Here is a 55,907-nt window from a genome sequence, read left to right on the forward strand (position 1 = left end):
GGCAAGGCGGCAGGTAGATGGAGTTGGGAGTTGTTAAGCCTGGCAATCTGAAAAGATGAAGCTAAGGAATGGAGCTAAAGTGGATACTGGGATAACTGGAAAGGCTCCAGTAAGAGGTGGAAAGGTGGACCATGAGAAATGGCTCAGCAGTTAAGAGTACTTACTATGTGTGCTCTTGCACAGGCCCTGGGCTGCGTTCCCAGCGTCTACACCAGCTTCGTAACCACCTGTAACTCCAATTCCAGGCAAGCAGATGCCCTCCAGCCCCACAGGCACCTGTGTGCTGTGGTATGCAAAAACTCACTTGGGTGCACACACATACAGATTATATATAGATCCTTTAAAAAAATTTTTTTTTAAAAAAAGACAGGTTTCTCTGTGTAGCCCTGGCTGTCCTGGAACTCACTCTGTAGACCAGACTGGCCTTGGACTCTGAGATCCTCCTGCCTCTGCCTGAGATTAAAGGTATACACGGATACTTTTTTTTTTTTTTTCAAGTGAAAAGGCTCTGTGTGGTGGAACCAAACAGGCCAGATTTGTAGTTGAGAATGCTTGCAAATTCTGTTTTCCTGCCTATAAAATGGAGGAAATGATATAGTAATCCAGCAAGCAGTGCCTGGCCCATAGCATTACACTTTCCAAGGTGAACTCTTGTTTTGTGTTGGCTACAGTTAAACTGTTATAACTTGCAGTGTGTGTGTGTGTGTGGGGGGGTGGTTGAGGATCAAACCCATAGTCTTGCATATTCTAGGAAAACTCTCTACTACTGAGTTACTACCAGCTCAAACCCCCCTTCTCTCCCTTTTGGAGAAAAGATCTTACTAAATTACCCAGGCTGGACTTAAACTCACACTGCCTCAGGTGGGCCTTGGACAGATCTCCTCCTGCCTCAGCCTCCAAGAGGATCACCAGGCCCTCCTAAAGGCCAAGCCTCGATCCTGCCTGTGCTTTACAGGACCGTAGTAAAGGCCGGGAAACCACAGGATAATCAATAGTAATGAACTAAGAAACCTAGGAAGGCCCAGAGAGTGGGGCACATACCAAGTTTTACCAAAAGAGGGCGCATGACATTTCGCAGGGAAGAGGCAGGGAACTGCTAAGAAGACTGGGCTGGGTTCCCAAGCCGCTAACCGCTAAGATGCCTTAGCTCCCGGGGAATCGTAATAAGGAAGCCAGCGGCACAGACAGTTGCTCGTCTCGGGTTAGGTGCACAGAAGGTTACCTTCTTAGGTGGTTGTGCAAGACGCGCAAGGTTTTATGCTCAGTCAAATGAGCGAGGTAATCATAAAATGGAACTTAACTAAAATTAGCACTGACCATAGCTCCTGCTCCTGCCTCTGCCTGTCCTAAGGGGTTTGGCTCTGGCTGTTTTTGTTGTTGTTTTCCAAGTACCAGAGATCAATACAGGGCTTCATGCATACTGAGTAAGAGCCATGCCTTCTGAGCTACACTCCCACCCTGATTTCGGATGTTTTTCACGAGAGAGAGAGAGAGAGAGAGAGAGAGAGAGAGAGAGAGAGAGAGAGAGAGAGAGAGAGAGAGAGAGAGAGAGAGAGAGAGAGAGAGAGAGAGAGAGAGAGAGAGAGAGAGAGAGACCTTTTCTTGGGCCTTTTGGATATTTATGGAAGTCAGCGGGTTGCACGCATATAGGATAGCTTAGTATAAGCTCGCATACTGGTTCCGGATTTTGCAAGTGTTCGTTCTGGGTCCATCATAGGAGTGAGAAACCACTGTGAGCCCCTATAGCAGAGCAGGTAAGCAGGTTGTCAGGTCAAACAGGTGCCTTTAGGAAAGGGACAGGGCAGGGAAGGGAGGTTTTAAAGAAGGAGACAGGAGAATGAACCAGAGAAAGTAGAACGTCAAACGAATGGTTAGCGGAACTCTGGGAAAGAAAGGGTTAACTTGGGGTTCGCCCCCAAGAAGTCTACGGTAGTTGGCGACGGGAGGCGGGACTTGAGCTCAGCCCAGGAAAACAACAGGCCTTCTCCAGCACCTTCACGGTTAAGGAGGTGGGCCTCGAGGAGAGCCACGTGTCGAAGCGCAAGGCTATTGGTTCTCCCAGAGTTGTTTGTGCGCGACCATTGGCGACGTCGGGGCGCCGGGACAAGCCGATTGGCTAGGCGTTGGAGGCACCGCCAGGGCAAGGGTAGGGAGGAGGCGGCCGAAGACCGTCTCCCGGCTGAGCTGGGCCGAGCTGACGGCCGGTGCCAGCGCCTCCAGCCCCGGGACAGCAGCGGGAGCCAAGCCCGAGCCGCAGGCGCCGTCGCCATGCGCTGGGTCCGGGCGCTGTTGAAGAATGCGTCCCTGGCAGGGGCACCCAAGTACATCGAGCACTTCAGCAAGTTCTCCCCGTCCCCGTTGTCCATGAAGCAGTTTCTAGACTTCGGTACGGAGTCGGCGTAGGCGGGCACCGGGGACGGTGGGCGCGGGGAAGGAGACCCTGGCAATGAGAGGTTAACGTCGGAGGAAGAGGTCCTGGGTGGCAGGAGGGTTGGCTTGGAAGAGTATGGACAGGAATGGGTAAACGGCGAGGCCAACCTGGCTGCCCACAAAGAGTTAAGAGTGCCCCCTTCACAGTTAACTAAGAATGGGGGCGCGGAGAAAGCGTTGCGAGGGATCGTGGAGAGTAAGAGGCAGTGAGGGCATAGGACCCTATCCAGACATGACAGAGTTAGTGGGCGATCCCGGCCACTGAGAGTGGGCAGCCAGGAGTAAACAGGGGACGTGCTGCTGGAGTGCTAAGGAGATTCAGCCATCTGGAAGACCTGTGCAGTGCACGAAGGGCGGGGTACTTCTGAACAGAGCAAGGGAGAAATGCCAAGGCAGGTGGGAAGGGGGCCCCTTGAGTAGGAGGTGCTAACAGGGGGAGCTCCCCTGACTGGTGAGCCTCCACCCACTGCAGCTGCCCACTGGGCAAGGACACTTGAAGATCAAATCTGTTCTGGCCTGGCAGCGGTTCCTAGCTGGGCAGAGCCCAACTTACCATGAGGTAGTCAGGTGGCTTTCACCCTCCCATGGCTACCCCTGGGTTTCTGAAGATCACCCACTCGGTATTCTGAGGGTGGAGGTGGCTTTGGGGCAGGAGAAAGCTTTGTGGAGTGGTGGATGGAGACGTTGTGTGGCCCCCATCTGTCTGCAGGGTATTCCCTGGTGCCAGCTGGTGTCGGGAGTGGACCCAGGTTTCTCAAGAGTTGACTGTGTCACAGGACAGGAAGATGGCCGACAGGACTTGGGCACCTGTTTTCCAGGATATGCCTTGGTTACTCCCAGTTCAGTTGGAGTTGTGAGCTTTGCTTGTGTAGGAAATCCTCCAGGGCCCACTCCAAGTCCCCGCTAAATGCCACAGCTAGAAGGGACTTGGCCGTAGTCCGGTCCACCTGTATGGGGAAAACTGCTGATGATATACAGTAAGTTACAGAGGCATCGCCTGCTGTTGATCCTAGGTCTCCTGTCTCTAGCTGACACAGCTCATTCCTCTACTGCCTGTTAATCTTGACCCTGGACCAAGGTCCCCATTTTACTCACAGATGGTCATTAACATGGCCAATTCTACATTGGCATTCATCTGTCTCCTCAGCCTAGATGAGGTGGCCTGCCTCAGGGATAATGCTGAATTCCTACAGTCCTGGGAACCTAGTCCTAGCACCCCAAGGAGAAAAGGATTTCTTAGGTGCCTCTGCACCTTGGGCTAGCCCCCCTGCGATGAGTGCCCACCTAGAGAGATGGAAAGGAAAGTGAGGTGAATCAGGCTAGAACAGTTCAGAGTCAGCCCCAGGAACATCTTGTTTCCCTGGTTAACAAACAGGGTTTTCACTGAGGGTCAGTGGGTGATACATTCACCTGAAGTGACGTCCAGGTGGTAGGATGTCTGGGGAAGACTCAAACATCGCAAGGCTAGGAGGGCTACCTTGCTGTGTGCCACAGATAGGTCCCATGGTCATTTCAGCCTGCCCAGTTTCCACATGCGGGACTGTCCCCATGATTTGCAGCTATTGATCGACCGACCCCTCTGTCATCCTCAGGATCCAGCAATGCCTGCGAGAAGACGTCATTCACTTTCCTCCGGCAGGAGCTGCCTGTTCGCCTGGCCAACATCATGAAAGAGATCAACCTGCTTCCTGACCGAGTGCTGGGCACCCCATCGGTGCAGCTGGTGCAGAGCTGGTGAGGTCCCCCTCACATAGTACCACCCCTCCATCCTCACCGTGTTCCTCCGTTCTTGTGTCAGAAGCTAGGACAGAGGCAAGGCATAGGGGCCCCAAGAGGCTGGAGAGTTAGCCAGGATCACGTGGACGTCCTCAGCCTGAGCAGGGTCAAAGGTCAAGCTCAGTCTGTGGGTCACCATCCCACTTTCCCTGGGGATTTAGGGTCCATTCAAGAAAGCGTAGCTTTCAAAGTCAAGAGCAGAAGTCATGCTGACATCAGCAGTAACCCCTGGCCTGCTCAGTAACTTGGGAAAACAAGAAGAAGAAGAAGAAAAAAGGTGAAGATTCAGTTATTCAGGTGGCAAATCTAACTTGTCTTGAATGTTGAAGAAACAGTTAAAAACAGACAATACAGTCCCTTCCCAAAGAGTTCAGAGGGCAAGGATCGAAAGTTCATTACAGGTAGCTGTAGGGACATTGCTGAGTGACTGGCGGCCAGATAGCCTCACATGAAACATAAACAAAGGTGTGTCTGTCACTGGGCACGTCCCTGGCTGATCATCAAGAGACTTTTGTGACAACTGGGCAGCAACCTAGTCATAGGATTTGCAACATGGGATGACTGAGGATTCCCTGGGGCTCGGCAGGATCATACCTGTGGTCCCAACACTATCCTGTGGCTAAGCAGGTGGCAGCAGCTAACTGTGCGGCTCTGGGATAAAAGCTGCCTTTGCCCTGAGCTGTTCCTCTGCAGCTGAAACAATAGATCTAGGCAGCACTGGTAGTACAGGCCTAGTAATCGCAGCTCAGAGGCTGAGGGTGGACAATCGCGATTGTAAGGCCAGCCTGAAGAACTTAGGGAGACCCTGTCTCAAAACGAACAAAGGGCTGGCTGTAGCTCAGTGGGAAAGCACTTGCCTGGTATAGATGAGGCCCTGTGTTCAAGTCTCAATATCACACACACAGACAAACACCAAGACAGCAGCAGCTTCCCACGAGGAGCCCAAGGCGTTCCTGGGAGACTGCCAAGACAGGCTAAACAAAATGCAATACAAACACGTGGAGGAGTCACGATCGTGGAAGGTTCCATTTTTCTTTTTAAATGAAAGACGTCATTGATTATGACGTCTCCCACTTACAGAAGGGTAGAATGTTCTTTTGACACCTGGAAAGCACAAAAGTGTAGACAGAACATGTCTACCGTTACCCTCCTTCATACCAGCCCCTGCTAGGATGTCCTGCGGGTTTCCGATGCCCTTCCAGCATTGAGTCTGTGCGTGGATATGTCTCTCCCTGGTTTATTCTAGAGAGACGGGCTCCGGTAAGGGATAGCATTGTACACACCAGGCCAGGTGCGTTGTAGGTATGCAGTGTGTGCTAACTGATGTCATGAGGAAAACTGAGCAGGGTGGAAACAATTCCAGTCTTCCTGGTGGTTGGCAGGTTGAAGCAGGAAGATAATGAGTTCAGGTGTTCAAGACCAGCTCAGGCACTGTTTGAAGCCAAAACACGTGGGAAAACTGAAAAGTATACACGGAAGGACTTGGATACTCAGAGCTAGACAGGAGGGGCTTTGAATAGACCCAAGAAGGTGACGGGTGGGTGGAGGGCAGGGTTTGAATTTCAGGTGGCCCAACTAAGTTACCTGTCATTGAGCCCTTACTAGGACGTCCAAGACCTCTGAGCCAGTCTGCGTGTCTTCCCACAGGGTGGCGGGGCTGTTGGGAGAAACCAGAAAGTACCATCTGTTCTCCCAGCCCTCCTCCAGTCTGTCCAGCTGACTGGAGTGGCTGACTAACCAGCTGGTCCCTGACTTCACAACAAGATCTCTCAGACCCTTCCCAAGAAACTGTTTTCTGAGGTAGCCAGGAAGGTTGACAAATGGAGGACCAGAGGAGGGCAAGAGTTTGCTGAACAGGGAGGCATAGCTTGAATTATTTTCCCCTCAAAGCTTGGAAGGAATGCCAGGGCACAGCAGGGAGGGGTAGAGCCAGAGAAAACACTTCTTGCAGCGCAGGATTCAGCGTGCAGGAGGGCATTGCCAAGGGGTGGTCGGTCATCCTGGTACACTAAAGAGAGACGCTGAGCGGGGTTGCAGAGCCAGTGGGCCGCAACCACAGCAAGAGAAGCTAACATGGCGGAACAGGAAGGACTTGCTCTCTATGAGAGAATGAGTGCAGTTTTTCTTCTAGGATAAACTCAAGGGGGCTGAGATGGTGGAGTGACGGAGGTGGGCAGGGCCTTCACAAGAAGAGGAACAAGGCCTGACTTCACAGAGAGCCTGGGAAGAGGGCCTCTAGCCTGAGTCTGATGACTTAGAGAGCAGAACCTGCCCTTGGGGATGTGGGGTGAGGGGTGCACAGAGGGAGGGAGCTGTTGGCAGCCCAGTAGTTACTACACAGTCATAGTTAATGGAGAGCGCTCGAGGCCTGGGCTGACACTCAACATGATAACTTCCCAGTTCAGAATAAACCGGATCAACTCTTAGCCTGCTCAGGCTTGGAGGAATGGGGCTATATTTGGGGGGGTGGTTACCAGAAGGTGGGGCTGCCTCCTAGGCTTAGCAACAGCATGTGTGACCTATGTGACGGTAGAGTCTTGATAGGTACCCTACACTACAGGACAGTAGGGCTTTCCTGGGCTCAGCTTCCTGGGCTGTATAGTGGAGTCCCGTGCTGTTTCTCAGGGTCCTGTGTTACTGAGAATGTAGAGCACATTGTCTCTGTTAGGGTTACCCTTGCTGTGACTGTGGCCACAAGCACGGCAAGGAAAGGGTTTATGCAGTGTGTACTTCCACATCATAGTCCATCACTGAAGAAGTCAGTACTGGATTGCTTCCTGTGGCTTGTGCAGCTTGCTCTCTGACAGGACCCAGGACCACTAGTCCAGGAATGGCACCACTCAAATGGGCTATTCCCTACAGCTCAGTGTTCCGGAGACATTTTCTCACTTGAGGCTCCCTCCTCTTTGACATCTCTTGTTTGTGTCAAACTGACATAAAAGTAGCCAGCACACACATCTAGAACAGTACCGGCCTCAGTCCTATGCTCCTGGGCAGCTGTACCTGCAGGTCAAAGGTGACGCAATTATGTCAGAGGTCTCAGAGGCAGCACATCAATGAGAACACAGGGTAGACGCCCCCCTCCCCAAGACTAACACACCTGAGGGCTCGTGGAGTATCAGGGTCCCTCTGTTTGCTAATTCAGATGGTCCTGTAATCTGGATGGCATCTCCTAGCGTGTCTCCTCCTCATCTCCAGATGAGAGACGGAGGCTCAGGAAGTGGGGCATCTTGGCTAAGGTTGGTTAGGGAGTCCTGGTGGATCTGGGATTCAGATTCAGGCCCATGGGTTCTGGAGGCTGCATTTGAGGGACAGGAAAGTTTGGTATGGGGTCATGTCACAGGGCAATGATTTCCACGTTCCCATGCAAGCCTGGGGATAAGTAGGGCTCGCCTACAGAATGGAATGTCTCCTAGTGATGCCAAGGTGCACAGGGGTATCCAGTGGACCCTCTCGGGAGGAAGACCACCTGAAGAGGCGTGGATAGGCAGAGGGTGCTTCCCCAAACACAGCCAGTGAGCCACTGCTGTCGCTGGGTTTTGTAGAGTTGTAAGGGGTGTGTGGGAGCGGATGATTCGGTGGGTATGTATGTATGTGTGTGAGAGTGGACATCCTTCTCCCTGGATTGTCCACAGGGTATGGTATGTGGACCCCAAGCCCTGCCTGGGAAGAGTCCCACTCCCATCCCACAAAAGCCAGCAAGCCCTTGTCTTGAGCAGAATGAGGGGCAGAAGGTCCATAGACAAGAGGTGGAGCCTGCACTAAACTAGTCAGTTCCTCAGTACACCAGCATGCCTGGCCTAGTAGTCTCACAGGGAGTTATATCACCCCAAGGCTTTTTTTTAAAACTGTTATTTATTTTTAAAGATTTATTTATTTATTATATGTAAGTACATTGTAGCTGTCTTCAGACACTCCAGAAAAGTGAGTCAGATCTCATTAAGGATGGTTGTGAGCCACCATGTGGTTGCTGGGGTTTGAACTCCAGACCTTCGGAAGAGCAGTCAGGTGCTCTTACCCACTGAGCCATCTCACCAGCCCTCCCCAAGGCGATTTTAAAGCTAAGCTCTACCCAATCCTGAGTCCTGAGCTTCCGGCTGTGAAGCACATTTTGCAGTTGGGCTGGAACATCCCGGTGGCCTTCAGTGAATAGCCAGTGTCCAAACCCAAGCCCACTGGCCATTCACAGAGTGACTCCAGATGGGGGCTACGTCTGCCCTCGCCCTTTGTGCGAGTAGCCACCCTCCTCCCTCCCATGACTGCGGTCTGGTTCACACTGTTGTCCGTGGGCGGCAGCTGTTGATGCTGCTACACACCCACAGATGCACACTCTTTCCATTTACACACTTATTCCTGTGGCTCAGCCGTCTCTCTGCTCCCACACAGTGCCTGCAGGTGGCTGCGTGCCCTCCTCCCTCTTCTAGTTCTACTACCCGCCTCTCCCCTCGGGCCTGCATTCCACTCCCTGGAGGGTATCGGCTAGGGAGTGGGTGTGTGTCTCTGTTATACTGGGGCATTGGAGACACTAGATTTTACCAAGAAGGAGGTGGGTAGATTAGACTCTAGGCTGTCTCCTCTCAACTTGGACTCATACTGTGCCTTAACCTCTCCCTGGCTCTGGAGAGGGGCTACCCAAGGGTCAGCATAACCCTACCTCAGTGTCTCTCTCTCTGGAGGATCTAGTTGTATCCCAATCCCAGGGTGACATGGAAGGCCAGGCCTACGGGCACCTTAGGGCTAGCTACCAAGGGCCCTGAGCAGAAGCAGCCTCCCCTGTTCTTCCCTGGAGAATCAGGAGCACACCCAGCATTTTTTCCCTATGGAAAATGGCCCCTTGAGGGACATACAGGGATGTCAGTCTCCAGTGTCCCCACAGCAACCCCGCGACAGTTTTGACTTTTGTCAAAGGATCCAGGTGGCCCTTGTTCCACAGTAGTAGCCATGTCACCAGTTCTATGTCTTCTCCTGAAAGTTCACTCTACAGCCCTGCCCGGCCTTGGAAGCTAGGACTGTGCCTGTTTATATCTCTGGGCGTGCACAGAGCATCCTACTTCTGAGAACCTTTCCTAGTTGGAGAGGAGACCTGCCCCGCCCACCAGGCCTAGAGGTGGAACAGTCGGAACGGCTCACCCACATCCACCACCTCTGGGCAAGCACAGAGCCTACTGCTTCTGGCCTTTTGGGGCCCTGCCCCCCGTGGATCTTGAGGAGGGGTCATGTGGCCCACCCTCCATCTGCTCTGTCCTTTCCTCTCCCCCGCCCCCCCCCCATACACATTCACACTTGTAGCTTCTCTTCCAAGTCCCCTCTCCCTCAAAGCCCCCTCACCTATTAGTGATCAAAGGCCCTGTGTGGGCCTCTGAGCCCAGATAGGCAGCAGTGATGATGAGGGCACAGAAGTAGCTCAGTGAACGCCAGCTGCCATGCCTGTCTAAGGAGACTAAGGTCTTCCTGATGCAGGTATCTGGGCAGGGGTGAAGGGAGACTGTCAGGAAGCTGGCTTCTTCATTTATCCCATCCACAGCGATCCCCGTAGGTATTGTGTTAGGTTCTGGCTGGGACGAAGAGGAAGGAGCCCCAGACCAAGCCTGCTCCTGCTCCCTTCGCCGAATAGCCCAAGGTGCCGCAGTAGTGGAGCTGAGTGGGTGTGCTCAGCTGGAGACAGGTTTTGAGTGGCCATCATTCAGCGCATTCACTGCACAGTGAGAGATAAGGATAAGAACTCCCACCTTTCCTAGTGAGAAAACAAGCCCAGAGAAGTGCCACAGCTAACCCAGGACCACAGTGGAACCCAGCGGCACCAGCAAAGAGCAGCAGTTGTGGGGTGCAAAGAGCAGGGCATTCTACACAGAAAGGGAGGCCGGGGTGAGACCGGAGCAACGGCAGCCCTGTCAGTGGCAGGAGCTCTGGAGCTCCACAAGGCTCGGCTGTGCTCCCACCCAGCGGGGGCACTGCTGTGGGGCCCATTCCTTCCTCTCTTCTCAGAGCTCTGGGTGATTTCAAATAGGTCCAAACCTAGTGTCTCCGCTAGAGACACTGCTGGGCCTCAGGGGCTCCCATGACAGGACTCCAGGTAGCCCTCCCAGCCCTCAGACCAGAAGTGTTTCTGCCCTAGGCTCACAGTTCACATTTCCAGAATAAGACACAGGCTGGAGCAGGCCTGGAGGGGAAGCTAAGGTCGTGGTTCAGTCAGGCAAGGGGACAGTGACATCAGATTGGCACCATCTCCTGCCTCAGGCAGCCCTACCTCACTCACACCGCAGAAGCTCAGTGCTCAAGCCCCACATTCTTTATTCATTAACCTTTCCTAGTTGGAGAGGAGACCTGCCCCTCCCACCAGGCCTAGAGGTGGTACAGACCTCAGGGCTCACCCACACCCTCCCTGCTCATTGGCTTCGCAGAGCAGAATGAGCCTCCCTGGTCCTCCCTGAGGACAGAGCTAGCCACACCTACTCACCTTTTAAAATGAGGGTTCCCGAGGCAGGTCCCAGATCACTCTGGGAGAGGTGCTGTGTCAGCAGCTAACCTGCTGGCAGCACCCATGGTCCACTCGAAGCCTCAGCCCCCTATGGAGATACCAGGATCTTTGTCAGCAGAGGGGCTCAGCAAGGCAAGTAGATGTCTGAGCCCTCTGTTACTGTAGGACAGTTGGGCCTCAGACCCCTTGTTCTCTCCAGCCTCTAGAGAGGGGGTGATTTCTGGACCCTCCCACGGTTGCTGTTAATCGGGTTCCGGAGCAAAGACATGCACTGTTAAGGGAACTGACAAATTCAAGGTTTTACTAGTTGTCAGGGAGACCCAGAGCGGATAGAATGGGGTGTTGATTGTCAAGCCTGTTCAGCTCTGTGCGCCACCTACTATAGCATCTGAGGGGTGAGAGGGAACATTGTGTAGTCTCAGCTGAGCCTATGAACGTCTCTGCTTTCACACAGGTATGTCCAGAGTCTGCTGGACATCATGGAATTCCTGGACAAGGACCCCGAGGACCACCGGACTCTAAGCCAGTGAGTGAGCACCCTCTTTTAGGGGACAAGAAGGCAGGTGCAGGCAAGGACATCTTGGTCAGGGCCACAAGGATGGAATGCCAGCTGGGTACAGGGAAAGGCCCTGCCTTCAGGGATGTGCCAAGAAAGGGGGAAGGCAGGCTACTTCTGGGAAATCCAGATCTGCTGCGAGAGATGAGAATGCTAATTATCAGTGTACCAAGAGGATGTGGGGGAACCCTGCCCCCAGAACAAACCTTCAGAGGAACCGAGAGCTTTAGCTGTAAACAGGAAGATGGATGGAGAGCTGGGACAGCAGTGGTGGGCTTCCAGTGGGTGAGAACCGTGTGTCTGTGGGTCTGGGGAGGAGAAAATGAAGGAACTGATAGGCTATTGGGAATAATGGAGAGCCAGGGTGTCCCCAAACCTGAGACTGGGTAGAGGCAAGTGTCTGCCTTCTCTGAAGGTTCACAGATGCCCTGGTCACCATCCGGAACCGGCACAATGACGTGGTGCCCACCATGGCACAGGGAGTGCTGGAGTACAAGGACACCTATGGCGATGACCCCGTCTCCAACCAGAACATCCAGTACTTCCTGGACCGCTTCTACCTCAGCCGCATCTCCATCCGAATGCTAATCAATCAACACAGTGAGTCCTGGCTGCTTCAGAGAGGGCAAGGGGCCCAGCAGGGCATGCCAAGAAGGGCACCGCCCCCACAAGAAAGCAGGCTCTCCACTTCAGCCTCTGGGCTCAGAGGCCTGAGTGACATTTGGGAACTGAAGAGTGTGGCTTAAGTCATGTGTCTATAACCCTAGTACATGGGAAGCTGAGGCAGGAGAATAGTATATGTTTGAGGCCAACCTCAAAAAAAGAAGTAAATAGAAAATTTAAAAAGTAATTGGTTCCCAAAGTAAAGTAAAAAGTACAACACTGAGTTGAAATTCTGTTGTTGTAAATATTTGTAAATGTCAAACATGCTACGTGTTCTGAAAACAATTATATTTATTTATTTATGCACATGTGCACATGTTGTGGGCAGAGAGCATCCTGCAGTTCACGTTCTCCTTCCATCATCTGGGCCTTGGGGATTGAACTCAAGTTGTCAGGCTAGGCTGCAAGCACCTTTACCCACTGAGCCACCTTGTGAGCCATTTACACATACTGTCCCCCACCCACCCCCACCCACACCCAACACATTAAGAACTCCATTGTATTAAAAAACGCTTTATCATTTACCCTTTCCTGTCCAGAGTTTTCTATGCTGGTTGACAAAGCAGAGCCACCCTAAGTTAAGTGAGTTCTTTATGTTCGAAGAAAAGCAAGCTGGTGGAAGCTATCTTACAGTATTGTGTGAAGATATGAAAGCAAAGCGTACATTCAGAGCTGGGCTTGGTGATGCACACCTTAAATCACAGTACTTGGGAGGCAGAGGCAGGTGGATTTCTGAATTCACAGCCAGCCTGGTCTACAGAGTGAGTTCCAGGACAGCCAGGGCTACACAGAGAAACCCTGTCTTGAAAAAAAAAAAAGAAAGAAAAAGAAAATACATACATACACACACACACATACATACATATATACATATGTGCACACACAGATACATGCATACACATACATACATACATACATACATGGATACACACATACATACATGGGTACACATACATACATGCACACATATACACATGTATATATAACACAATACATACACATATATACACACATATACACATATATACATACACATGTATACACACATACATATACACATACACATACATAAATACACATATATACATACACATGTATACACATATACATATACACATATACATACATAAACACACATATATACATACACACATACACATGTATACACACATATATACACATGTGCACACACATATATACATACATATATAATATACATGTATATACACATATACACACATGCACACAAAAATACACATATACATACACACATATACACACATACATATAGACATACATACATACACTCATACATATAGACATATATACACACACATATATAAACACATACATATATACATACACACATAATTCATACACTCATACATATATACATATATACACACATGTATACATACACACATAAACACATGCATACATGTATACATGCATATACATATACATACACTTAACAGGGTATGATGTGGAGAGGACTATGGAAGGACTTCTGTAAGGTGCAGAGGCTCTGGAAGGCCCAAGCTAGAGGGAAACAAGACTTGGGGGGCATGGTTAGCATGGACCATACAAAGGCCTACAGATGAGGTGAAGAGTGGGGTGTTTAGGAAGAGGGAGAACTAGATCCTGTGAACTTGCCAACCGCGCCCTTCCCTCTGCCCACAGCCCTCATCTTTGATGGCAGCACCAACCCAGCCCACCCCAAACACATTGGCAGCATCGATCCCAACTGCAGCGTGTCTGATGTGGTGAAAGGTAAGCCCCCCACCATAGGCCTGGCCCACAGAGGAGCTCCAGGGACCCCCTCCCAAATAGCCAGGTCAGAGGGTGATCCATTCCCAGCAGGTGGGGGCGCCATGTCAGTTTTCATGTCAGTGCCAAAGGGACTGCTGCTGGGTCAGCCACCCATAACCTGAGTGGTCCTGTCTCCTCCCAGATGCCTATGACATGGCTAAGCTCCTGTGTGACAAGTATTACATGGCTTCCCCTGACCTGGAGATCCAGGAAGTCAATGGTAAGCAAATGAGTGTGTGTACATGTGTATCTACATGTGTGTGCACATATGATTACACGTGTGTATGTGTATATGTATGTATGTGTGTGTGTACATGTATGTGTGCATGTACCCATGCAGGCCAGAGTAGGGGAGCTAGGAGGTCAGACTCCCCTAGAGAGGAGCTGCTCTGTATTATCAATTTGTTGGATAATTGCTCACTATTTGTTATACTTAACATGTAAAGACAGGCAAGGCCCCTGTCCTCACAGAGCGTACATTCTTGGTGCTAGGGAGGTTGGGACCTGTGATAGGTGACCACTGACCATGCAAATACACCAGCTAATTTGAAAACCTCACAAATGATAGGAGGGGACAGGATGTGGGGTAACAGGCCGGAGACTGTGGAGAGTGATGTGTGATGTCCCCAACCCAAGAACCTGCGTCTTCATCGAGAGATGCTTCCGGGTGGTCAGAGCCGGTACCCAGGCCTCCCATGCAGCTGGAAGGAAGGAAGAAGCAGGGTTGAACTTGGGGCTTCCAAGGGTTACTAGCTGTGGCTGCTCAGAGTGGGCCCAGCCACTTAGCCACCTAGGCTGGGTACAGCTGTGGAGAGAGGGAAGAAGGTCTGCTTTGAAGGTGACCTTGCTGTATGACTCCTGGCCCTGGTCTCTGTTCCCACAGCCACCAACGCCACCCAGCCCATCCACATGGTCTATGTCCCTTCCCACCTATACCACATGCTCTTTGAACTCTTTAAGGTAGGAGGTTACCCTTCTCGGGGGTGGGGGTCGGGGCTAGGAAGGGTCAGCCCTTGACCCCCAGCTTCAGCAGGCACCTTTGGGGCTGGCTTCTCTCACTGCATCATCCTTCATTCCCTTCCCAGAATGCCATGCGGGCCACTGTGGAAAGCCACGAGTCCAGCCTCACACTCCCCCCCATCAAGATTATGGTGGCCCTGGGCGAAGAAGATCTGTCCATCAAAGTATGTGACCCTTGACTTGGCCATGGGAGGTTACAGGGTGGGGCGGGGGGCAGAGGGAGGAGTGGAGCACATAACTTCGGAGGGTTTCTCACATGCCCCCTGCTCTCCCAGATGAGTGACCGAGGCGGGGGTGTCCCCTTGAGGAAAATCGAGAGGCTCTTCAGCTACATGTACTCCACAGCTCCCACACCCCAGCCTGGCACTGGGGGTACCCCGCTGGTGAGATAGATGCCTTCCTCCAGTCCCCTGGCTCCTGCTTTTTAAACTCCCAAGTATATCCCCCTCCCCACAGCCCACCCCATGGCTGTGTGGTGTGACAACAGTCTCCTGTTGTGACTCCAGGGCCTCCCATCTCTCTACCGCTTGCTAATAGCCCCCTGCCTGCTGATCATCTGCCCATCTGTTTAGCTGTCACTTCTCCTTGGTCCTCTCTCCTCTCTTTCTCCACCGCATTGCTAATTGCTGTCACCTCTGTCCCTGCTCCTGTGGAATAGGCAGTCCTGGGCTTAGGGAATAGACTTGAAGGAACTTTTAACCACTGGCCTGGGTAGAACTCTCCCGCCCAGACCAGCGTCTCTCCATGCATTCTCTGCAGTCCCCCTGCCTCCCACCTACTCCCATCTGCTTCAGAAATGTCCCTTTTCCACCCCTTCTTCAGCGCCCCTGCCTGTCCCCAGTCCAGCATTCCTGGCTCACTTTATGACCTGTGACTCCTCTGTAGGCTGGCTTTGGGTACGGACTCCCCATTTCCCGCCTCTACGCCAAGTACTTCCAGGGGGACTTGCAGCTTTTCTCTATGGAGGGCTTTGGGACAGATGCTGTCATCTATCTGAAGGTGAGGCCCGCCAGGGGCAAGCTGACTGCTAACAGGTTTCTACCCACCCCTCTGCCTTCCTGACTCCAAACTCAGTTCTTGGATCTCCAAGACTCAGAGGAGCCTTGGCTCCTCAAGCACTGTAACTGTAAACTACTGTGGTAGGCACCTTCAGGGGGTCTAAGGTCTGTGAGTAAGGCCCCTCTTCTGAGAAACCCTAGGCTAGAAGGAAGGGGACCTTACAGGTCTTGGACTTCAGTTGATCGGAGTAGTGTACCTTGGGGATTAATAGGGATCACACAGCCAAGCCTCCTCCCTCTTGATCCTTTTTGCCCCCCTGATCGTGGAGGGACCAGCTTCATGGAATGGGCCAGGGCAAGAGACAGAAGGCTCAGACTCTTTTAGGGGGCTTTTCCGGGTCTGGGGTAATGTCTCAGCTGATGCCTGGTTATGAGGCTGACTTAGACCTGGGTTAGGACTCCAAGGATGGAGACCATCAGGGCCTGGGTGGGAGAGGGTAGTAAGCTGGGGTGTGGGCAAGCAGGAGGTTAATGGTAATGCTCTCTAGGCCCTGTCCACGGACTCAGTGGAGCGCCTGCCTGTCTACAACAAGTCTGCCTGGCGCCACTACCAGACCATCCAGGAGGCCGGTGACTGGTGTGTGCCCAGCACAGAGCCCAAGAACACATCGACGTATCGGGTCAGCTAGGGGCCTTCCCTCCCTGGCACCTGTAGGATGCTGCCACCTCTGAATCCAGCCACCACAGGGACCCTCCCTATCTATCCCCTAGGGTACAAGGGGTGAAACTGGGTCTCCCTGATGGCCAGATCTGTCTTTGTAGAAATCTCAGTGGCCCAACTGTGGTGGTCCCTAAGTGCCAATATGTCTCTGTGGAGAAACCCTAGGGGGTTTCCCTGGAGCCCGGTTTCCATAGTGATGCTTGAGGATTGGGGATGGCTCTCCCTGATGGGGTGGCCCAGAGACACTTCTCCCAAGATCAGAGTTGTCTGTTTTCTACCAGAAGCCCTGTGTCCCCCTCACTGCCTGCATAGTCCTGGCCTTCCAAGTGGCTGCTCTGCTTGCCTTATGCCCACACACTGTACAGGCACATTTGGGCTGGGTTCTTTGTCAATGTTAAGGCGGATAGAGTGCCCTCAAGTCTGGAGAGGGACTGGGGGAAGATAGGGTCCACCCTTGACCCTGATCCTGCAGCCTCTATCTCTACTCTGGATGGTATGAAGTTGCAATTGGGAACTTGAGAGTGGGTAGCGGTTCTCACCAGGGGCCCACCCAGAAGGCAGGCCTAGGAGTAAGCTGCCCCCAAGGAGATCTTAACAATGTTTCTGTTTAGCCGCTTCCTAAAGCCTTGCCTTGCCCACCCAGCATGTCCTCACGTGCACACCTCCCCTGCCCAGTCCACACCCACCCTATGCTGCCTGAGCTTCAGACCCCACCCCACCCCACCCCTATGCCCACTATGTGTGCACAGGTGACTCACCCCTAGGACAACCCTATGTACATAGCCAGTTTTGTAATCTCAGAAGCCCCGCCCTTCCCCTCCGCACACAGGGGTTAAAGCCGTGTGCCCTCCCAGTGGCTGGGATGGTGACAGTGACATCCACAGTAAACAGATGAAATGTGACTGCTGCCTGGCTTCCTTGCTCGGGGAGGGGGAGCCCACACATGAAGCACCCGTGAAGACTGGTCCCCTAGGACTAACAGTACTCAGGACCTGGGCCAGCTGAGCTCGCCACCAGGCAGGGCCGTCCACTCAGGCGTAGCTTAGTCCCTTGTCCCAGACAGGAAGATCACTGGTGTGTGGTAAGTATTTATTGAAAGAAGTTGATAACCATCTTCCTCCTTCACATGCAGGTGGGCACACTTGGCTCTTCACGGCTTCGGGGACAGTAGAGCCTCCACCCTCCCCACCCAGTCTAGGAAGTGCCAGTGCCCCTATACCTTAGTTTTCCCTATGAGGCCCCCACTTCCAGTGAAGGTGACTGAGCCCAAACATGGGGCCCTGGCCTTCAGCCACTTTCCCAGGCAGGAGAGAGGGAGTTAGCATGCAGGTCCTGTTCACCCCTCCAGGAAACTGGGAGAGGTGGGGGTTTGTCATCCAAAACCTGGGCCCAGTAGTAACTGACCAGCACCCAAGAAGCTGGGTCAGCATTGCACCTGGACCCTCTATCTCTGAACATGCCCTACATAGGACATGTGCCAGTCCCACGCAGGGCTGGCCCAGTCCCCCTCTGTAGCCTAGCAAACCTAAGCCACCAGTGTCTGTCCATCCGCTCTAGGCCTCTGAGGCCTTGACATACCCAGGGCACCAGGGAAGCTGACGGACCCTTTCAATCTGGCAGCATGCAGGCCACACTTAGGGCGTGCCGCTTCACCATCTAGACACTAGTTGGGGGAGTGACCTGTGTCCCCAACAGCTCTCAATTTTTCCTGCCCCCCCGAAGGCTCAAGTACTCTCCGAAGAAGTGGATTTTAGCTCTGCGAAAGGGACTCAATGGGAGAGGAGCAGACCTGTGTGCTGGAACCTGCAGGGGAGGGAAGGGGAGAGAGAGAGAGAGAGAGAGAGAGAGAGAGAGAGAGAGAGAGAGAGAGAGAGAGAGAGAGAGAGAGTGAGAGCTCCCTTCTCCCCCTCTGCTGTCCTTACAGAGGCCAGCTTACCCTGCCCTGCTCTCTCTCTCCTCTGAGGAGGTGTCTAGGAATCCACCCTGAGTGCTACTGGCACTTCCCACTGGCCTCTCTGGGGAGATCTGTTCTCCCACCACACAGCCACCTTCAAACGGTGAGGAGACACAGCTGTCTCCTGTCTCCAGTCGGGTTGCCCAGGCTACTCTCTAAACCTAGGAATCCTGGCCATGGTAGGGCCTCTCCTGCTAGATTTCTTCCTGCTCGGACCACTCTAGTCAGAGGGCGGAGGTTCCACCTGAACCAGGCTCCTCTGGGCTCCGTGTTTGCTGCATTCCTGGCCTCTGCCCTCTTCATCGGCCACCTGCTTCCCCCTGGAAGTCTGCGCCAAACAAGTCCTCGAAATTGGGTTTATTACTGGGCCCTGCCCCCTGGGGTCTCCCTCCAGAGGACTCAGTCCAAACAGGGTGAGAGGGGGGCCGCGTGCTCCGAGAGCCTGGTGCCTGGACCCTGCCTCCCTGGTGAGGCCCATGTAGGTGGCTGCAAGTGCGCCGGGGTGCCAGCCCCGCCAGCCATCCCTAGCTCTTCTTGGCATCGTGCTCGCGGCGCCGCAGCTTCTCCCGCTGCCTTGCGGTCTTCTCCTGCGCCTTCCGTTCCTTCTCAGCAGCCGCTGCCAGCTCCTTCAACTTCCGCTTCACCAGTGCTCGGTCATGCGAATTGCTGAGCCCCAGGCTCTGGGAAGAAATCCAGATTGAAGGAAAGAGGCCTAGAACGCTGCCCCGCAGACCCACTAGAGTCTGCTTGGAAGGCTAGCCTTTGCCTAGGGATTGGGGGTCCCAAGGTAGGAGGAATGGCTTGCAAGTGGCGGAGATGACAACTCTCTGGCACTAGGCCATTTGCGACCCCCGTCCTTGGCGCCAGATCCTTAACCTAGGATTTCAGCCTTAGTATGATCCTGCTCAACCTCTGAGGTCCTCAGAGTGGAGAGTGACTTGTTCAAGGTCAAGTGGCTTATTGGTTAGGTCCCTTCCCGTTTCAAGAGTTCCTATGGGGGGCTGGTGAGATGGCTCAGCGGTTAAGAGCGCCAACTGCTCTTTCAAACGTCCTGAGTTCAAATCCCAGCAACCACATGGTGGCTCACAACCATCCGTAACGAAATCTGATGCCCTCTTCTGGAGTGTCTGAAGACAGCTACAGTGTACTTACATTAAATAAATAAATAAGTAAATAAACAAACAAACAAACAAATAAATAGAGTTCCTATGGGGCTCTCTCTCCCTCAGTCCCAGGAACCTGCAGATATTGGAGGCCACCTCTCCACACTGTCCACTTAGCACGCCAGAGCCTGGTGCTATCCAGGATCTGAGAATGAATATGGAATGGAGCTAGCTAAGAAAGTAGCCTTGATGGTAGTTCAAAGGTCAAGGTCAGCCCGAAGACCCGGGCTGGAGCTAGAAGGTCAGATAGAAGCGATTAGGCTTGAGTTTCAAGTCAGATGGAGGTGTTGTACTACACTGTGAAAGGAGTACCTTACATAGAGGTCAGACACCAGGTCAGAGGCTACACAGGGAGAGGCAATGCCAGGTCAGTCCAGGAGGTTAAGTCAGGGTCAAAAGTCAGGACAAAGGGTGGTCGGTCCCTGCCTCTAAAAGCTATCTCAGTCTGAAAGATCATCACCTCTGCACTCTGACTCACCTTCAGTTTGCTTCCATCCAGCTGCAGGAGCTGCGGCCCATCCACCTGCCGGGCAGCAAACTCGGCAGCATACTGCTCCAGGTTGAGGCTCTGCAGCCACTGGCCCACCTGCTGGCTGGTCCAGTGTTGTACGGCAGGGAGGGACTCATCCAGGAACTGATAGAGATGGGGAGAGTACAGGAAGCCTGGCCTGCGGCTGGGTCCCCCCCAGCAGGCACAAAGGTCAGCCTCACTCACCTCATCTGAAGACTGGGACAGCGTGTGGTAGGGATAGGAGCATTTGGTCTCCTGTCGAGGACCACCGGGGATCTTGGGGCTGCTGCTGGGGGGTGTGGAGTCATCGCTCAGGGTAGATTCCTACACGGAAAGGGACGTGTAAGTTCACCTCCCACCCCAAGCCCATCACCTGACCAGAGCAAGCTGAAATACTACGCTAGGCACCAGCAGCCGTTCAATGCTCCAGGACCAGGAACTCAGAACTAGACAGCCAGACACAGGCTGTGATGACTGAAGTGACATATCAGAACCTGAGCCCTCTAGGAGGGAACGGACTACCTAGAGGACATAGTCCTAGCATTAAGTTAGGCTGATGGATGAAGAGGAATGGAGGGGGCTAGGTGCTGCTTCCTGTAGGCAGCTTACCAGAATCCCTCCCCTAGGCTGGGTCATGTGTCCCTGCTACATAACAATTCTTCTCCTGGGCTGGAGGGATGGCTCACGGGTTAGGTTAAGAGCACTGGCTGCTCTTCCAGAGGTCTTGAGTTCAATTCCCAGCAACCCTATGGTGGCTCAGAACCATCTATAAGGAGATCTGGCGCCCTCTTCTAGCCTGCAGGCATACACGCAGGCAGAACACTGTTTACATAATAAGTAAATAGGTCTTTTACAAAAGAATCCTTCTCCTAGAACTCTTGCATCCTGGCTGGTGGGTAACCCACCAATGGCCTTGAATCTCTGTGAGGACTTGGGCTGTGTCTCTCTCAGCATGGTGTCCCCTGGGACCAGCACAAAGGGAGGGACTGAGGAAGACTATCGTGGTTATAGACTAAAGCTGCACATCAGAAGGGCCTCTCCCCTGAACTCCACGATTTCTGATTCCCCTAAGCCCCAGCACCATACACAGCTGTGCACATCTGTGGGCGAGTCCCCTTTTCCCCAAACCTCCTTTGCTTATCTGTACAATGCAGGTAATAATGTCTACCTTGCCCAAGTCACAGTTAAAGCCACAGACAACAGTGGGCTTTGTAAAACACAGCGGTCTTTGCGAACATAAGGAGACTTTAGTATTGGTTGTGTTGATGGTTCCTATTGCCTAGGGTCTGGAGCTTTCAGAGGACTAGGTGGGGGTCCTGCTCATCTCTGCTACCTCCAAGACTTCCCATCATGCACATGGCCAGCTCTTGATGGCACAGTCCAGACCTGACTCAGGCAGAACAGTAAGAAGCAGGGCTCTTCAGACTGAGTGAGCAGTGGGGGGCCTCAGTGTTCCCACAGGAATTCTGAGTATAGGAAGCAGTATAAACACATGAAATATGAATGGGTACGAACGCACGAGGCATGACTGAATGAAGCCAGAGAGTAGACGCAAGCCATGAGTCACTAGGCAGCTCTGTGGAGGGATACTATGGGTCCCAGAAAAACCTGGGTCCCAGTCCAAGCCACAATGAAGTATGTTCTTGTCCTGAGCCTAGAAGCCAGTATGGGGCAAGAACGTCCCAGGTTTACACTGGGAAGGATGGCACATTCTTCTAGTCCCAGCACTCAGAAGGCTAAGGCAAGAGGCTGTGTTGTTCCAGGCCAGCCTGGGCTACAGAGTAAGACTGCCTCAGCAGGGAAAAAGAAAGAAGGGAGGGAAGGATAGATGAGAAGAAGGAAGGAGAAAAAGAAGGAATGAAGACCTGGGCTTACCTGGGAAGCTGACTTCTTGGGGCTGAAGCCCTCGTGTTTGGGGGAACAGGTCGGGGAGGTGGTACTCCCCGAGGAAGCAGAGCCCTTGCCGCTGTCCGTGAACCAGGAAAAGGGCAGGAACGGGGAGCTTCCTGTCCTTCCAGAGCCTTCTACAGACTCCCTGTGGAGAAAGCATCCAGCATGGTGTGGGTGACCAGGAGTGGGTGGGAGCTGTGGGTGGGTGGGTGGGTGGGTGCCATGGGGACCTCTCACCTGCTGCCCATGGACAGGCGGTTGCTACCCTTCTCCTTCCGGCTCCTGCTGGTGGATGCTCGGCGGAGAGTGACCCTGGAAGGAGGCAGGGGGGAGAAGTAGGGCATACCTGCCCACTGTGATGCTCTGACCCCAACAGCTCCAAGGACACTTGCAATATCTGTCCCCACTCACCCCAGGTCCAGGAATTTCCTGCGAGTCTTCTTGTCCAAGCCGATGGTGGGGCTGGCAGGCTCAGGGGGGCTGGCATCCCGGCTGTCATCTTTAGAAAGAGAAGGGGAGGAAAACAACTAACGCAATGGTCTGCTGGCCTCCTGCCGCCGCCCGTGTCGGGTAGACATTTCTTGACGTAGAATTAGGCCATTTGGCCCTAGGGTTCTTCATTAGCTGTGTGACCCAGGATAAGACACTGTCTGTGTGTCTTATTTCAAGCAGAGATGAGCCAATTTTACAGTATCTAATGGGAGCCTAGGCTTTTGCCTTTTACAAACTGTAAAAGCACTTTACATCTGAGAAGGCAGGACCGCTTTGGTTTTGTTGCTGTTGTTTTGAGATAGGGTTTCTCTGTGTTGCCTTAGCTGTCCTAGAACTCACTCTGTAGACCAGGCTGGCCTCAAACTCAGAGATCCACCTGCCTCTTGCCTCCTAAGGGCTGGGATTAAAGATGTGTACCACTACCACCCAGCCAAAGGTAGAGGTATTAATATTAATTAGTTCTTTTTTTGAGACAGGGTCTCAATGAAACCCAAGGTGCCCTGGAGCTCCCTATGTGGCCTTGGGCTTCTGACTCTCCTGTCATCGCCTCCTGAGTACTGAAAATCAGGGTACATGACCATATCTGGTATTCTGTCATGCTTCCTGCCTGCTAGACATACTACTGACTTTATCTTGGCCGTTTTCTAACCACTCTTTCAATATCGGCTCAAATGTTACCTCCTCAGGGAAGCATTTCCAGTCAGGTGAGGACACTTAACAACTGTGCATATTTCCTGCATAGCTTTTATTACAGCTTGTACCTATACGGTAATTATGGGGTGATTTGGTTGTTTCTTTCCTAAGCTACAGGTTCCCAGAGGCTAAGGGCTGTCTCTATTCTCTGTTTGGGTCCAGCGATGTCTGGCATATAGTACACTTCTGTAAATGAAGAAGGGAACCTGATGGCCAGCCAGCCTTCCCGTCTCCCCTATAGCCACTCAACCGCCTGGCCTAGCTGCAATTCAGATGCTCGATGCTCTGCGGCTGGCTCAGGCGGCCCCTACGGGGCTCACCTTCGCTGTGCGGCTCTGCTCGGGGGTAGCGACGCACGAAGCTGGGGGAACTGTCGGAGGAGGGTGCAGAGCGTGGTGGCGAGCCGGAGGTGGCGGCCAGGCCCTCATGCGAGGCGGCGTTGTGCAGGGGCCGGTATCGAGCGAGTGGCGAGGGCGGCGGTTCGTCCTCATCCAGACTGCGCCTCAAGCCCGGGGGCTCCAGGCAGAAAGAGCCACTGGCTGGGGAGCCTGGACCCGAGTGCAGAGGCGAACGCAGCCGGTGCAGCGGGCTACCGCAGCCGTCGGTCACCTAGAAGAGAGGCAGCGGTTCAGCGTCCCCCCTGACTTCCCAGAGGATGGAGGCCAGTTTCCCCGTTGGCTGTACGGGAGCACTAAGGAAGCTCTGTTTCTTGGGGTCTGGAGAGCAGGTATTCTGGGACCCGGGGCTGGAGAAATGGATTATCACATGAAGTGAAAACATCCTGCTTCATTTGCACATCCCACAGTTAATGGGACTTCCCGAACCTTCTGGTCTCAGCTTCATCTATAAAATGGGCTAACCCCTTTTCCTGTACACAGAGGTACAGGAGCCAGAAGTGAACCGCTAGCTGACCTTTGGGAGCATCTCCGGGGGCACACACTTCCCTGGAAGCGTGAGGGAGGGGGTATGGTCTAGGGGTAGGATGTTGGTGTGTGTATGTTACCCCAACCTTGCCTCCGGGCCCATCAGAGCCTTCACCGTCCTCGGCAGAGCTGGCACTGTCTCGTAGCCTGGAACGGGAAGGCCGGTGTCTCCGGCCCTTAGCCAGCAGTTGAGCCCTGGCTTTGTGTAAGCTGCTGTCCAGTCTGGTGGTCTCTGGTACAGCCAAGTCCAGGTCTGCAAATGGAGACCAGAGCCACCTCAGATGGGCCAACATCCCAGACATTTAACTGGTGCTTGGGAGTACCACCCACTGTGCTTGTGGGTTGAAGTGTGGGTGTCCCACAGTTGGGCTGGGCTCATAACCCCACCTGCTATCATGCCGGGTCCTCCTGTGGGCATGGCTGGCCTATGTGCAGACACTCACAGAAACAGGGGTAAGAGGAGGCACACCCACCTGGATCCTAAAGTTTGAGTAAGAGTTGGCAAACTATTAGAAATCTTTAGTAAAAGGCGATTTATACGATCTGAAGAGAAACCAGAGTATGGCAAACTATTGGAATGGGTGGGAAGTAGGAAGTAGAGATGGAACCCCTGGGTGGCAGGAAATAGCTCTGCGGAAATAGGTACTCCCCAGTGGATTGGAAAAGCAGTGGAGACCAGGTGGATGAAGAGGCATCTGTCATATACCCAATGCTATACACCTCACTTTCCTCCTTAGAGCTACCTGGGTTGGGGGTGAGGGTCACAGCATCTGGGGGAAGGGGGGGTTATAGCATCTGGGCCATGGTTCATAGCTGAGCCAACTAGGATCAAAGAAGGCAAGTCACAACTGGAGCCACTGACTAGTGACAGTGTGTCCTCTGGAGTGTGACTCTAGGAACAGTCCCTCCTGGTGACACTGTCTTGCTGTGCCACACTCAAGGCTGTATTTAAGGATAGCCGTGTTATTCGTGACCACACACCAGTGTCAGACCCACAGGCCCCTGCAGCGCAGTGCCAAGTCCTTTGAGGACTGGGAGGAGGAGGAGGAGGAGGAGGAGGAGCCGCCCTGCTGGGAGTGAGGAAAGCTCACATGCACTTTTGTCACCTGCCCAGTTAGGCAGCACTGGCCTTGGTCTGGCCCTGACATCAGCATTGAGGTCGCCCCAGGCTTCAGGATGGGTCAAGACCTTCCTGTTCGGTCCTCTCTTAATATCTCTGGGGCCCCACTCCATCCTTCGAACCCTCTGTCTTGCCTGCTCCTCTCCCGTCTGTAGACATCCCAAAGGCACCCCTGTTCAGTGACCACTTTGTCTATTCCCAGCCCAGACTTCTCCACCAAATGCCAAGCCTAAGCCCAGAAGCAGCTGCCAGGAAACCCCCAAACCAGAGCCCCCCCAGTGCCTCAGCCAAACACCACCCATCAGAGCCCTACATGGTGGTGCATGCCTTTAATCCCAGAAAGGCAGAAGTAGGTAGATCTCTGTGTTCAAATTCAGCCTGCTCTACAGAGCAAGTTCTAGGAGAGCCAAGACTCTCTCCCTCTCCCTCTCCCTCTCCCTCTCCCTCTCCCTCTCCCTCTCCCTCTCCCTCTCCCTCTCCCTCTCCCTCTCCCTCTCCCTCTCCCTCCCTCCCTCCCTCCCTCCCTCCCTCCCTCCTTCCCTCATTGGCTTGCTCTTTAATCATCAGGCATCTTACCCCCTAGACCAATGGTCTATCTGCCCAAGTCACCCAGGTTAGACAGCTCTGAGCTGCCCTTCTGCCCTCAGCCCTCCTAAATCCTTTCCCTGAGCAGCTACATAAGGTGCCCTGTGCTTTTCTCTCTACTTCTGAGAATGTCCGAGGGTATTGTTATTATTATTATTAAGCTATGTGTATGGGGGGGCATGTATACATTAGACTGCAGATAGCCTCATGGTTCAGAAAAGGGTCTCAGATCCCCTAGAGGGGGAGTTACAGGCTGTTGTGAGTTGCCAGATAGTGGGTACTAGGAACTGAATTTGGATCCTGTAACAAGAGCATTACCTGCTCTAAACTGCCCACTCTACAGCCCAAGCTCTTAGGCTTTATCAGTGAAATATTGTTTATGAGTGAGCATACACATGAATACATGTGCACATAGTGGAAAGGGGAGGGAGGAAGGGGAGGGAAGAGCGAGGGATGGGGGGACTAGGTCTCTGCTGTTCTCTTGCCTCCTCTCCCCTTTCCCACTTAGAGGATTTTCAACACAGCAGCCAGAGTGATCCTGATTTGATGTGTCAGCGCTGTCAGTCCCCTGCTCAGAGCCATCTCGGGCAGAATCAGAGCCAGGGTCCCCCCCCACCCCCCAGTGGCTGTCTGTGCCCCACTTACATCTCTGAGCGTCTGCCTCCATCCCCTCCTCCCAGCCTGTACCTCCCAGCCTTTGCACATGCGACTCCCCTCCATATACTCCAAAGGACCATTCCTGTTGTTTCTTATGCCGTGTGTCACTCTCCAGCATTCTGAATGCCTTTGTCATTTAAGCTTTTTGCCTCTTTCCATCTATTAAACTGTCGGCTCCTTAAGGATCGAGTTTTCTGTCTGTGACTAGCACATAACAGGTGCCTAGCGAATACTCTCTTTTAAAGGAAGAAAGGGTCCTGGTGGTGGTGGCACATGCACGCCTTTAATCCCAGCACTCAGGAGGCAGAGGCAGGTGGATCCCTAAGTTCGAAGCCAGCCTTGTCTATGGAGTGAGTTCCAGGAAAGCCAAGGCTACAGAGAGAAGCCCTGTCTCAAAAACACAAACAAACAAAACCCAACAACAAAAACAACGAAAGCAAACAAACAGAAAGAAAGGGGAAAAAAGAAAAGGGCACATAAGGAGCTATCCCAAATGAACAAGGAAACAATATCGACCAGGATTCCTGCCTCCCATCCGGTAGCCATACAGAGCTGGGGCTATAAACAGAACCAGGAGATTTTCTCAGGAGAGGGCATGATACAGCTCTGGGTGTTAGGTGTTAGGGAACAGCCTGGTTGAAGATGGAAGTCAACTCGGAGGCCATGGCAACTGTCTAAGGGTGTGGTGAGGGGTGGGAGGGGACAGCTACTGTCACATGATTGCTCTTTTGGATCCAGATGTAGCTCCCTGAATTCACTTCTGATGAAGAACTTCCTAGTGCCCCTGGAAGCGGCCAGGAGCCAGTAAGAGCTCACACCGCTCTAAGTGCCTCACAATTACCGGTCACTGAAACCTCCTACAATCTTGGAAGATGGGATTTGGGATCCCCAGGGCAGCCTTAATTTTGCCCAAGAGCATAGAGCTGGTAAGAGCTAGCTAGGGTCAGAGACAGGCAGTCTGACTTGTTTGGAGACAGCAAACAGATCAGCTGTGACCTTTCTGAACAGGGAAGGAGGCAACATGGAGTCTAAGCCGTCATTTACTGGGTGGAGAAACTGAACTCAGACAAGAGAGGTTTGATCAGCTGTGTGGAGGGAGTCAACGTGGTCTCCAGATCTCCTGGCCCCTGGGCCAGTGCTCTGACCTCCTCTCCGCTTCTGGCACCCAGCCAGTATCCGGCCATTTCCACCAGGGAGATGGGTCCTTGCTTCACATGACAAAATGGGTATCACCCACAGTGTGGAGAGCAAGGGGTCTCCTGGGGAATTGGGGGTACAAGGCAAGGTGGGGCCAGTCTCACCAAGGCCCCCTAAGCCCTTTTTCCATCTCTGCCCTTCCCTGCCTCCCCCTCTGGGTCCTGGGCGGTGGGAGAGATGAACACTTAATTGTCTTCCTAAGAGGAAGCACTCCAGGCAGCGCCCAGCTACCTCAGCAGACAGGAGGAAAACAAGCAAGGATTGGTGAGGAGCCTGGGGTAGGAGATGAGGGTCAAAGGAGAAAGAAAAGCCTTCTACTCAACAAGAGAAGCTCACCTCTATGGGCCTGCCAAGGTTAGGCTGGACCTGTGTAGAGCCAGCCTCAGAGATAAGGAAGTGTTGGGGGAAGGGATAGAGGCTGTGCCAGGGAGCAGTGTTCCCAAAGGGACTGAGGTAACCATACTAGCGGGGACCAGGACCAGTGGTGATGACAGGAGGGAAGAGAAGAGGAAAAGGCAGAGATGGGAGAAGGCAGAAGCTGGGAGTCCTGTGGCATCCCATGGGTAGGAGCCCCTCGGAGTTGTACCTAGGAATCATTCACTGAAATCAAGCTGTAGGGACAGCTTTTCCAGAACACAGCCACACAGTTTGCAGACAGCTCTGCCCTGGTGGGGTGATCTCTCAAAATGACAGTGTGTACACAGACCCCAGTGGATGCCGAAGTATTGGAGGTGTGTGTGTGTGTGTGTGTGAAGGATGAGATCTCAGACACTTATATGTGTGACTTGGAGAAAACGTAGGCGTGTCTGAACTGGAGTATACAGAGGTTTAGCCCAGTGACTAAGGGCTGGGAGCCTGGCTCTCTAGGGTTCTCAATTCTGCCACTAATTTGCCATATGCTTTATTTATTCATTCATATTTATTCATGCATATACATGCGTGAGTGTCTATGCATGTGTGCATAGAAGTCAGAGGTTGGTGGCCTCAATCCCTCTCCACCTGAGGTCAGGACAGGGTTTCTCTGTGTCGCCCCGGCTGTCCTGGAACTCACTCTGTAGACCAGGCTGGGCTCGAACTCAGAAACCCGGCTGCCTCTGCCTCCCAAGTATAGGAATTACAAGCATGCTCCACACACACCTTATGCCCAGTTTTTATGTGGGTGTTTGGGGATTGAACTCAAGTCTTCACACTTTCATGCTATTTTTTTAAAAATTATTTTTATAATTAGTGTGTGTGTGTGTGTGACTGTGAGCGTGAAGTGTGAATAGGGGTGTGCACGTCAGAGCACACATGTGGAGGTCAGAGGGTAACTTTGTGGAGCTGAGTCTTTTCTTCCACCTTCATGTGAGTGGGAATCAAACTCAGGTCGCACAGCTAATGCCTTTAATGGCTGCACCATCTTACCAGCCTCCCTGTGATCTTTACAGCAGGTCACATCAGCATCTGCACCTTACACCCCTTCTCTGTACATCTAACATTGAGAATTAAATGATATGCTGCATGTGAGATCACTCGTACACCGTGTACTGAGAACCCTAAGCGCCCTATCTGCCCTTCCCCACACAATGCCCACTACACTCAAAGGAGGGGCTCCACGGCTAAGTCTACTCCTAGACACAGAGTCACACAGAACTTACCAAAAACTTCATCCACAGGTTCTCGGAGCTTTGAGGAAGCCATGACTCAAGAGAGCTGGGAAGGACAGAGAGAGAGAGAGAAAGAGAGAGAGAGAGAGAGAGAGAGAGAGAGAGAGAGAGAGAGAGAGAGAGAGAGAGAGAGAGAGAGAGAGAATTATCTTGGATAAATGGCTCCAGTTGGCTGTGGCAGTAAAGAGTCAATAGCTTTTAGCTTCCTGCCCACCCACTGTCCTCTTTCTCTGGCCCTTGGAAGAGAAGCCCATGGGGGGCAGAGGCAGGAGACAGAATCAGGAAAGCCATAGATAGCAAAGCCAATCGGGCCAGAGCCAGCTTCTGTGAGCTGGGACCAGCTACATCAGTCCCTGCATTGCATAAGGCCCTCCAAGCACTAGCATCCCCTAAAAGCCTCCATCATCACTAAGTGTCCCGCATCAATCTAGAAGTCATGGAAACGATTAAATCCAGATCTCTCATTTTACACAGAAACGGAAGAGGGAGTGGATGGCCCAAGATCTCAAGGCAATTTATGGCAAATCCAGATTTAAAACCCAGGCTCTTGCATCCATTTACCTACCAACCTTTTTTATCTACCTGCTTGTCCTCCCTCCATCCTCCCTCCCACTGTGTACCCTACCGATCCAACATCTATTATGTCCATGTCTCTACCCATCCTTGTATCTATCAGTTCTTCCTCAGTTGCCAGGGCCCTCACCACCTGCTGTTTTGAACTATTCAGGAAGCCAGCATCACCAGCAGGTCCACAGAACCACAGAACCACAGTCCCCACAGTTCTTCTTCTTCTCCTCCTCTTCTTCCTCCTCCTCCTCTTCTTCTTCCTCCTCTTCTTCTTCTTCTTCTTTTTTTTTTTTTTTTTTTGTTTGTTTTTTTGAGACAGGGTTTCTCTGTGTAGCCCTGGCTGTCTTGGAACTCACTCTGTAGACCAGGCTGGCCTCGAACTCAGAAATCCGCCTGCCTCTGCCTCCCAAGTGCTGGGATTAAAGGCGTGCGCCACCACGCCCAGCTAGTCCCCACAGTTCTTGACTTGCAGATGGATCGAGACATTAAGTTTCCACAGCAGAACATCTCTAAAGCATTCTGGGAAGGAGTGTGGATGGGCAGAGTTGTAATGTTTAGGTTTTGGCATTTGGTTTGGTTTGTGGTTGGAAGCAAAGAAGAGCAGGCAGGTAAGGAAGGGAAGCAGGGGGAATGCAATCAGAAACACCGCAGGCAGGCAGGCAGGCAGGCAGGCTTCCTAACAGTATAGAAGCCTGGTACAGAAGACAACCCAGGGTAGGGAGACGCTGAACGGCTGAGACACAATCTCCAGTTACTTCTAATACTCTGGTTCCTGGGAGAAGGGCAGGGCACTGGACCAGACCACGTGCCCTTTAGCTCTCCTTTCGCTGCACAGACATTTCTCTGTGAGCTGCTAGGCTTAGCATCTTGGTATCCCCACTTTACAGGTGTGAACATTAATATGCAAGAGCTCAGAGGTAGACGCTGACATTGACCCCTGTCTCCTGTTTCTCAGCTCTATCCAGAATGCATGATCTGCAGTTCTGGCGCTGCTCATGAGGAAAGGGTACTACTCTCAGGGGAGGGCTGGGGTAAAGGGAGGGGGAATCTGGTTTGCACCGGCTGGGATTAAGGCAAGCATTAAAACCACCTCCACTAGGCTAGAAGGATGCTTGGAGCTGAGCCAAACAATGCCAAACAGGAGAGGTCCAGGATGTCTCAGCAAGGGACCCCTTTGCTGTTCTTGAACTCTTCCCAGCTCCCTGAATATCTAGAATATTCTCTCCAGGCCTGAGAGGCCAGATTAAAGCAGGTCGGTCCTCAACATAAACTGTGTCTCGTCATTGGATTGCAAAACTTTCTCTGATTAGGATCCAGCTGTCACTTCTCCAGATCTCTGTCCTAGGATGCCACCCCTATTTGTCTAAAGCTACTCCAATTCAGAGAAATGAAGACCTTGTCGTTTCTTTACTGGTTTCCTATGTGGGGTTTATCTCTCTCTGACAGATGAGCCAGGTGCCCTCCCTTCAGACTGGAGACTCAGGATAGTAGCTGCTTCTATCAGAGTGGCTGCTCTCTGCAGACAGTGGTGACACCTCCTCTCTTAAACAGAGCAGGCCAGCCTGCGTTCTTTCCTGATGGTCCCAATCCAGTGGTGAGAGCCTGTGCACTAAGGCCTATTTTAGCCCTTCTTGGGTAGACTGGGGCCTCCAGCTCAGCCTCTCAGCCCATCCTGATTCAGCACAAACTGCTTTCTTCATCTCTGTCTTTAACAGCCAGCTCCCATAAATGTCGGGGAGCCTCCCCGCTCTGTCCCATGTAAAACTCCATGGATGCATAGTATTTGGGTCACCTGCCCCTGTCACTGAACTCTCTCCTCCCTAAAACACACCCTAGGAAAATTAGATCCCCACCTCACCTCTCTTCCCACTTTGGCTCACACTCTTACTCAGGGGTGTTAACTACACAAGGATGCAAATGAACCTGTTCCCTTGGACAACCTCTGGGCTCCCTTGGTCACTCCCTTCCCCAACAGCTTCCAGTTCCTGGAGGACCATTAGGGACCTCTGACCTTTCTCTGGAAAAAGGAAAGGCAGGTGAGTTCCAAACGACTTGGAGCCCAAGGGAAGGAGAAAGCCAAACAAAAGGTCTACAACCTGGGGGTGGAACAGGAGGAGGAACTAGCAGATTCAGAGGGAGAGAGAGATTGGCAGTGTCCACTGGGAGCTGGGAAGAAAGATCAAGAAAGAACAGACCCAGGAGGCTCAGGGAAAGCAGCTGGGTAGCCCTGACGCCCCACCATGGGGTGAGAGAATAGAACAGAATGCCTGCCCCACAAGCAAGAGGGGAGAAGGATCCTGAGTAGGGGAGGGAGAGAGACAGACAGACAGACAGACAGACACACACACACACACACACACACACACACACACACACAGAGAGAGAGAGAGAGAGAGAGAGAGAGAGAGAGAGAGAGAGAGAGAGAGAGAGCTGACAAGTCCCAGAAGTGGTTGACATGCAGGCTGGAGATGGGGGAGGCAGTTGTAGAGTAGCTAAGGAGCCGAGCCCCTCCCAGGCCCCCAGTCTTCAGCCAGCCCCAGGCTTGGAGCTGTCCGCAGGAGTTTGACAGCTCTTCCAAGCGTCCTAGAAGATGGGGTTAATGGACAGTGCACCTACACCTATCATAGAATCCCCTCTCCCCAATCTCAGAGGGTAGAACAGTTTCTTCAACCCATAGGTCTAACTGCCGGATAGGAAGGAGTTAAGGCCTCTCCCCCTGCCCCCACACCAGTTTTTCTTATTTCTTTTTCTCTTCATTCTTTCTTCTTCTCTTCTCTTCTCTTCTCTTCTCTTCTCTTCTCTTCTCTTCTCTTCTCTTCTCTTCTCCTCTTCTCCTCTTCTCCTCTTCTCTCTCTCTCTTTCTCTCCCTCCCTCCCTCTCTCCCTCTCTCTTTCCTCTCTTTCTTATTAATTTCCTCAGGCGGGAGAAATGGGATTAGGGACACAAACCCTATTTCTGTTACCTCCTGACAGCTCAGCTCCCCACTCCAGTGAGGTCTCCCTAGGGATAGAGAAAGAAAGGCCCTTGTGGCTTAAATCCATTTAGCCCTACTGAGGGTCCCACCTTGAGTCCAGTAGTCGCTAGCCACGCTTCCCCTTCCACCCTAGGGGACCCGGCCCCTCACCTCCAGCATCCGTCATTTTCAGCGTCCGGCGCCCCGGGAACCCCTCAGGCCCATGGTGTTCGGGGCGAGTGCCGGGCAGGAGAGGGGCGAAGGACTTTCACCCCGGTCGCGGGGGGCTCCGGGCTGGCTGGAGTCGCTCCATCCCAGGGTGTTGTGGGGGATCGGCGGGGAGAGTCCCGGGGCCGGAAAGAATGGAGAGGCGATGTGTGTAGGGATGCAGGGAGAAGGTCTGCGGGAAGCAGGAGGCGCGGGCGGGGCTGGACCGGGAAACCTGACGGGAGGATGCTCCGTGTGTGCGTGCGTGTACGTGTATGTGTGTGTGTGTGTGTGTGTGTGTGAGAGAGAGAGAGAGAGAGAGAGAGAGAGAGAGAGAGAGAGAGAGAGAACCTGAGAGCCACCTCCCGCCCCGCCCCCGCCAAACCCCGGGGGTCGCGGACCCTCGCGCCACCGACCGATTCGTGTAGTGTCGCAGTGGCTAGGTCCGTGGGGGGTCGGCCGGGATAAGGCGACGGGGGGGGGGGGATACGCTTATGGGGAGGCCGAGCGCCCGTGAGACAAAGAGCGGTAGGAAAGGAGGGAAGAGGAGGGCGGGCGGGGCGGAAGCAGCAAGGACCGAGGGGAGGAGGCGGCGGGTGCCCGCGGCCGGGCCGGGGATCCCAATTGCCGCTACTTCTCGGACCGCGGGAGTCTCAGCGCTAGGGAGTCTGCGCGCGAATGGCAGGGAAGCGACCAGGGAGGCGGTCCCGCCTCAGGACGCACGGGGCTTTCCGTCTCCTCTGCAGGGTCTGTGAGGGCTTCTGATTCTCTTTTATTCAACAAGCATCTGCCGGGCGAGCGGCCAGCCTGGGGCGCTGAAGCAGAAGGGGACCGCGGTTGAACAGAACAGACGTGGTCCGGTGTAGTCTTGATTCAGCCAAATGGGACTTCCCAAGCCTGAGAACTGTGGGCCCAGGAGCGGGAAAGACTTTTAAGTTCTGGAGGGGGCGTGCACCCGAGGCACTGGAGAAGGGCACAGGGAAGATTCCTAGAGAAGTGTGCCTACTCCTGCTGGCCAAGCTATGGGAGACTTACTCCTGGGCATTGCAGGGTGGATGGACCAGCAGAGAAAATTGAGGTGGGAGGGTTGACACTTCATTCTATTACTTCCTGCCCCGCCCCCCAAAAGGTTAACCGAGGAGGGAGGAGTTCCAACATAGATTTTAGAAAGACTCGTTGGGCACCCCAGTGGAGAACTGCAGAGGGCAGCCGGAAGTCTGGGCGCTGGCCTCAAGGGATTGTTGAACGATGACAGCAGTGGGCATGAAGATTAAAGATCAGGCTGAGAGCTATTCTGGCTATAGAATTGAAGACACAGACAGGATTTGGAGCCAGCTAGACAAAGAACTGAGAGAGAAGGAGGAGTCTAGGTTGGCTGTGGGTCTTGGCTGGGGGCCTGGCAATTCTGATGCTAGGGGTGGGACGTGGAGTGGATGAGCTCCCTTGGACTTGGTGAGCCAGAGATGGTGGTAGGTCAGAGGTGGTGGGTGTGATCATCAGCTAGCTACCGAGCAGCAAGGCTCGGGGTGTGTCAGGTACTTCTCAGATTCTTTAACATCACCCTCCCAATAAACCTCTAAGTTAGGGGTTTCTCTTGTCCTCTAAGGTACACAGACCACACACTCACAAAAAGGAAATGACTTGTTTAGAAGTAGGTGGTAACCTTGGAGAGAGCCCAGGACTTAGCGTAGTAGAGTCTGGAGAGATAGAGTACTCCTGATGGCTTGTGGGAATGGGACACTGCCAAGGGCCCGTGGGCAGCAGCACGTTGAGCCAGGGGTTCCTGATAACTGTGAGTAGGAACAGCATCAGTGGGTCTCAGAGCATCCCAGAGCTCTGGATAGATGTAGAACCTGCAGAAAGTCTGGCTAGGCTGTAGGTTCACACGGAGGAGATGATGTCTCTGGTGACCGACCACCTGTGCAGACAGACACTCTCTAGGGCAGTGGTCCTCAATCTTCCTGATGCTGCAACCATAAACCATATTTTTGTTGCTACTTCATAACTATAATTTTGCTAGTTGTGAATCATAATGTAAATGTTTTCAGATGGTCTTAGATGATCCCTGGGAAGGGGGTCTCGGCCCACAGGTTAAGAACTGTGGCTCTAGGGCCATTATAGGGTGTGTGTGTGTGTGTGTGTGTGTGTGTGTGTGTGTCTTCCAATGCTTGAATGGAATGTTTCTCCTAGTCAGGCCTAAGGTGCTGAGATATGGGGCGAACCCTACCTGATCTCCTCCTCTGCAGCACATGCCTGGGTTAAGGCAAATCTAACCTCAGTAGATGATGGTAATGGAGTATTTACTTTGGTTGATGGAATTAATATGACCACAATCTACCCACACCATTTGACAGACCCCCAAATGGACATATTTCATGAGTAAGTCACAGCTCAGGCCTGAGAAACTCCCAGAAAAGACACACACAAGATGGCCAGCCATACAACATACTCAATATTTAAACACGAGGTACCATTTAACCATTTCTTGGAACATCTAGGAAAGGTCCCCTCCATGAGGTAGGCATGGGCCCTACAGACCCCTCATTTGTTTCCCCATCCAGGAGGCGCCAGCCACTTCGTTTCTTGGCAAGGATTCCTGAGCAGGGACTTCTCACCTAGGCATGGTGACCCGAGTCTTCATGTTTGGGGAAGCTGCTTTCATGGGATTCAGCCACCCCTGGATCTACCCGTATCCCCCAGCCTCCCAACGTTCCAAGGATGATCTGATGAGAGGAAACGCACTGAGAGGCCACCACCATTGCTAGTTTTCTGATGACCCAAAAGTAGGTGTCAGAGCTGGACAGGCCCTGCATGGCCCCCGAGGTGAACCCGTTTTGAGGGTAGATTAACAGGAAGCTATTATTTGGCCTGACAGGAACAAGTTCTGCAATGGAACTAGCTGCTAGGGAGTGGCTCCCCCAGGGGCTTAGTGGCATTTATATATAGAGAACTCACTCATATCTGATATTGTCAGGGGCTAACCAAAGTGACCAAAGAGCCTGGAGACAGGAACTTTTGCTTCTTATCACAGAAGGAAAGATGAGAATCACCCCCCCAACCCCACCCCAAGCTACTGAACGTATTTGCCTCCCAAGGATCTGTACAAGAAAAGGCTGTGTTGTGTACTGCAGAAGTCTCATTACAATTCACTTCTGCGACTCAGCAAAATGCATCCCTGGAACTGAGAGCTAGCTAAGGGGGCAGCTAGGACTATATGAGGCCTCTCAAGCCAGCTCAGGAGGGCCAAAGAACATTCTCTTCGACCGTGAGGACAATGCTCTGACAACTTATCTCCTAGGGAATCTTTGGTCCTCCTGGTACTTTGCGACCTCTGGGGTCTTGCAGATTGCTCGGTTTTCAGGGGAGGGGAGTTGCTTTCTCTGTGTGCAGCCCATCCCTGGCTACTCTAAAGACCTCGTGAAAAACAGACCTAAAGACATCGTCTAGAGAGCTCAAGAAAACTAGGGAGTGGTGGCAAGTGAGTTTGCTGGGGTCGGGGAACTGAACCAGCATTAAGATCCTCTCTAGATCATGTGCAAAATTAGGAAAAGGAGAGGACTTTCTGGCATCGCTTCCCCTCCCCACTCCAGCGCATCAAGAAACCAGTCGGCGAGGCTCTGGGGGCTGCTTTTATGGGGACGACCTGACAGAGGGCATGGTCCGTACAAAACCAGGAACAATACATACATATATATATATTATATACAGAGACGGGGTCCTCCAAGGGCGGGGCAGGAGCGCTGCCGGTCAAAACCGGAAGTACATCGAGGGCCCGCCCACCCGGCTCCACCCCCTCCATCTGCCTGGGTGAAGTGCAGGGGCCGGGCACAGTGACAGCCAGGTCTTTCCGGGGAGTCGGGGCACGTCTAAGGGGCGGAAGAGACGGGCAAGAAATACTGATTGATGGCATGGTCTATTTACAGGGGACTCGGAGAAACCGAAAAGGATAGAACTGGGTCGTTTTCAAAAGAAGAAGGAAAAAAAAGGAACAGAAATTTAGGCTTAGGGCAGGGGTGATAATGTGGAAGTGGCAAGAGATGGATTCTGAAAGGGGAGGGTACCTGAGGGGGTCTCACCTCCCTTGGTCCAAGCCCCAATTTGGGGTTAAAGTGGGGACACTGAGTCAATTTCACTTAGAAAGCAGGCTGACAGCAAGCAGCCCTGGTCTCCAAAAAGATTAGTAAAATTTTGCCCTCCAGTGAAAACGTTGGAAAACAGTGGGGGAGGGGAAGAGGGGAGGCAGAGTCTCCTCGATGGTAGTACAAGGCCTCCAGGTGTGGCCCTAGCTCCCCAGGGAGAGCTCTGCAGGCACACCACCTAAACTGACCTCCCTCCCTCCTGGCATTCCTGGGCTAGACCAAGGAAACCAGAAGCCCAGAGTGGCCTCAGAGCAGTTCCAGGAGGACGCCTATGGCTGTTTGGCACCTGGGAGAGGGGAGGCACAAGGAGAAGTTGAGGGCTGTTGCCCTTCCTAGGAAAGCGGTGCTGGATCCCAGGTGTGCTGGACTGACCCTTCCCCCTACGCCCACTCACCTCCCCCTGAAGGATACAAATCAGTGCAGGGCCAGGCCCAGCCTCCGGCTCAAGGGTGGGCTCTATCCCTCCTGGGACCGGGAGCAGGGGTGGGAGATGTTGAGGCAACCCCTCCAAGCAGGAGGCCAGAATGCGACAGACAGCACAATGATGGGGGAAGAGGAAAGGGCCAAGAACGGAGAATCTCAAGTCAAGAGGCCCAGGGGCCATACGGACCCTGTGGGCAGGGAGCAGCCTCCAAGTGGTGAGATGCTGGGAGAGCCCCAGCTCCACTCCGGTCCAGAGACACAGGCTGGAGGTTATAAAGTCTGGCAGTTTGGTCTGCAGGTCCTCGTGTCCATCCACCACCCAGGCCAGCTCTTAGCTTCTCTCGGCCTCTGCGCCTCAGCCCCACTGGGCAAGGAGACCACTCTTCCAGCCAGCATTGTCTGCCCTGGCCACTCTAAAGGGGCCTGTAATATGGGCCCTCTGGTCCCTGAAGCTGGGGGAGGTGGGGTGGAGGAGTAGGGGGAGTCGGGGCACCTGTCCCCAGGCTGGTAGGGGTGGGGTGGGGATTGAGGACAGGGGGTGAGGATAATGGGAGGGGATTATTATTGTCCAGTCAAGGAGTTCTTCCTGTTAAGTAGAATTGGAGTTCCGCAGTGTCTGCAGGTTTCCTTCCAGTTCTGAGATCTAGAGGACAAAGAGAGGAGGCATCAGGCCTGGCCACTCAGCACGGGTCCTGTAACTTTACCCCCACCCTAAGCTACGACCCTGAGCTCCCAGCCAGCACCACAATCCTTCCCAAACACCATGGACTAAGTGAGTACTGGATTCCAGCTTCCATGCCCCTCACTCTGTAGGCTGCCCAGGGCGCTACCTTGTCCAGAAGTTTGTCCATTTCCTCCTTCCTGGCTAGCTCCGACTCTTCCAGTACCCGACGCTGGGCTGTCTCTTTTTTCAGGAACTCGATCTCCCTGGAGACAGGCAAGGAACAGATGGTGGGTTCGGGTGAATGGTGTGGCTTTGGTCCAGAGAGAAGCAGGCTTTCCCAAGGCCCATAGGGCCTGAGTCTGGTACCCCATCGTGGTGCCCTCTAACTCTGTGTCTACTGTCTCCCTCCTCAGTGGGAGGAAGGCTGGGGTGGGGTCTACCACTAAAGGCCCCTCCACCTGCCTGGGCCCAGACCCAATGCTCTTGACACATACTTTTGCTGGTAGTCCTTAATGAGACGCTTGGCCTTGCTGTACTTGCGCTCCAGGGCCTGATACTGGGCCTGGGTCTCCCGCAGGTGCTCGTCCACAGCCTGGCACAGGCTCTGGGCCTCACCCCAGTAGCCCTCTAGCTTCTCCATCCGCTCCTTATTCTCCTCCACACTCTGCTCCAGCTGGGCCTTCTCTACCCGCCAGCGCCCTTTCTCCTGCTCCAGACTCTGCAACTGTGAGGAAAAAGCAGCCCTGGGTTGGAGGAGACCAGGGTGAGCCCTGGGGGGAGCCAACAGCCTCTAAGGATTCCTGCACTCATGGAGCCGACTGGCCCCCAGCTACTAATTCTCTGAGGCTGACCTAGAGTTCTGCTAGGGGCGGGTAGCAGGCACCCATGAGTCACCACCAATTAGCAACTTCTGCCTTATCCTGAAGATGGGAGTGACATGCCTCAGGGCTAGGGAGATGGTAGCTACGAAAGACAGTCACCACCAGACCAGCTCTGCGGCCCTCTGCAGCCCTGGTTTGTTGACCAGTCCCTATCTTTGGAGATTCCTGAATAATCCAGCCCCTTTCCAGCTCCCAGGGGACTGGATTCCCGACAGCTCGGTCTGCATTCTGCTCTCTGTAGCTTCAAGCAGCAGCACCTCCCACAGCAGTTCTATGCACAGAGCCTCAAATCCTGAGCTCCTGCAGGATCCTGTACCTAATCTAGACCCACCTCGCAGTCTTTCAGAGGTACCATGCCCCAAACAGCACTGTCTCCCCCGCCCTCACCCAGCCTGAGCCTGCTCTTATCACTTCCCTGCCTGGTGGAAGGTGCTGCTGTCCCACAGCAGTCCAAACGGGTCCTGGCTGTCCTTCTGCCTTGCTTGCTGCAAACACCTCATGCTTTCTAAGCCTAGATGCCTCAGGCCTTCCTGCAGACCCTCACACTTGCCACAGGGCCTTTTCAGGTAGTTCCTTCTGCTAGGAATGCCCCATCTACCCTTCCTTGTAAGCCTGTTGTGTACCAATTTCCCAGAGAAGCCTGTTGGGACTTCAGTAGGGCAGCATTCCCTGCCCTGCAATGGGACAGGGTTCTTCCTGATCTAGAGGCTGAGGTAGAAACATAACAGTATGCAGACTCATAAGACACGCAAGGACAAGGGTCAATTCTGCCTTTGCTCTTAACTGTGCCTGAAGTGGCGTTAACTGTCTGGAAGTTATCTTGGATGTCTGTCAGTTAAATGCCTCTTTGCTTTCTGAGCCTGAAACCACCTGTGACCCCTGAAACCACCTGTGACCCACCGTCTGCTTCATGTCCTGAGAACATCCCCTCCAAAAAAAAAAAAATGCAGCCTGACCCTTCCTTCTCATCCCTGGCCCGTATTCTGACTCGCCCTGACAGCCTCTGACAAAGCCTCTAACCAGTTTGTCCATATTCAAGTCTTTCTTACCCCCAAGCCCCCTTCCCACACCCACCCCCATTTCCTAGATGGTGAACTTTGAAAACAATTCTAGGGTCCACAGCTCCATGCCTGCAGAACCAAGGCTACAGTTCTTGAAGGGTGAGGTCTACACAATGTCGTTTTTCTAGCTTTCCCACCATCTAGCTGCCTCTTCACCTCTCTCAGCAGGAACAGCTTCCATACCCTACCAGGCCTCCTTCCAAAGTCAGCCTGCAAGCTCCCAGACACCCCTGCACTGCCCCGGACGCTCGTCCCCTGCCCTCCTCCATCTATGTGGGAGAGGACACACATATTCCTGTTGTGCTGCATCTCCATGGCCCCTGGAGATAGGTTTATCCTACTATCCCGGAAACCCCGTGGGAGTTGGGACTCCTTCAATATATAGAAATCTGTGTGTCTCCAATGCCTGGGAGCGTGTGGGTACCCAATGTGCTTGTAAGCATCTGGTAGGCATGTACAGTAGCCATGTGTGGTTACCAGCTGGTGCTGTTAGTACGAGCATGTGTGCTGCTGGCCCAGGTAAAACTGTGCACGTCCTCTGACACTCTTCCTAGGCTGGGTGGCCTGAATGGCGGTCGTGTCTGTGCACTTCTGGGACCTCAAGGACAGAATGGGTCTATCTACTCAGGCCACAATGCCCCTGACAGAATCGATCACGGGTGTCTGGAGATCATTATCGGTGCAGACGGAGTGTGTAGGTGTCTAACTGAATGGGTCTGTGGATTCAGGCTGGCGTGTGTCACTATATGCACCACTGTGTCAAAAAGCCTCTATCTTATCTCAGGGCCCGTGCGGAGTGGATGGGTGCTGAGCAGGACACACAGACACCAGGAGTAAGACTTGGTTCATCACCGTGGACTTGCTGATACTGACTCTCGACTGAGCACCAACCCTAAAGCAGCCTTCCTGGCTCTGCCGCAGGATTTCCATGTATCATCCCAGTGGCTTCTCATCTACCCAGCTCTATGCTCTTATACCACACCTTACATATGAGAGGGAAGACACCCAAGTGAATGAATAGGGGAACAGATGGGCCAGAGCTCTTGGGCCCTTAATCCTGATATCCCTGGTCTCACAGTAGCCCATGGTGAACCATCGTAGGTTAGGAGGCTGCCTGTGTGAAGGCAGAGCTCCCTCCTCCTGCGCTCAGCCCTGGTCTTCAGCAGGCACTCATGAGCACACAGGCACGCGCACCCTCACCTTCCGTTTCAGCTGCTGGATTTCCGCTTCAGTGACAGCATGCTTGATCTGGAGCTGCGGACAGAGGGTGACACTCAGCTCCTAGGGCCAGCTACCCACCTGCCTTCCCCCACTGCCCCAGGGCCCCCCTTTTCCAACCTCCTTGAACTTGTGCACCAGCTTTTCAGGCTCCATCTCCACGGGGGACAGCGCATCCTCGTTCTCTGCTAGTTCAAACACCTCGATGGCCATTTCACCCCCTGGGAACGTCGGGCTCAGTTCTTCATCTTCGTCGGTGGCATACTCTCCTGTCTGTGGAGGGATACAGGCAATGTGGATCCATCTACTCCACTTCCCTCAGCAACCCTGCAGCCAGACTGGACACCAGCAGCAGTATGCTCATGTTGGACTGGGGGGTCTCCACGGCTAGAATAGGGACACTGCCAGCCTGCAGAACCCCCTGTACTGTTTCCTCCATAACTCGACTTCCTTGAGGACCCATTGCTCTCCTAATCAGGCTCCCTAGATTAGGGGCTCCCCCCCAGAGAAAAGACTCAGAGAGGACTGTGTTTTCCTTCTAATTATAGGGAGGCAGAAGAGTGGGACTCTTCTGTTTGACCCGGGGTTCTCTGAGGGGAGGGTCTGCTTCTCTCTCAGACTATAAGTTCCCCTGGGACTGGGGGGGGGGGGGGCGGTGTTGTTGTTTTTTTTTTTGCTTTTTATTTTTACCAAGCCTGGAAAAAGTAGTTGAGGCAAATGAATGCGCTGCTTCATCTAACCACCAGAGGGCAGTCACGGCCCTACCTCCTCATCATCCTCTCCATACTGGGCGTATCTCTGCTCCATCATCTCCCGCTGCCATCGCTCCTGCTCCAAGGTCTGCTGAATTAGCTGGGCCACTTCACTCTGCTCTCCAGGCCGCTCCCGGCCAATCATGAACCTGCAGGGGCACCAGAGTCATCTGTCATTCTGGCGTCACCCCAGCCCGGCTACAGCTGGGAATGCCACTGCCTTCCTTGTGTGGGGCCCTCCCTCCAAACCTAGGCCCTCCCAGGGGAGGTGAACTGAGAGCCTGAGTCCAGAAGCTGTAGAATTAATAATGAATAGGGGAGCTGGGGCTCTCACATGGCTGCCTACCAGGAGAAGCAGGAAGACCTGCTCGCCTTCCTGGCCAGCTGTGGGAAGGGGATGTCAACCATGCTTCGGGGCTACAGGGAACATGGGCTCAGGGGCTCTCGGCATAGGAGCTGTTCCCACCAAAGAGGAAACAACAACCACAAAGCCAAGCCAAGCCAACAGCACAGGAGTGGGCAAAATGGCCCATCCTCGGGGATGGGGAATAGCCCATAGAGGTGTGACTTGGGTGAGCTCCAAGCCTCGGGTCAGGAAGGGGCAGGATGATGGCAACTGCAGATTAGCACGGGGAGGAAACAGTGGGACTTCCAGGCATCAGCTCTTCCCCCCTCCCCCGGCCACCCACATCCTGTTTCTCTCTAACACCCGTTCCTGGGGGCAGAGCCCTTCTAGAAGTGGGGCAGGCAGCGGCCCCCAGGTGCCCTGCCAGAGTGCACAGGTGACCTGCCAGAGTGCACACTGACTTAGTGGAGCAGTCTTACCAATGGGACCTGGGGTGGACCTGGGATGAAGCTCTAGGTGGGAGAAGCTAGTTTGGTTTTCCATAGGTGAGCCAGAGGCAGAAGAAGAGGAGAATAAACCAAGAGGAGAACATGGAGGAACAAGAAGTCTGGAAGCCTGAGTCTCAGTGGTAAACAGGGATCTAGGGATGGGAAGGCAGGCCTGGTAGGGGGCTGCAGGCACAATTCCCCGGGCAGGGACCTGGTGCGGAGAGGACCAGCTTTCTGACTGTTCCCTTGACTCTCACCGCACTCGGCCTTTGGTGTTCCTAAGTACAGAGGCTGCAAAGCTCTGGGTCACTCCCACCAGGCTCGTCCCATCCACCTCCACCAGCAGATCGTTCACTTGGATCCTAGGGAAAGTGAGGTTTGTTAAGGGGTCATGAGAGGGACAGGAGCTGGGTTAAAGATGGACTCTTCCCACTGGAAACTTCAAGGCTCAGTCCCGACAAGGTTCCCAGAAAAGGTACGAGAGAACCGAGAGAGAGCCAGGCAACACAGATGCAGTTATCTAGGACTACGAAAGGTGGCCAGCATACTTCCTGGAACAACCATACCTTGTCTCCAGTCATACTCAATGGGGTGATGTGACCTGCTCAGAGCTCATTTTTACATGACATATGCCACTACCCCAATGTCTACCCAAATGCCTTGAACCCAAGCGTTCTCCCCTCCTGCTCACACACTAATTCACATCTGCAAAGTTGCACACTCCGGCACAATCTAGCTGTGGGGGTGTCCTGGCCCCTCCCTACCCAGGAGCAGAAGATGGGGGAAGACTTGGATATCTTCTTCCACCTCCTGGGAGGTTTCGAGCCTTTCGGGGCTTCAGGTGGAAATAGAGAGAATGCCTGAGGCGAGCAGTTTTCCCCCTTATAGGCCACCTTCGCCCAGGATGCTGACATACCTGTTTTGCTAGCACACAGGTGGCAATGGCCAAATTCTGGAAAGGGAGGGAAGTGCCCGAAGGACACCATTCTTTCTGTCCCTGCTGCTTTCCTGCCACCTATGCCACAGCAGGCAAAAGCCCTCTGACGTGGGCCCCCATGCCTCTAATATGACCCTGCAGTAACCCAGCCCTCACCACTCACGCCTGGCACGTGGAGGGGGTGTGGGTGTCAACCATTCACAGCTTTCCTGAGGGAAAGCCTAGTCGTCCCCACTTCCTCCCCCTGCAACACACACAATAGAAAACCTGGCACAGAGGAGCCCGGGTGCCAGAGCTCTAGTGCCCTTCGAGAACCTTCTGACTTATGGAACCCCAGGCCTCTGGCCACAGATATTCCACACAGGCACACACACCTATGCACACACAATGAGCAGCCTTGGCTACAGAACATGGCCACAACTAGCCCAATCCTATCCATCCCTGCATCCCTGGCTATCTACATTCCTGCCCCATTGGCTTCCACCTGGAAGCCCCTTCACTCAGACTGGGGGCACACAGCTCAGCTGGCAGAGTCATGCTGCATGCATGATGCCCTGTGCTCACAGGGAACCTTTTATCTCTATTTATTTTCATTTTGTTTTTCAAGACAGGATCTCACTATGTACTCCTGGCTATCTGGGAACTCATTATGTGTTGACCAGGCGGCCTCAAAACACATAGATCCACCTGCCTCTGCCTCCCGAATGCTGGGATAAAAGGCTTAAGCCACTCCACCTGATTACAAGGAACCTTTTATATATACTCACTTGGCCTTGCTAGCTCCTGCTTGGCCTGCAGATCTTTCAATATCACTTCCTCCAAGAAGCCCACCTGTCAGAGTAGCCAGGCCCTCATACTTTATTGTTTGTTTGTTTTGTGTTTTGAACAGGGTTTCTCTGTGTATAGCTATGGCTGTCCTGGAACTCTCTTTGTAGACCAGGTTGGCCTTGAACTCACAGAAATGCACCTGCCTCTGCTTCGCAAGTGTCAGTACTAAAGGCATGTGCCACCACTCCTGGCTAGGCCCTCCTACTTTGGGCTTTCATATATTCCTCTCCACTCGTCCAGTCTGTTTGTTCTGTTTGTTATCTGTCTACTTTACTACACTGCTTGCTTTCCGAGGGTAAGGCCCTCTACATTGACTGCCAGGCCCTGGCACCAGCCCAGTGGAGCGAGGCCCTCAGTATTTGTTAAAGGAAAGAAATGCGAAGCCTTATTCCAGACACGCAGCCTGTGTTCTTCCTGCGAGGGCCAACACACCCCCTAAGCCAGTACACACCGTACTAGGTACAGCCGAGCTTCGCACCCCTCCCCCACAGAATGTGTGGGGCCCTGGGGAGGGCTTCCATCTGTTTGCGGCTGTCACCCCAAAGCCTGGCACAGCACCTGCACAGCGGTGCTCCGGTGCTCCGAGAACATCCGAAGACACAACACACACAGGCCTCCCAGGGGCTACCGCCCCCCACCCCAGATGATGACTGCCAAGAGAGACCTGGGGAGGGGAGGGGAGGGAGGGTGGTACCTGCCATCCCGGTGGGCTGCACCACCCTCAGTCACAGTCTTGACGAAGATGCCCAGCTTCTCCAGGCCCATGTCGGCTCCGGCGCCCATGCCAATGATGCTGATGCCCAAGCCCTCAGAGTCTGTGAGGCAGAAGGGGGGAGGGGGAGCCATGACTGGCAGGGATCTTCTACCCAAGTTTACGAGTCACCCCATGATGGGAAAGAATTATGGTTCCTCCCACCTCCCTTTTGCCAGGCTAACTCATATGGGTTACTTCCTGCCCTTTGCCCTATCCAACGAGCTGACAGGCAGCAGCTTGTTGGGTGTGTGAGGGGTGGCTGGGGTGTGGTAGGCTATTGTGCATACAGATAAGGGTGTGTGGCTGGGATGGGGACTGAGCCAGATCTTAGCCCTGAGCCTTTGATCTCCTATTATTCTCTGCTGAGCCCAGAGCGCCACTGACCAAACGTGGATACCCACTGCCTAGCTACACCTGCCCTGCCTGACCTATGGACCTCTGGCATCCAAACATATGACCTTCCTCACCAATGCTCCCTGAGGATGGGCACCTTTACCCAACGAGATGCCAGGCCTGGGAAGCATCCAGATTCCCCTCTCCCAGTTCCGGGCTCTGCTAGGTCAAGTGGCCACCAAGCACTGCTGATTGATCCTGCCCCGTGCATCCACTTCCACTAAGCGACTGCTGACCCCGCCATGGGAGGCCATCATCCACTATGACTCCTCTCTGTACCCATGCCTCAGTGATCTTTCTCTTTTTTTCCCTTCCTTTTTTTCTTTTTCTTTCTCTCCCCACCCCCAAGACAAGGTTTCTCTGTGTAGCCCTGATTGTCATGAAACTTGCTCTGTAGACAAGTTTGACCTAGACCTCAAGAGATATGCCTGCCTCTGCCTCCCAAAGGCGTGTGTACCACCACTGCCAGGATGCTGAATTTCTAGAAGAGCTTTCCCCGTCCCTACAATAGCTCCCAATCCCTCTCAGAAATGACCATGCTCTCACCATGGTCCATACCACCCTGGCCACACATTCATCCTGTGCCAAGGGTACCTCTGTGTTCAACCCCACTTTCCAAACGGTTCCTCTTTAAAGCTCAGCTCTGAAGGGCTCACTGTAGAGCATACTCCCTTGGTGAGGCTCTATCAAACACGGCCTCTCTTTCCTCCCAGCACTGAAGTTAGAAGTTCGAGGAGTCATCTCCCTGGGAGCCTGCTTTTACCTGTCTCTGTGCCTCCAACAGAGCCCAGGATCACCTACACAGTACTTAGGAGATGTGTCCACCATGTACCATCCCTTGGCAATACACTGCAGACACTGGTGGCTATTGATGAGGACAAGGGATGCCAAGAAAGGCAGATAGGTGCTGGAGTCAAGAAGCCTAGCATGTGGGTACCCACAGGGGTGGTGGGGCCGAAGCTAGCATCACAGGAGTCCCCAGTGTGTGCCTTAGATTGGCCTGGTCTCTCACCCTTCTCCAGCTCCACAGGAAACAGCTCCAACCTCTCCACTCGCTTCTCTAGCTCATATTCCGCAGAGGCTGCCATGGGATCCACATCCTCATTGCGTCGGTCATAGTCCTCGTTGGAGTAGGTGCTGAATACCTGGGGAGGAGCAGTTCTCAGAAGCCCGTAGGAGGGCAAGAGCACATTGGCAGGAGAAGGCCCTTGGGCCAGCTGAGTCGCCTGAAGCCCCGTGTCCGTCCGTCCGTCCACCCAGAGGCCCTTCCCTTCCATTGATCTCACAAGGAATCCAGCTCCCAGCAAAAGGGCTTCCTAGTTCTAGAGCCCCAGGAGCAAGAGAGCAAGAAATCCATTCCACATGGTATAGTCTGGGGGGGAGGGGCATATGGACGTTCCCAGGGAGGCTGCAAGGTCTGGGAATCTCCAATACCAGGGCAGGGAGAAAGGAAGAGACAAGACCTAAGAGCTAGACAGCTGAGGGTGGACACAGACACAGAGGAGGAACGGGCTGAGCAGAAGACAGGAAGAGGAGGAGGGGAGGAAGAATGGAGAAGACACTGGAGGATGCCAGATGGGGAAGGGAGGGGAGACAGAGGAAAGAAGGGAAGGAGGAAAGAGGCAAAGGCACCAGGACTCTTCCCTTCCCAGATGCTGAAGTGGATGCAACAGAGGGGTGGGGAGGAGGCAGAGGCTCCTACTTCCATGGAGAAGGGAAGGCCGTGAAATTCCAGGTAGGCCCCAGAGAGCAAGAGTCGAGGAGAAAGTGGAGGCCCTATGGCCCTCCCACAAGCCAGAACTGTGTCCCTGAAGAACAATAACCCTGTCCACAGGTACCAGAAGAGCCAGGCATAGGCCCCAAGACTGGGGCTCTAAAGGGACCACAGATCATGTGAGGTGGGAGTCTGTCTGCCCCTGCACGGCAGTCCCTGTGCCCCTCTGCTGTCTCTCGCCTTCTAGGTGTCTAACTCAGACCTTTTCATAGGATCAGCGGAAAGGAGACGGGCTTTGTAGGTACCTGGTGCTCATGAGGAGGAACCATGGTGGTTTTTGTTTTTTGTTTTTGTTTCTTTGTGGCTTTACTGGTAGCTAAGTTGGCATCACTTAAAGTCAAGTTGGGGCAGGAGTGGTAGAGGCAGCTCTTATCAGCTGTATGGACCAGAAGGGTTAGAGAAAGACACTGTCTCCAGCAAGACCTGTGCCAGGGCCTCCTCTGCTCTAGAAGCATGCTCATGGGCACCCTGTAGGCAGGGTTACCCCTTTGTTGGGGCTTACTGAATGCCATTCAAATCTCCAGTCTCATCACAGAGGCACACTGTCATGGTGGGAGGCAGAGAGGACACTTCTAGGACCAGCCAGCAGCACACCTGGGGTTTACGGGCTCACCTAGCTAATGCCCTCGACTCTACTGTATCAGACACTTTCATGCTCATCCAGCTACTGTGCACGGGTCAGCGGATTGCTCCCCAACATCTGGCCAGCGGTCCCAGCCTTGAAGCAACAGACTCTATTCCACATATAATCCATTACCCAAGGTCACAGGGGTTGCTCATCCAGTAGCCGGGCAGCACCAGATTCTAGATGGGCTGTTGGTAGGCGGGTCACTAGTGACTTAGTTCCCTACTGCAAAGGTGTTCCAAGCTTTAGGACAAAGAATGGCCTTAACCTGGGTCAGCAAACTGGCCTTGTCCCATCTCTTCACCTGAGGCCTCTGGCCTTTCCCCTGTGCCCAGAGACAGTGTCGCCCCCAACCTCTTCCCACTCACCCAACCCATCTCCACATCCCATCACACACTCCACGCTGACTCCCAAAACACTCTGGGGACCTGATCTGGGCCTTGGCGTCTGTCCACAACCTGATCACCTTTTGCATCCCGGCCCCTGTGGGAATCCCAGGCAGGCCTCAGGCTCAGAGGCCAGGGACCACCAGACACCACTACTCCTATCAGAAGGCCCTGGGTTCAGCTATCTCCTTGGCTGACAGTTTGGAATCATATCCTCCACCCTGAACAGATACCCCGACCTCCATAACGGTGACAACTGGGTCAGGGAGGGGCAGAGAACCCTGGCTTCAGAATTAGTGTGGAGGTGGCAGAGGAGAAAAAGCCTGGGGCCCTGGCCAGGCTGAGGAGGCTAAAAGCCCCAGTAAGGCCAAAAGTCAGACGCGTGGGGCGTCTGCACGGCTCTGGCTTTTCACGCTAGTGGCCAGCTTGCTCCAGAGTCACCAGGGAGTCCGGAGCACTGCTCCAAATCATGTGCTATTTTTTACCAAAAAAATCAGGGTAAGGCGTCAGATATAGACAGAGGCCCAGACCACATTCTCTCTCCATGAGGGCATGGGGCTGCTCACAAACCCCATGGGGATGGGACAACTGCCTCTGACACCCTCCCACCAGCCTCCGCTCCTTCCTGGATCCCATTGCCTTCAAGGGGAACAGGGCATGGAAGAGCCTTCCAAACCCCTGGGCAGGGAGGGAAGAAAGGCTGGCCACCCTTAACCTCCTGGACCTCTACTGGCCTGGGGGTAAAGGAGGAGGTGGAGAGTGAGAGAAACTTGGGCAGCTTTGGTGTCCAGGAGTAGCTATGGAAACTGCAAACAAACACAATGGGGTTTGGCTTCAGAGGGCAAGGAGGAAGGAGCAGGGTCGAGGCCAAGGAAAGTCCTTGGTGCTGTATGCTCCCCCAGGGGTAGGCCAGGTGCTAGGCTCCCTAGAGCTTGGGTAGGGAAGAAAAGACCATCCAAGCTGGACGTGCCAGCTGGGCTCACAGGGCAGGGGGGAATGGGAGTGGTCTCCTGAGCTTAATTCTCCCCAGGAGACATCTTTTCTCTAACACCACTACTCAGAGGATCTCAAAGCACTGGCTGGCACAGTTCACAAACCAATCACCAATAGTGATGTTAGAGAAAGGGGGAGGGGGCTGAACTCCCCCTCCCCCAAAGCAAGCCCCCAGCCTCTTTTAAAGTCCATAGAGAATATGGAAGGCTATAGGCAAGAAAAGTCTGCCCAGGCACCTTAGGGGAACTTCCAGACTCAGCCCCCTCCTCTTCCTGTAGGGCCTGCTCCTTCAAGGACCATATAAGATGGCCCTTTCCTGGATGCAACCCTGGATATGGGAAGCTGGCCCAGCACAGACTCTAAGGTGTAGGGTTCTTTCCCCCAGCCCCAGTCACATGGCCTTGGTCCAGCTCACCCTAGAAGAACGCTTCCTTCTTTCACTTCTGCAAAGTGGGAGTGGGAGTACGGGCAGGGAAGAGGGTCAGCCTTCCTCTGTATCTTTGTTTGGGGAAGTTCCTAGCTCCGCTCTGTTACCCCAGACAGAACCAAGCCTCACACATCCAGAAGCAGGAAGCGTCCCTAAGCTCCCCACCTTTCTCTTCCTGACAGCGGGGCATGTGTAGGAACAGTATCCCCAGGACATGACCCACACCCCTTCAGGGCAGCCAAGTCCCAGCCTCTGGCAGCTTCTGGAAGAAAGAATGTCTGGGGGAGGAAGAGAGAGCAGGTGTCCCAGAGTAGGCGTGGAGTAGGGAGGGATGCTGGGCGGGGTTAGGAACCTGAGGGCAGGTCGCAGCAGGCCACCTTCACAATCACAGACCTGAAAACCTTCCCCACTCTGACAAACAGCTGGAAGTTCCCCCACGCCTCCCTCATTGTGGGAACTTCTGGGAACCCGGCTGGGTGGCAGGGGCTGACTCAGCCTGCCAAACACGGATGTCTGGGCGGGAGCGACCACACGCACGTGGCAAGGGCAGCTCGGGGGGGGGGGGCCCAAGGGGGGTCACTCACTTGGATCGGTGCGGTGCTGAAATGGATCTTCCGGCTCGGGGCCGGGTCCTCTTCCTCTGAGAGCCCGGGAATCTCCACACACCCTGACTCCGGCTCATAGGGGGGCTCCCCGTCCTCTTCGTCTTCTTCATCGTCCTCCTCCAGGGCACTGCCCCCAGAGTCCTCCCCGAGTCCACTGTAGGCGCTCACATCCACCAAGTCCGCTTCCGAGAAGTCCTCCTTCTTGGATTCATCCACCTCCTCAGGTGCCATGTCCGGCGCCCGGCCATTGTCCAGCCCCCTCTCTAGCGTCGCCACTGACGACGACGCCTCCTCCTCGGGGACCGCTTTGGCCTTGGGTTCCTCGGGTGCAGGGCTGGCTGTGGTGGCCGAGGTGCTGCCATTCTCCAAGGCTGCATGGACCGTCACCTCGGCCTGGATCACTTCCCCGGGAGCCGACTCAGCCTCAGACTCCCCACTTTCTTCAACCTCCACCGGCTTGATCTTGCGCACCTCCCGCGGCTTAGGCGGAGGTCGGGCAGGGGCCACCCGGTGCTGTGGGGGCTGCTGCCCTCCGGGGCCACGCTCCTTCTCGGTCGCGGCATCCCCCGACGGGGCGGGAGGCGGCGGCGGTGGCTGGAACACCCGGGACCGCTTAGTGACCAGCTTCGAGTTGACCTGGGGCGCCCCGGCGGCCCGAGGGGGGCCGGGTGCACGGTGAAGGCCGGTCCTCGAATCGGCTTTCTCGAAGACCGCACTGAGCTGGCTGACCGTCGGCGACACGGCGTCAGCATCCAGCTTGTCCAGCGCCTCGGTGCTGCCGTTAAAGCGCACCACGACGTCCAGCTTCCGGTCCTGCAGGCCGGCGCGCTCCTGCCTCAGCAGCCGCCGCGCCACGGCCTCCTTGTCGCCACCCGAGGCCGCGGGGACGCTTCGTTCGAACAGCTTCCGCGTCTCCTGCAGCCGGGACGGCGGGTGCGGCGGCGGAGCGGGCTGCGCCGAGGGCGCGGGCTTGGAGTCGAAGCGGCTCACGCGCTCCGACACACTGGTGCCCAGCTTGAGCAGGGCACTGTGGTCTACGTTCTCGTTCAGGCTGCTGGCCCGCGGCAGGGACAGGCGCACGCCGCGATCGGACGCCCGTGGGGCCTCGGCCATGCCTGCGCCTCCGCCTGCCTCACCCGGCGGCCCCGCGGTGGTGCCCATCTGCAGGAACATACTTTTGATGCGGTGGACGTTGGAGCCATATTTCTTATGGTGGGCCGCCTTGGGTGCCTCGTCGGGCCCGGGCGCATCGGGAGGCTTTAGTGCCTGGATGCCCGCTTCGTAGGCGCTGCGGTGAGGGGAGGCGCTCCGGAGGGGACCCCCGGGCCCCCGAGGCTCCGTCTTCATCATGGTTGGGGGAGCCGGGTTCGCATCCCCCTGCTCCCCGCTGCCCCCCTCCAGCAGGCGGCTGGCCAAGTCGGGACCACCGCCCCCTCCCCCCAAAGAAAGAAATCCCAAAAGGCCTTCTATAGAGTCCCCCAGAAACCAAGCTGCCAAAAAACAGTTAACCCTGCTTTAAAAAAAAAAAAAAAAATCTCCGAGCGCCCTGTGTGGGTCGCCTCCCCCAGCCAAGCTGCCAAAGACAGCCAGCCCCCTTCGAAAGCTCTAGCGGCCTGGTGCGGTCGCCCCCACCCAAATTGAAGAAGCGGAGGCTGGCTGGAGCTGCTGGGACCGCGCGCCCAGCCCGCGAAGCAGCGGCCACGGCACCGGCTCACATCCTCCGAGGCGGTGTCAGCGGCGCTGGCGGCGCAGGCGCCCCCTACTCCGGCCGGGGGCCTTGGCTCTCGGGGTGCCCGGCATCCCCGCGCCCGTGGCTGCTCCGCTGACCCGGGCCGCTCCGCCGAGCCTCCCTCCCTCCCTCCCTCCCCCCCGCGCCCCGAGCCTCGGTCTTTCTCTAGCTCTGCCCGAACCGCGGCTGCCGGAGACCGAGCGGCTGCCCTTCTCGCCGCCGCCGCTGGGGGACTGGTACCACTGGGTCCTAAAGGGATCGGATTTCCGGGGCCGGAGCCTGTGAGCCCTCCCCTTCCCTTCCACCCTGTCGCCTGGTCTCTCCTACTCATAGTTGGCGGACAGCCTTCCGCAGCTTCTCCGACCTTGGCTATTCTTCTTCAGCCCTCCCATCCCAAACTCGGCGGCTTTTCACAATCCACTTAGGCGTCCCCTCATTTAACCCTGGGGGCGGGGAGCCATCCAACCACAGCAGGATCTGGCCTTCTCCTCCCACAAAGTGAAGGGGTTCTGTGGGGAGGGCCCTTAATCATTTCTTTAAAGGTCCTTAGAGTGTTCAGGGCCACCAGCAACAAAACTTTTGGGTGCTAGTTCAAAGCACATAATGTCTAGCTCCTTCCCAAAGTTGGTGAACGGGAATCTCAGAGGCGGAAACTGGGATTCTTCTTTTTTTTTTTTTTTTTCATCTTTCTAGGATGTAAAACTTGGGCCCAGCAATCTTTGTGGTGCTCTGTCCGGAGGAGAAATGAAGAAAGGGGCAGGGTTGGGGGTTACATCATCCATATGGCAGGAGATTACCAAAGATGCTTTTTTGCCTTGGGAAGTCTTAAGATGACGTTCGTTCACCTACCCACTTGGGGAGAGGTATAGAATCCTGGCCTTCATAACCTGCCAGAAAAGATCTCTGAAACAGGAAGGTTTGGAAGGTGTTGGGGGAGGTTGGAAGGAATGATTCTAGAGTCCCAGGGCTAAAGTTTCCCTATTGAGAGTTCTACGTTGGGTCTCAGACTTAGAGGATTCTGGTCACTTGTGTGCAAGTGTGTTTGTGTGTGTGTGTGTGTGTGTGTGTGTCCCCTACAAATTCCATCTTGAAAATTCAGCTCCTTTTTTTTTTTTTTTTTTTTTTTGAGACAGGGTTTCTCTGTGTAGCCCTGGCTGTCCTGGAGCTCACTTTGTAGGCCCAGGCTGGCCTCGAACTCAGAAATCCGCCTGCCTCTAAAATTCAGCTTCTTTAGAGCTCCTTCATTCCTCAAATACACAACAAGGGGCCTTGTTATGCCCGTTATCCTTCCCCAATCTAGCAGTGAGGATCCGTCCAATATTCAGTCAGGTCTAGATGTGTGTAGCTCCTTCAGTCGTTGGTAGATTCCCAGGAACTGAACAGGGTGGACACTAGGACCCAGAAAACAACTCAGGCACAAAGCCTCCCCCCTCTCCCCAGCTGCTTCCTGCATCTCAGGCCTTCCTGCGGCCTCTGCCTCCTCCCCCGCCCTCTTCCCCTCCATCCTCTTCCTCCTCTTCCCGTTTTCTCACTCTCTCCGGTTGGCCTGGCCCAGCTCGTAGAGGGAACCCCTCTACCCTTCCGTTCTCCGTGTGTGGGTTTTGTGGGACACTAACCCATGGCACGTGCGAAAGAGCTCTGTGCATGGGGGGATGGGACGTGGGGAAACCGCCTGGGAACCCTGAAGATTGGGATGGGGAGGAGCCAAGAACCACTGGACTGGCTCCCTAGAGTAGTGTGCCAGGAGAGGGAAGATTTTTGGCTCTCATCTGAAGCCAGAGATGAACCCAAATCTCAGGCTTTCGAATGCCCCCTGCATTTTTGCACAGTGGGCAGGAGACTTACCCCTCCCCAGTTCTGCGTTTGGGGATCTGTGCAGGGTAAAGAAGCCATCCAGGTTCCCTCTCCCCTCCTGACCCATCTTAGAAGCCTTCTTTCATGAACAAGCTTTAGGACATGTTCTTAAATTCAAGTCTGGGGCTTGAGCCCTTCACCCTAACCCAGCTACGGCAGTCGGTGGCTTGTTTTTTTGTTTTTTGTTTTTTGTTTTTTGTTTTTTTTTTTTTTTTTTTTTTTTTGAGAAAGGGCCTGCAGTATCCTGTGCTGGCTTCGAACTAAACACTTAGTCAAAGATGACCTTGAACTTTTCTGATCCAACTGCCGCTGCCTCCTGAGTGCTGGAATTACAGGCTTGAGCAGTTACTCTAACCCAGGGCTTCCTTCTTGCTCAGCAAGCATTTTAGCAACTGTTTTACATCCCCAGCTCCCACTGCGGTGGTTGGGCCGATGCCCTTCTGCTCACCCCATTGCCTGTTGGGAATCTGAGCAGTGTTCTTAGAGTTCCTCTGTGGACTTGGTGGAGGGCCCAGGGCCCTGGGTGTTCTGCCCAGAATCTCCCACACCCTTTGTGGTGAGTCATTTTTCACTGGCCCCAGCCCAAGGGGTCTGTACCCACACTCCTGGCCAGGTGGGAGGAGGGGTTGGGAACCAGCTGTTAGCCCCTTTCCCAACACCCTTGGCAGAAATTTAGGATGGACTGGATTTAAAGGTACCCTCAGGTCTCCCCTGTCCAGTGATTTCTCAGAGTAAAACTCCTTTAAGGGCTTTCGGATGTGAGAAAGTACGGTGAGCGTGGAGCTGGGGTGGCTGCCGCTAATGAGTGGAGATTATTTTTTCCTGGGCTCCTAGATGGAGCTGAGCAGCACCGAAGCTGGAACTTCTGAAGAAGCGTTAAGGGAGCTGAGTGGTGACCATCACTCTTTCCTTGGAATCAGGCACGACCCAATCTGCCTAAGAGATGGGTGGGGCACGGGGTGTCACCTCCATCCTGTCCCTGCCTGTCTGAGGTAAACTTTCATTCCTCGGGCTGTAAGTTCACAGATTCTTGCCTGTTTAGCATCTCAGGATAATTTGAAACTTTTGGTTTCTCCGGGGGCCCAGGTAGAGGAAACCTGTTGATGCCATCGCCAATGTACCTGGTGGTCTTGGGATGGAACTTTCTGCCATTCCTTTGTCCTGTATAGAGAGGAGAGGGGAGTGGTCCCCAAAGTCGAGCCAGGATCTTGGCTATACCACTTATTATCTGGGTGACCTGGCAGAAGTCCTGTATCTCCTCAGTGCTCCCCGGGGGTAAACTGAGGCCTGGGAGAGGTGCCAGCAGCCCAGAAACGTATGACCCTGTGTAGAGGAAGGAGAAGCCTCCCAGGCAATGGCTAAGAAATAGAAACTGCAATAGGCAATGATTATCCACCCTCTCCCGGCCTGAACGCCCTTGTTTCTCAGGATGGCCCCTCTCAGAAGGCACTCTTTGATGACATGCCTGGAGGCTTGCCTGCTTTAAATGGCAGGTGTAACAGCAAAGATGCTGATGAAGACGGGTGGAGAGAGTCTGATGTGCGATAAGTCCCAGCCTTCAGCACCTTGGGCTCAGGCATGGGCTGGGTGCCAAGGCTGACTGCTCTTTCTCGCCCTGGGC

The 55,907-nt window shown here is 54.0% G+C and overlaps 3 protein-coding genes across 4 annotated transcripts; 1 reads left to right on the forward strand and 2 right to left on the reverse strand.

Annotated features, from left to right (window-relative positions):
* Positions 1 to 2,122: 2,122 nt before the first annotated feature.
* Pdk2 (pyruvate dehydrogenase kinase 2) lies at positions 2,123 to 17,353 on the forward strand. The gene is made up of 11 exons (XM_021176814.3): positions 2,123 to 2,386; positions 4,023 to 4,164; positions 11,139 to 11,210; positions 11,656 to 11,840; positions 13,584 to 13,673; positions 13,855 to 13,932; positions 14,596 to 14,672; positions 14,798 to 14,896; positions 15,008 to 15,115; positions 15,618 to 15,731; positions 16,279 to 17,353. Exons 1-11 carry the CDS (start codon positions 2,269 to 2,271, stop codon positions 16,417 to 16,419), a joined length of 1,224 nt encoding a protein of 407 aa, XP_021032473.1. The 5' UTR covers positions 2,123 to 2,268; the 3' UTR covers positions 16,420 to 17,353.
* A 182-nt stretch (positions 17,354 to 17,535) lies between these two features.
* On the reverse strand, positions 17,536 to 33,434 carry Samd14 (sterile alpha motif domain containing 14). 2 transcript variants are annotated; one of them, XM_085829638.1, is made up of 10 exons: positions 32,974 to 33,434; positions 29,274 to 29,328; positions 24,158 to 24,330; positions 23,475 to 23,763; positions 22,381 to 22,468; positions 22,207 to 22,281; positions 21,955 to 22,114; positions 20,284 to 20,403; positions 20,047 to 20,202; positions 17,536 to 19,085 (listed from the first exon to the last, which is right to left on the reverse strand). In XM_085829638.1, the coding sequence occupies exons 2-10, from the start codon at positions 29,314 to 29,316 to the stop codon at positions 18,930 to 18,932; spliced, it is 1,260 nt and encodes a 419-aa protein (XP_085685764.1). In that variant the 5' UTR covers positions 29,317 to 29,328; positions 32,974 to 33,434; the 3' UTR covers positions 17,536 to 18,929. The 2 variants fall into 2 exon arrangements, with proteins under 2 accessions (XP_085685764.1, XP_021032769.1); XM_021177110.3 differs by having other exon boundaries at positions 24,164 to 24,330; positions 32,974 to 33,430.
* Positions 33,435 to 36,903: 3,469 nt separating this feature from the next.
* On the reverse strand, positions 36,904 to 52,540 carry Ppp1r9b (protein phosphatase 1 regulatory subunit 9B). The gene is made up of 10 exons (XM_021177108.3): positions 50,683 to 52,540; positions 46,906 to 47,038; positions 45,441 to 45,561; positions 43,239 to 43,343; positions 42,161 to 42,296; positions 41,516 to 41,668; positions 41,378 to 41,431; positions 38,730 to 38,959; positions 38,402 to 38,498; positions 36,904 to 38,214 (listed from the first exon to the last, which is right to left on the reverse strand). The coding sequence occupies exons 1-10, from the start codon at positions 52,051 to 52,053 to the stop codon at positions 38,161 to 38,163; spliced, it is 2,454 nt and encodes an 817-aa protein (XP_021032767.1). The 5' UTR covers positions 52,054 to 52,540; the 3' UTR covers positions 36,904 to 38,160.
* Positions 52,541 to 55,907: the final 3,367 nt, after the last annotated feature.

Source organism: Mus caroli, unplaced genomic scaffold, assembly GCF_978045245.1.
Source record: "Mus caroli unplaced genomic scaffold, Mus_caroli_1 scaffold_13, whole genome shotgun sequence".
In the NCBI taxonomy this organism is placed as follows: Eukaryota; Metazoa; Chordata; class Mammalia; order Rodentia; family Muridae; genus Mus; species Mus caroli.

Coding starts and splice junctions, on each gene's coding strand:
- Pdk2 (XM_021176814.3), top strand. CDS start 2,269: ATGCGCTGGGTCCGGGCGCTGTTGAAGAATGCGTCCCTGGCAGGGGCA. Junction 11,211..11,655: donor GACCACCGGACTCTAAGCCA/GTGAGTGAGCAC, acceptor CCTTCTCTGAAG/GTTCACAGATGCCCTGGTCA. Junction 14,673..14,797: donor TGCTCTTTGAACTCTTTAAG/GTAGGAGGTTAC, acceptor TTCCCTTCCCAG/AATGCCATGCGGGCCACTGT.
- Samd14 (XM_085829638.1), bottom strand. CDS start 29,316: ATGGCTTCCTCAAAGCTCCGAGAACCTGTGGATGAAGTTTTTG. Junction 22,282..22,380: donor AGGAAATTCCTGGACCTGGG/GTGAGTGGGGAC, acceptor GCCTCCTTCCAG/GGTCACTCTCCGCCGAGCAT. Junction 20,203..20,283: donor TGTCCCAGTCTTCAGATGAG/GTGAGTGAGGCT, acceptor CATCTCTATCAG/TTCCTGGATGAGTCCCTCCC.
- Ppp1r9b (XM_021177108.3), bottom strand. CDS start 52,053: ATGATGAAGACGGAGCCTCGGGGGCCCGGGGGTCCCCTCCGGAGCGCC. Junction 43,344..45,440: donor GCAGCCCACCGGGATGGCAG/GTACCACCCTCC, acceptor CACTTTCCCTAG/GATCCAAGTGAACGATCTGC. Junction 42,297..43,238: donor AACACCAAAGGCCGAGTGCG/GTGAGAGTCAAG, acceptor GTGCCCCTGCAG/GTTCATGATTGGCCGGGAGC.